Here is a 63,606-nt window from a genome sequence, read left to right on the forward strand (position 1 = left end):
ATATATATATATATATATATATATATATATATATATATATCGATTGACGAGTTTCCTTTCCGTTCTTTCTCTATCCCAAAATGTCGGTTCTTCCGTTTTCCACGATTTAGAGCTGGACTACATCTTTGACCATTACATACTGAACCTAGCTCATTCACTCTGAACATTCCTAGTTGTCTTACTTGGAAGACATACTTTTTTACCTGCCTTCCTGCCTAGTTCAGCTGCATTTATCGGCAAGGTAACGATGACTTATAAAACGTTTTAATTTCCTTCACGAAGCCTGATAGGTACCATTAACTTATCGATTTAATCTACGGTTATTTCTCGAAACACCATGTCCGGAACCCTGCACCAGCACCGGTTTGAAGTAAATGCATATCGCAAACAAAACACCCAATTCTAACAACCAATGCGCTGATTTCAGAGTACAAAATGCACTAAAAAAACATCACACGGTTCCAACCGAAGGGGGCAGCCCTACCGTGAAATGATAGCTATAAAAGGCACATGGATTATTTTGCTTTTAACGATACACATTTGAGCACGGAGATTTACATAACTGTTAATGTCAACAATTATAGCTGTCACCTGAAAACTAACAGAGTTTGACAGCATTGGAGGTGTTCGTAGAACCACGGAACACTGCCGTTTTAATGTCGCATGTGAATGAGACTGAAACAGGCTGAGGAAACTGATCGTTGCGCAGCTGTCTTGATTTTATCGCATGTACGCTGATAGACTTGCGGAATAAAGTCACTTGTTTTCTTCTTCATTTACTTCTGCGTTGAATTTGTTAACGTAACTTGCGAAGATCAACTTGTTTTGAAAATAATTCAACCAGTCGAGTTGCCCAAATATAAATTACTTTTCACAACTTGGCTAAAAGCATGTGAAACAGTGAGATGAGCATTTCTGTACGAGTTACACTGCAGCTTATTTGGCAAATGACAACGGCAATATAAACATTTACACTCTTCGTGACTCGAAAACTATTGAAATTGTCTGGCTCAGGTGACATGCGCTTTAGGGATTTGACGAGACGATTGACAGGATTAACGACCGACGTCGTAGGACGATTTGTACCAACACCGACTATCCGCCCATCGATCGGTCGTGAGTACAAATTTATTTCCAAACGACCAAAAGCCGTTTGAAACAGCGTAAAACGCTACCCGTTTGAGTTCTAGGAGTTTCCCACGCGCGATTCTGGAACCTGCGAGGCTATGCTATATACGCAGAATTTACATACAATACTCACTTTAACTTGAGATGTGCCTCCACCCTTTTTGTCTTTTGCTGACGACCCATCTGCACTGCTGTCGCCTCCACCCTTGCCTTTGGCACCTTTACCGCCAGCAGCTCCTTTTCCTCCCGCCGCTGGCTTCTTCGGACCCATTTCTTCAGGCTTTGATAGCTAGATGTGCTAAATCATGACCTGTCAATACAACACCTGCATGGGGTTAAAAGTTGCATCAATTAGTATGTGATGTGTGACACAAATTGTTCTCATATCCTGTCTGAGCGTCTTGAGGAATGATCTTCCCACGATACACTCGTCAGACATGTGCTGGGTCTTGCTCAAGCTGGATTGGGCTCTTCCCTGACTCATGATACCATTGTTTGAATCTGACTGTGACTCTAAGGAACTCAACGTAATTTTCAGTCACATCTAATTCTACCTTAAGAACATAGTGAACTACAGATGCCAAATCATAACCATACTTAAGACAGGTCATAAATGTCTAAAAATACTGGCTATACATGTTGTCATATATGTAATGGAATAATCCATTTATGGCATTCAGTAGCATCTATCTTCGCCAAGGTAAAATGTGATTGCTGATAATCCAGGCAACTAATTGAGCATAAATGAGGATGCGTGATGAGCATAGTTAGGGTTCATTGAGCATTGGACGCTTGTTGAGGATGTTAACTGTCAATTCTTAACTTGATTGGTGTTCTGAATCACTTACATAACTATGCTATGTTTTGCTTTTCAAGGTGTCCATTTTGACATGGGAGGATCCTGAAAGGTGACCCCTCTGAATGGATCCATTTCTGGGATCAGAGCTCACATTAAGCAGTACTTGATCTGTCAGTCCTTACCCCTACCATCAATTGTAGGTTTGATGTTTACCAATGCCACGTTTACCACAGAAATTTGGGATGAAAGTTTCCTAATGTCCCACAATGCTCAGCACTGCCCATTTTGCCCTCTGACGTCACCTAACCTCTAGCGTGGCTGCTGCCGCTGGCCACAGGCCATACCTGTCAAAGCCTAATAATAGAGCACCAAAAGCAACTCAAACTCATCCCATAATAGGTGGATAGATCAGAAGGGATACAAAATTGCATTAACCAGCTGAGCCATCAGGATGGGACATCATAAGAAGCTTCTCTATATTCTTACACTGTCACAGCAGCACACAAAACAGTTATCTTGCATATTGTGTGATAAGTGATGCAGGCAGATGTTGATGTAAAGATATTGTGTTTTGATTTTCTTGTCATACAGTACCATATCTAGCCAACCTAATCCTGACTGGTGGTCCAAATAAACTATGTGACTGCAATGCTTACCTTTTTCATTCATATGCTACAACACAGGACGACCCAGAGATGCAGCTCAGAGGGCAGTAAAATATCAAGAATATTCTGAATGTTCTTCCATAGTACACAAGCATACAATGAGCAATTACCAATGTTGTTCAAACTGGGACATGAGACCATAACCAGAGCATTACAGGTGAGGGGGACAGAAAAATACACAGGTTTTGTGAAGTGATTTTTACCCTGCACTGCCACAAAATTACAAATCTTTTATTTATCCATGACCTATCTCTAGAATCATTTTTGCAACATATTGCTTTAACTTCTTTTTGTCCTGCTATACATGAAACACCAATCAGCTACTCATTCAGCCCAACATCTGCACCTTTTTTGCTGTTATTAGGGTTTGACAATGAAATCAGATGTTTAAGCTCTCTGGAGTCTCCTATCTCTCATCATGGAGGAACCACATCCACCACAGGGTGTCTAAAGCCTGCACATCTGGTTTCTCAGAAGTGCATCTTGACTCTCATCTGAATGACTCTCAGAAGTGCATCTTGACTATCATCATACTGGCATTTGTTGGTACCAGGGGCTTCTACTTTTATGTTCATGGTCCAGTTCCTGCATAAAAAATATGCAGAGAAAATTACCCATTCTTCCATACCATTATATAGGTTAGTAGCAAATCAGTAGGCTATGCTTGCTGTTTTGCTTCCCAGAACTCCTCCCAAGAAATTTGTTGATTTGATAGATGCTAGTGCACAGCTGGTGCCCACACTACTTAACTGCCAATGATATGCAAGTCAGCATATGTAGGCATCTCACTGAGAGGTCATGGAGCTTAATGCAGCTGAATGTTTTCTTTAAAATTCAGGCAGAACATACAAAAAGGATGCTTACAATGATCCCACAGTTGTATGCCAAATGACATTTTTTTCAGAAATGACTAACACAAAGTAAATAAGTGGGAGATCAGTGACTGCCTGACAGGCCCCACAAAGAATTTGACATGTCCTACAAAACCCTGTAAAATATACATAGACATGAGATCACACAAATATATTCCAGGAACTTCTTTGACTAGAAAAACATGCCTGTGTCAAAATGCGCACATATGCCACATATCCTCTAATGACATTTCTATCATATCCCCTTTGTACCAAAGACTGCTTTCACGCGGTGCCATTTGTCAGACTAGTGCCTGGAATCCCGGACCGCAAGAGCAGATCCATGGCTATCTATGGAGAGCCGATCCAGGATCACGAGGGTTCTATGGAGGATCCTTGGATTTTGGGCGGCTCCAGGCAACTGTCTGATTGCATTACGCATTACGAGTTATTGAGTGTATTACGCGCATGCTAATTTCTTTACCCGTAACGGCAAAACGAACACACCGCTGCCAATCTTAATATTCCTCACGCTCACCAAACCGGTGATGCTACGAGAGGCTGATAACTGTATCGGTTGCGCTGGAATCGTCTCTTTGAGAAAATAAGCTCAAATTTGCTGTCACCTTTTTCATTTTACGTCACGGGCATCTTGGGGTATAGGAAGTGACAACTGACAGATCAGTACATATGATAAAACTGACAAGGATAATGGGGTCGTCCAAGCCAACAGATGGGCCATAACTTTTCACTGAGTTCAGGACCTTCACGAGGAAATACAAATTGGCATTGCTGGACAAAACCCTGTCGAGATGCCTGTGTAAAATAGTGTAAAGGTCTCACGTTGATGGCAAGCGCTTCGCGCCAGTCCTCACTGAGAAATACTAAATTGCACTTAGTGGCCACATCCATGCATCGTTGTTCAGTCCTACGCACACTTGCCCCGCCTGCCACGCAGTATGGATGTGCGGGCCCAGGACAGCTTTAGCGTTCACGGCAGAGCAACGCCGGCACAGCGCACCAGGAACTGAAAAGATATGCTCACTGCCCATCTATATAATAATCACTAGCCAAACTCGGAAGATTATCAAACTCAACACGTTACTTTCGAATGTGAAGCGCTAATGCACGACAAAGAACTCGCCTGATTAATAATCCGGTATCAACACACACGCTTTCTCAAATCCAATTTCAGTGTACAAAGTTTGACAACACATGAGGAATCCCCCCCCCCCCAAAGACCGCAAAGTCCCACCCCTCTTGACCGTCCCCAAGACACGTACCCAGAGTGGGTCACGATGCGGAATGCCCCGAGTTGGCTGAACTCCACGGGTACGTGGGGTAGGCGCCAGAGTGATACCAGCCTTTCCATTGCACAAGCGCATCACCTTGCTATAGCACCTGCAACATCCGATTCGGAGTTTTTCATCGCTTGGCGGCCGGCCTCGGTTTCCCGCGCCAGCGCGGCCGCCACCTGCCATCTAGCGAGAGTTCTTCGAACCAGCTGAACTTTGGTGCCGCTTACAGCCGAGGCCCGCGCCGTACGCAAAACGGTGCCCGTGTACCGTTCCGAGCGCCCCGCACCATGTCGGCTGCGGAACGGCGACGTGACCCGCCGCACCGCCACGGGTTAATAGCCAATACACTTGATTCTTACGATAGCACTACAAGCGTGTTGCATTACCAGTGCCCTTTCAGGAGTCATGACCTCTCCTTGCCAAAATCGTGCTGGTGAATTGGCACTACAAAAACAGGGTCTTTTTGTGAAGAAACAATTGGGGGGCGACATAGACTTTCGAATTACGAGCATGCTAAAAATAAAATCTGCGTATTTTACCGACCTTGCTGTTCTGTTCGCAACTGCACACACTCTCGTTTTCGTTTGTTCGATTAAAAAGTAGCTCACCAAGAAACAGGTGGCATTTCTTATATATTCGTGAATTAACGTTTCGAAATCACGGGTGTCAATTTGTACCCTTTAGAATGCTCTACTGCTTCCCCCCCCCCCGCCCGCACGCCCTGTTAAGACGAAGAACATTATGATGATACGATCCAGGCTATTCAAGAATATGATACGCCTTGCTCTGTTTTTAAACGAGTCGGTGATCTGTGATCATTAGGTCCTAGTCCATAGCTGGAGCGTGTGATGCGCTGTAGGTGAGTATGCCCACAACAGGACAGCGTACAAATGCTAACGGCGGTTATGACATGTTACGCTGCCCAATTGCTGCTTTAACACGCGCTCGGGTGGGGCTGGGGGCTAAATTGATCCCCCCGAAGATTTTCCAGAATAGTTTTCCGAGCGGCGCGGCGCAGCCGCGCCAAATTTTGCAGAGCTGTAGGCAATTGAATAGCAGATCGTTTGGTATCAAAAAATTTAGTTGTACCTTGTAAGGTCACTGACCTACGGCAGGTCAAAGTGAGGCCATGGATTCTGCGAAGCCAATTTCTAGGGCATCGAGTAGTCTGCTGAAACAACGGAGTCTTAGACGAGACCGTACATCTCTACATCCGACCGTATATCGGAGATACTTTCTTAGGCAACGCAACAATTGAATGAACGAATTCCATTGACCTAAGGTAGGTTTTGAAGGTCAGATCAAAAGTCAAATCCAATCTGTTTTACCCACTCTAGGGATTGCTGTATGAGGTAGTTTCTGGTGCTCATTTCGAAAGTACTGATAAGAGAAACCGCATCATACAATTCACTGACCTAAAACGACCCAGGTCAACATTTCGGTTTTAGGAACATGCTGCGTAGCGTCATCTTTGTTGCTGATTCAAATGCAAAACTCAAAGCACTGTAGTCTGATTTTGGTCACCATGACCTTCGAAAGGTCAAGCAAGGTCACTAGCCTTAAATGATCATGTGACCTTTTGCTTAGAACAGGCATCTAGGTTCCGGGGGAACTTTGGAGGCCAGCCTGGAGATTGACCTTGTTCGACATTTATTTGACCCGAAGGTCATAACCTAGGATCCTCAAGCTTTGCCCTGAGGGAGTTCAGGCACAGACCAACCCATCCTGTAAATTTGGTGTATCTAACTTTCTCAATTCCTGAGATTTCAGGGGGTCAACTGACCCCTGACCCCACCCGCGTGAAGGGTATCCAACCAGCCGCCCCGGTGCGTGTAAAAAATAATGATCTTGTACCACGAGCGGCGCTGAAATGAGAATTGTTACAAAACACTAAACGAGGTGGTCATGCGACGAAGTGGTCTCAGCTCTCAAAGTCCAAAATAATCAACCAATCCCGACAAGCACGGCACAAACGTGAACATTGACCCGCCATCCACGTAACCCAAGCCACGAAACAGGCTAATTGGTGTTGGACTTCTGGTTGGTGGTTTTTGATTGGCGGGTAAATACTTTCATAGCGCGGATTGTGAGGGCTTAGAAATATATATTTTAAGAAATATGAAAAATTATAATGCTTCATTTCAGACGCCGTAGCAATGAACATAGGCCATAGCTGTGTCTGTAACATTGCATCAATTATCAAATTACAATGACGTAGCATGTAGCATCGAAAAGAGTGTACAATCTGATCGCAAAGCGACGTAGAGTGACTTTTTCTGGATGGACTAAGCCCTTCAAAACGAACATGCTCATCGGGTTTAAGTCCGCTGCTCCGACCACTTCTACACTAAGACATGCTGCTGTGACCTAATCGTTAGGACTTTTTGTATGGCCAGCAAAGTGGCGGGCGGATGGCGGGACGCCGAGCCTGCCACCTGGCGGTGTGCCACCTCCATCGTCCTTCCTCTTAGAGTCACTGGTTGTCGGCACGCGGCCGTTTGTGCCAAGCGCGCCTTAAGTGCTTTTTGGTGGGACGCTATGGGAGACGAGGACACAAATTTTTACCGTAATAACTTATGGTTGATATTTCGAACAATGTACCCCTATATAGGCAACGCCTTGTGGCGGTGCCAAGAGACAAAGAGGGGAGATAATTCCAATGAGTGAGCTGTAGTGGAGTCGGTGACCAGGTTGGCTGTCAGAGTGCGCGTGTGGCTCTGGCAGTTGCGCTACAGCTGCAGAGGCAGGTGCAGCCCGGGCTCGCAGCAGTGTTGCGTCCCGTTCCACGAGTCCCGGCCCGAGTGGCCTCGGCGGTCCGGCCAGCGTCCCCCGGCAGGGACAGGGAATGCCGGCCGGGTCATCTCGGCGGCCCGGCCAGCGTCCCGCGGCAGGGGCAACCGGAGCTCGCCTTCCAGTCTCAGTGGCCGCTCTGCAGCCGCGGCGCAGTATTTAGTTCATATAGAGGACGAGGTCGGGGCTGCCCCCACGCGTGTCTCGCATCTCTCGTCAGATTGGGGCATGTGCTACGGCCAAACTGCTGTGTAACCACTCTCGATCAACTACCAGCGTTATTTAATGCGGTTGTGTTTTTTTCCGCTGGTTTAAGATGTGTCCTTTCCTATAGCTACCTCTTTGTTTTCTTTTTGCAGGAATGGGTCCGGCAGCACCCGCATAAAGATACAACTTTTGCAAACAAATTGTTGTACAAGATCGCATCCCGCTCAGGCAGTCTGAAATGCTGAGGAAGTGAGTGGAGACTCACCACTCGAACCGTTCCAATGCGTAAAGGCGTGCTCCCGATTAACTGATCTCGTGGTCCATCGCGGAAGGGGCATTCCATTGAAGCGAAGCGTATGCCTTCGGACTCTGTCTGGTCGTGTTCCCAACCACCGCAGCACATCACTCCGAAGGTCTGGGGTCCCTTGGCCTTTTTGGCTAAAAACATCTGGTATATGCAAACTGTCTGACTTACGCTGGGTATTTGTGTAGTAGGCGATTGGTAATGGGTTCCAGGGTCGGCTTTCAGCCAGCCCGGCCAGTGATTAAGCGGCGTGGCCGGCTGTGTCACGTCATTGACCGCGTGACGTGGCCGGGGTCGCTTGTGCGGGCCAAGGTGGCTTTAGACTGAAGGTAGGGACGGCCGGGTGAGGCTGGGAGTTCAGTTTGTCCAGGAGAGCAACTGTAATACAAGTGGCCAAGTGAACCAGGGTCTACATTTGAAATGCGGATGATACAGGATCTTTAACTCTATCCCCAGGGCAGCTAGATGGGGAAGCACATCAGAAGCGGCATCTTCCGTCAGCGCTTTGTCACCTATGCTTGACCACTGGAATATGCTGAAAGTTGTTTCGCTGCTGCAACGCGTGTTCGGCTGTCGCAAGGCATCTGGCGTGGATGCTTGTGAATGGCCCGTTACGGCTGATGCTGCGACAGAAGCGTCTCATCTCGGGGTGCGGGGGGGGGGGGATGGACGAATGTGACGCCGAAACGGTGGCGGGCGCCCTCGTCGCTGACCGGCGCCGGTCATGCTCAGTAGATTGCCAGGCTGCTGTCGGCGGGTGGGCTGGCACTGTTAGCTCTACCGCTCAGAATGTTACAGCCATGCAGCAGGACACAGTAAATTCATCATGGTGTGCAGAGGATGGGGTCGTGCGCATTTCTTGGCACTGTTAGTATCGAGACTGGCATCGTTCGATGGTGCTCAGCCGTCGGACGATATTTGTACAGTACCACCCCTGACAGCGTATTGCGAATGTGGCCGGTCGAGCAACGCATGTCTAGGCGAAATTGGGCAGTTTTTTTAAAGAACAGTGTAAATTATCTGTCAAGATTGGGAGCAAACGCTTAATATCACGCGTTGAGTGTTATCTATTTGCACACAAAATCGCCCTCGTCCGGCGGCACATGCTTTGGAGTGGTGAGATCCGGTGAGGGCGTATTGCTGAAAACAGACGGCTGGCCGGTGCATGGTGTATTCGGGGTCACATCGCGGCTGGACCACTCCACACACAACGGCGAACTACCGCACGCAACGCTGACAGGGAGACTCCCCACCACAAGCGCTCGAGCGGCACCACTTATACTGCTTCCAAGGCTCATACCCGCAACACGATCTGCGAGCGACTGGCCGGCGCCACCGTGACGCACCGCCCCAAGCCGTGACTGTTCTCCTCAATCAGGCATGAGCCATCGCCCCACTCGCCTTACATGCTGACACACTGTCCCGGGGCATGGTCCACCGCTACACATGGCCAAACGAAACTATGGCAGCGATTACAACTTTTTATTACCGTGTGCGAGGAGTCGGAACCATACGCGTTACATTGCAATGCCCTAGAGCCAAAAACTGCCATCCTAATTTGGTCCTTGGCCGGTCGCATCTCTCTGCTCGATATCATCATTTGAAGCACACTTCTAAATGCTGGTGGCTGGCCAAAGCGCTGAGACGAAAGAACGGAAGAGTTCAGAAATATAACCGCCGGCCGAGAATGGGATTGTACGCATTTCATAGCATTTTCTGAGGCTGGGGCGTTACCACGGGGTTTCGGTACGGAGGGGGATGGGCGGTGACACCAATTTGTGATAAGGGACGGGGACGAAGTCGTAAAACCATCACGACACTTGAACAATAAAAATGTGAGAAATGATGTGCGTAGTAGCTGGCGTTCTCGTATATAATTATTGGCAGGCAAATTCTTCATGTGCATGGCACCACAACGCCGTAAAACAGTAGGTGTGTGAACCGGTACCTCGAAGCATTGAGCACCGTCAATTGTATCGTTGTCCAGCACTACAACGCCGTTTAACCAGTACCTCGTGGTGTATGGAGGGTGGCTAACTCAGTATAAGAGCTTTTAACTCGTACAGCTCTTGAAAGCTTTTCTTTTTTATAATAAGTAAAAGTCTGCTAATGGAAAAATAACATCACAGAATAAACCTACCCATTTATTTCGATAAAAGCACCTCAGCAATATTCTACTTGAGGATCACAGGGTTCACATACTCCCTCCAAGGCTGCTCCACTACCGTTTGCCGTGGGGCCCTGAGCACAGCCGCACGTTCTCTAGGGTGTTGCGTTTAGGCTCGCAAAAGGGGCTGTAGCTCGAGCGGGATCCGCTCGGTCCGGGCAAAGGCGAAGCACCTGGCACACTTCTGTTGCGTTGGTCCTGCCCTACGTCACCATTAAGCAAGGCAAGTTTTCAGTCCTTGTCGCGAGCTGAGGCTGCATCCAGCTGTGGCTGAGGTAACGGGCAGGGTCGTGAGCAGACGATCAGGGTCGGCGACTTCGGGTATGGGTTCCCGCACATTCTGCCTCACATAGCGGAGAACGGACGGGGGGGGGGGGGAGGTGTGAATTTATTTGCAGCATTGAAAAATGCCAAGGGGGTGGTTTTCCCTTGCCCTTGTGACGCCGCTGCCCGTAGGCGCCTCCGTATGATTAGTATACGCAGCCCCTACACCACCCGGGATGAAATGTTGCAAGTTTGAAAATAGGAGAGAAATGAATAAAAAGGGTTTCTTTAGATTATATGAGCGGCATGTTGCAACGTATTGGAGTTATTAGCATTTTATTTTGCATGCATTCACGTGTAATATGGGTTAACTACGTGCCCAACTAGTGATGGGTGGGGGGGGGGGGGGGGGGAGGGAGGGAGCATTTGTGATGCCCCTAACAATTTTCCAGGGCACCGTGAAAATGAAACGACGTAGTGCCCATTACATTTTTATACCACTTCCTCATGCACCTAACCAAAATCTCTCTCGCGGGGTCAAATATCAAGTTTGCTTCGCAATCCTGCCAATTTTGACCTATATTTGACCTATTTGACCTATAAATAACTCGTGCATAATCCCCCAGTCCCTAGTGCAAACTTTTTGGTTCGGGGTCCGCGTTGCCCTTGGAGCCAAGTTTGTGTTTACGTCTCAGAATTGCTCTTGATGTTTTTTCACGCTGTCGGCAATTTTAAACGTCATTGTAGATCTGTTTATTGACTTAGTGTAGGTTGTGCAATATAACTCATGAAACCGATTGCTTATTACTTTAATTTATAAAGCTATAACTTATATCTTACTTAACTCCTGTTATGTTGCCTCTTAGATTTACTTCTGCTATGAAGTTTCGACACCCTTGATTCCATTCCGTTTTAAGTTTTAAGACCGTAGAAGATGAAACAAACTAGTAAATGCACATGCAGCACTTAACGGGAAGCTACTGCAATGCTCACGAAATCTGCCAAAAACCCTAACAAGTTATGAGGGTTTCGATTTTGAAATCTCGACCTCGGTCAGAGCAATGACCATCTTGGCACCTTAAAACTGCCCTTCAGATACACAACAGATACATAAATCTGGCAAAACTTCCGCGTTGCTCCGCTCTTCTGTTTTTGTTTTTATTTGTGTGCTAGGCCCATGAAACATTAAGGCCTAGGCACGTAACACAATGAATGCGCTCGGCAGTCGGGATCGAGACACACCGTTGGATGGTCGGTTTAAAAAAGATTCCCTTATCGGACAGGCGCATCTACTAGCAACAGTTAGCCCTATACCAACGCTTTCGAAAGTGCTTAGTCACGCTCGCCGTGCACGACTATGCATTCTGACTGTGCCGCCGCACACTGGCCATCACGCTACAGGCCGGCCGGCCGTAGTTAGCAAATAGATGTCAGGGTTGACTCAAACAAAAACCTTACTGTCGGCGTGTGAGCGATTTACAGTGCTGACCGATAGTGTTTTCATGATGGCATTGCGTTCACATGGTCCCGCCCGCCGTGCACGAATAAAGGTGTTTAAATTGCATGACGTAATTTGGGATATCAACGCTGCGGCCGGTCCTCCGGCATTGGTTAGAACTCTGCCCAGCGTCGCCCCAATGAAATTAATGTTTCAGTTTGGCAAGTGTGTTTACTAGCAGCTAATATCTCTGTAACAGAGCTATGGAATGTACGCACTCGCACTTTTTCCGTAGAGATATCAGGAGTTTTCCCAGGCTGCTGTATGCTGCCAATCATGATAAAGGCAAGCCGGGCGTAGTTAGCAATGAGCCGTAAAGAGGTGACTTGAGCAAAGAGGGTATTGTTGACCAATGAGCTACTTACCTTGACGGCCGTTAGTGGTACCTCAATGACATCGTGGGAGCAGGGTCTTAGCCGCTGCACACGAACACAAATATTCCAATACGACGATGCAGTCGCAGTAAGCCGCAGTTTCAGCTATCATACCAGCATTGAGTGAGACACTCGGGAAGCCGACCAAATGAAATGGGTTTCATAATCGGCAAGTTCTGTTGCACTGGGAAGTGATAGCCCTATACCAGCGCTTTCGAATGCATACAGTCAAACTCGTTGCATGTGAGCGGTATTTTGCCAGGCCTCCGTATGCTGGGCACCACGCTACGAGATAAATGGACGCAGTTAGAAGAACGTCTTCAAAGGGCATTTTGAACAAAGAAGGCCATACCGTCGATGAGGTATTTGCTTCCGCGACTTAAAATGCTCCCATAGTGACATCGTGTGTAAAAAGACGCACCTGATTCCCACGTCTAATAATATTTCAAATTCGACGATGTAATTTTAGAAATAGCTGCCTCCGGGAGCCCGTCAGCATCGATTGCGACGAAATCGGGGAAAGGACAGAACAAAATGGATATCTTAATCAGACAAGTGTGCTGCGCAGACCACATATAGCCCTTTACCAGCACTACTAGCCCTATTTTTTCATTGTTATCCTTATCAAATCTCTATGCTAGCACGCTCCATGCTGGTGAGCGCATTGGCTATATCGCACATACGTTACTGCTGTTCGGCTTATGGAAATAACACTCATAGAAATATTTCTAGGATCCAAAAAGTCATGAACTTTGCAGCAAAACTAATATTTGGGCTTAACAAGTTCGATCTCGTTTCGGATCTGCTGGACGAACTCGGACGACCTGACCTCTCTGCCTCTCTCTGACCTCTCTGCAGATGACCTCATCAAATACCGTACCTTGACGCCTCCTTACGAGGAGCTGCGTTCTGGTCAGCCATAACCAGAAGCGCTGGCCCGTGAAACCTGGGAGGTATCTCAAACCCAAGATTGGCACACAAGACAGGGTGGAGGTTTGCTCGTCCGTAGCTTAGGCACTGAGGTGGAAAGCAGGCTCTTGCGTTGCCAAGTTACCACTCAGGATAACTCTTCACCGTAATCACGTGATCGCGTGATAACTCTTCACCGTGATCCTGATACTCCTCCCTAGAGCGAGGTTTGGCCGCGTACTAAGGCGCCATCTACATTAGCCGTGCGCTAGGGCGCAGCCTACCACTTCGACGTCCACCCTGACCGAGGAGTGGTCTGAGCCGCGTATGCATGCTCAAACGTGTGTATTTGTAAAAAAACGAAACGTTGTTATGTCCATGCATAGTTGTGCGGCACTGTACTGAATGACGACACTCGTCGGCATAGAAGGCCAAATTCGGCTATGGTATTTTTCTATCGGGTAATATAGAAACGGACAGTTTAGATCTACCAGGAATTATTATACCAGATTTACCACACAACTCTTCAACCATTGAACGCCATGTTCGCTTGATATTATGAACTTTGGATGTCACGATTTGGGATGCTGTGAGCTTCATTGTTGTAATCTTCCTCTTTTAAGGGACAGGGACGATGCTCAAGGACATTGGGCGTTTCAATCGGACCCTTGTTGTTGGTCCTAAAGGGCCCATCGGACCCCTTTCCGAGTCCCTCGAACACTGCCCATGGCCGACTCGGGACTCCTTCCGTCACAGAACCCCCTGTTGGACACTCTGAGGGCCTGGTCGTCAAAAGACCACTCATTGTTTTAGGGACTCCGACCAATGCAAATCACGGACCTCGGTCTCGTTCCTGCTAGGGAAATGGGGCCCCAGGCGTCAGAAGAACACGGAGTCAACTATTCGGTGTAGTGGTCTCCGGCCGAAATAGGTGCCCGCACTGTCCCAGGGGTCCACAATCGGCGAAAGAGGCATATTGGCTGACATTTGGGATCACAGCCGTGCGGGCCAGGATGACCTGCAGCCTTTCGACCCTTACGGCCATTCAGTCTTCCCATCGGCTCGTTTATCGTCAGTCTTGAAGAGCACATCGGTCCCTCTTCAGGCACCCTCGTACACTCCCTGACCAACTCGGGGGCCCTTGTCAACACCGGACCTCCGGCTAGGCGCTGTGTGCCCCTGGCCGACACGGGGGCCCCTCATTGGCTCGGGGTGCACTTACCAATGTAAATCACGGGCTCTGACCTTGTCCCTGCTAGGGAAATGGGCTCCCAGGCCCAGGCCGGGGCCCAGTGAATGCAACGGGCCCTCTGGCAGGTATTTGAGGATCCGACCCGCGCCCCCTCAATGACCTTTGGCCAGCCCTTCGGGTCCCATATCGACTTACGGTGCTCCCATTTGAGATTTCGTCGTGGTCACCTGGATGACACTTCAGGCCTAGAATCAATCACTTTCTCCCCGCGACAGTCCGACATCAAGGGCAAACTGAGTTCGGGGGAGGGGCAAAAAGTGGAAAATAACAAAAGTATCCCCCAAAACGTACGGTAACAAGCAGGAGTGGGTCCAGTGATGGAGGCCACGGAACATGCCCCCCCTCCCCCCCTGGGCCTCGAATGGGCCCATTGGCTCCGAGGGCCCATAGCCGGCCGAACAGGTGCAGTTTTTTAATACAAAACGCAACAAAACTGGGTATCTCTGGACTTTCAAGCCACGAAGAACAGTTGTAAGCAAACGTGAAGGGCCTATGAGAAGTCCCAAAATTACTCAATGATTCAAAAGTTGTGAACTGGAAATTTTAAGCTCCATTACACCGTCTAGGGTCCCATGCTGTTTCCGTGGGACCTATATGCCCCTCGCAGGTTCATTTCGGTCGTTTAGGAGCATTTCAGGTCATTTCGGTCGTTTAGGAGCATTCCGCGTTGTCCTTCATTTCTTTGCATTTACCCAGAGGGCCCTGCGCTGATGCTGGGACACTTCCTGTTAGCGTGCCGGGGAACTCTTGTCAATCACGGGCCGTTCCATGGATTATTTCCACTCGCCAGGCAGGCTCTGTGGGCGGTAGCCAGAGTCCCACACCTTAACCTGCCGGGGTACTCTCGGTTGCTTAGGGGCCCTTAACGTGGGTATCGGTTAACCTACCGACACACTTGCGACATGCCCATGGGTCCTCTACAATGGTCTAGGGCGTTTCCAATTCTCTGCCACTTCCTTAGGGCCCTACACTCCCGTCGGGGGCCCATCTAATGGCCTGCTTGGGCACACTCAGTCGTTCGGGGACCGTTTACATTGGGCTTTTGGTGCTTCTTTTCTGAATGGGGAGTCTTCGCCTCAGTGGAGGGGGGGGGGGGGGGGGCTATCTGATAACCTGCTCGGGCACATTCGATCGTTCGGGGTGCCCTCTATATTGGGCCTTAGGCACGTGCTATTTGAGTGGGGCCCTACGTACTTGTCGGGGACGCCCCCTGTTCGCCTCCTCGGCCACACTGGATTATTGGTGGGCTCTGCACATTGGTTCTCGGTGTTTGAATCTAGGGACCTCTGCCCGTATCGGGGTCATCTGATAACCTGTTTGGGTACACTCCATCTTTCGGGGCCCTCCGCATGGGGTTTTAGGTACTTCTTACTTTAATAGAGGGCCTTAAGCTCCTGTCGGGGCCCCATCTGATAAGATGCTCGGACCCCTTCGATCGTGGGGGACCTCTACGTCTGGTTTTGGGTACTTTCTGTTCTAATGGAGTCCCCTTCGCTCTTTTCGGGGCCCTATCTGGTAACGTGCTCTGGCGCACTCGGTTATTCGGGGCCTTCTACATCGTGCCGTGGGTAATTCATATTAAAACGGAATGCCCTACGCTCTTGCCGGAGCCACATCTGTTAACTTGCTCGGGTACATTGGAATATCAGGGGGCCCTCCACACTGTGTCCTGGGTACTTCCTATCTGAATGAAGGGACCTACGCACTTGTCGGGGACCCCATCTATTCGCCGCTTCGGCCACATTGGTTTGTTCGGGAGCCCTATGTATTGGGTCTTGGTGTTTGAATTTAGAGCCCTATACTCCTGTCTGGGTCACATTATAATTTGCTCCGGTATACTCAACCTTTCGGGGGCCCTCCACACTGGGTTTTGAGTACTTTGAGTGAAGGGCCCTGCGCTCTTGTCGGACTCGTTCCGATACGCTACTCGGGCACATTACATCCTTCTGGGGTCATTTACTTAGGGTCTTCAGTGCTTCCCATTCGAATGGAGGCACTCACGCTCTTGTTGGGAGCCCTATTTGTTAACCTTCTCGGGCACACTCGATCATTCGGGGACCCTCTACATTGGTATTGGGTGTTTCCTATTTGAATGGAGGGCCCCAAGCTTTTGACCGGGCCCTGTATGTTTACTTTGTCTGATACACTGGATCATTCGAGGGCCCTCAGCATTGGGTCTTGAATAATTCCTATTGGAATGGAGGGTCATACGCTCTTTTTGGGAGCCTTATCTGTTAACTTGCTCGGGCACACTCGATTATTCGGGGGCCCTTTACATTGGGTCTTGAATACTTCCCATTTGAATGGAGGGCCCCATGCTCTTGACGGGGGCCCTACATGCTAACCTGTCCTGGTGCATTCGATCGTTCAAAGCCCTACACATTGTGTCGTGAGTATTTCTTATTTGAATAGATGGCCCTATGTTCTTAGCAGGCCCCATTTATTCAGCTGCTCGGGCCGGTGTCGGGTGCAGAGGGTGGGGGGAAGCACAGGACCATGTCCCATGGACCATTCCGAGGGAACCTTAATGCTCCGAAGGGGCCCATAACCGGCTGGACGGACGCAGTTTCCTTACAACAAAAGCATAACAAAGTTGGATGCATTTGGGCCTACAGATGACCAAGAACCATTGCTAGCAAAAGTAATGAGCTCCTAAGTAAACGAAGTTCATTCTTCGCTGATTGAGAGAGAGTGTTCCTTGGGGAAAATTTTGGGGGTCATTACGCTACCTAGAGACATTACGCTGCTGGCTGTTTGTCCCTATATGTCCACTTGCTGCGTCAACCTGATCGCTAAGGGGCTTTCCAAATTCCCCTTAATCTCTTCCCATTTTTTCGTAGGGCCCAATGTGCTGTTGGAACGCACTCTGCCTCCATGTTTGAGCACTGTTGATCAATCGGGTTTCCTCCACGGATTTTTCCCATTCGCCCGAAAGACTACATACACTTTTTCCGGGGCCGCATATGCCAGAGTACACTCAGTTGCTCACGTGTCCTTCATATGATTCTCAGGTACTTTCTACTTGCTTGAAGGGTCTTGTGCCCTTGCCAGGGCTCTTATAAGGTGAGGCACGGAGCCGTTCGATGCTCAGGGGCCCCTTACTTTGATCAAGGGCTCTCTCCCTTTGGTCTCATTTGCGGCTGACTTTTCACTCCTATCGAGACTCGTGTTCTTAACCTGCCCGTGCACTCTTGACTGCACAGGGGTATTAATGTATAGTCTTAAATAATTCCCCTTTGCTCGGAGGGTCCTGTGCCATGACCGGGGCTTTATAGGTCAGCCTGTCGAGGCACTGCCGATCGTTTAGGGGCCCACCACGTGGGTCCACGACATTGGCCCACCACGTAAGTTCTTTTCGCTTGCTCTGTGGACCCCATACTTGTTGACGGGAGTCACTGTGTTGGTCTCCTGCGGCGCCCATGGCCGCTCAGGTTCCGTCCCTATTGGCCTTGGTGCCTTCGCCTTTGAGCAGCAGTCCAATATGCGCCGATGAATTTTTATGCGCAATTCCCGAACGTAATTACACATGCCTCCGCCGTCGTATGCGTCATTTCCACCGGCTATTCAGTGTGTCACACTCATTTAGATGTACGTTCAACCTTCACGGGATCCCATAGGCGTAGAAATGTTTCAAAAAGTGTGGTGGGGGGGGGGGGGGTAAAGCTCAGGGTGTACTTCAGGAACTTTTTCTGGAAAGCGAGCCCGTTAACGGGGGGAGGGGTGTAGAGATGTAGGTTGTTACCGCTCTTTACTCAAATGTCATGGCTGCTATGCTAGATATGCATCTGGAGCTGTTTCTCACTGTCGCACAATCTTGCCTGCTCGACTCATCTGTCATTTGGCAAATAGGGCTATCCAGCTTCCCTAGATTATTCGTTCATTTTAACATTGTCTTTCCTGGGGAGACGAAATTCCACGAGTGGGTAGGCACTTTGGGTCACTGGGGAAGCATCTGCCTCCACAGTGTAGATGTTAAAATACGGCCTGGAGATAGGCTGGCGAGAATTTTGAAAACGGATCGATGGCTCGCAGTGCGACGGATTTTTCATGCGCCTTCATTTCGCTGGCTGCTTTTCAAGAGGTACGACTTACCTTAGCACTTTAGGCGGAAACAATTCTGGACTTGAAACTGCTAGAAACAATGACAAAAGCCATCACACTGGATGTCCTCTTTTAAGAATCAAGCCCCATAATAATGCCCATCTGTCATATGTTCGTTATCTGGGCGCTGCTCCTGTTCGCCGTCGGTGGCCACTGTCCTGGCCCGGACGCCTCCTGCATGACTGAGGGGACATAACAACGGTTAACAAGTGACACGGTTTTCTTCGTTTTGTTGTTATTCTTACCTTGTGACCAGAACAGAAACCAAGAGCTACCGTGAGCTCAATTCTGATTGTATTTTGAGGTCAGCAAACTACAGAAATCAGTTGCTGAACGACTGAAAGGTATCAATCACCGGCGCTGTTAATTTACAATGGTTAGTTGACGCTTTCTAATTCGATAGAATTTAGAAGCCGTGTCAAAATTGTGATCTGGGTTCTATCGACATTGAGGACATTGTGAAGTTAGATTGTAGATCGATGTGATTGATCCAAATTTTAAGATGAATATTTGATTGCAGGTAGAGTGATCAACAATGTATTTGAACATGGCCAAACCATTTTGTCTGCAAATGCTCACCATTCAGTCAGAATCGATTAGTGGTACAATTTATGCAACGTGGTTTTTAACATGCGCACTCGCAAACCTTAGCAACAAAAACCTCGACACCAGGCGTTGCAGTCTCCATAGTCCGCGGAGCGTTAGCCCATTAGCTAATACTTAGCCGTGGCCCACCAGTGGACGAAAATGATGACGCTTCTGAAATGATTATATTTAAACACCGTAATCGACTAGTAACACAAGTTATGTGATGTAATTTTGAGCATACGCACTCGAAAATCTTAGAAACACTAGTCCCGACCCCAGGCGTCGCAGTCTCCGTAGGCTGCACAGCGTCGGCCTGGCAGCTAATATTAAGTTGTGGCCAACGTGTGGACGAAAATGATGACGCTTCTGAAAAAGTATCCTTGAACTCTTCATGACATCAGGACTTACATTTAGAAGGCGGTCTGAACGCATATTTCACGTGTGCAATTTTAGACCGATGAAAAGAACGGATTGGCCCTTAAAGCACCGCGAAGTGGGGCTCGAATTTGTTGGTTGAACTGGAAGTGTGAAAGTAAAATCTCTATTTTTGGTGTTTTTTGCAGCTATTTATCTATCCAGATGACAAATTAACACGGCGCCCGCCATCTGGTGACACTTGCAGTGGCCGAAACTTATCGGTTTTACGGAAGCTGCAACCCAGACCATCCTTGTCCTTGCTCTCGAGGTTGCGAGCGGGCATGTTCAAGCCTTTTGATGCAATTTGTTTCAAACATACATTCTGAAAAAAATGAACGTTCTCAGGCAAACATGGCACGACCTCGCTCGTTTTTTAAACTCGTTTCGTTCCATCCTATTCAACAATAATGAGACACCCATTTACTCAACAATAATGGGACCCATTATTTCCTTCCGGGCAAGGGGCCTCTTGAGTAGAACACCAGGGGTACGTTACCGTTTCCGGTCAAGGGCTGAAGGGCCATTACGTCCCATCGCAAAGTGTCCTCAGGCTATCATTCTGGTGGCACGGGGCGGGATTTTCTGGTCGATCCGGATGCTATTAAAAATATATATATAATATCACGTTGTTCCCATCCGTGACACAGGAGGCCTTCTGACCCGCGCAGTTAGCCCCGGATCAGCACAGTAACCCTCATTGATGCAACAACATCCTTGCTCACTGCAGGTAGTCTGATGGTTGTCACATAGACTCCAGTTCCGTGTTTTTCTGTGTTTTTCAGAGATATTGATTTCTCCCGACTGTAAATGGGAGATGAAATGAGGTTCTTAAGTTGAACCAACGTGGCTAACCCATGTTCGTCTTAAAATACTCAAGATCATGTCAAAACTGATTACTGATAAGAAAATGGTCTTGAACATGCGAGCTCGCAAGTCATAGCAGTAAAAGCCTCGACGCCCGGCGTTGCAGTCTCCAGGCCGTGCGGCGCCGGTATTGTGGCTGAACACTAAGCGATGGCCAATGAGCAAACGAAAAAGATAACGCATCTTGAGGGAGATGGCTGGTGAACTCGGTAACTCGGCATGTGTGTTTATTGTAGAGCAAAAGTAAGTCAAATGCAACCTTAATCTGAAAAGTGGGGGCCGGTTAACATTGCTGCCCCCCACCTTGAAAAGTGGGAAGGGGGTATGGCCCCCTGGCCCCCCTGTTCCTACGCCCATGTGGGATCCTCAATATCTCTGTAGGGCGTCGACTCCCTCCCCCTAGCATTAGAAACTACGGTGGTGCTCGCTATGAAAAGCCCTTTTTAGAATTCATTCCGCTTAGAAGTGAAGCGAGCTGGCATCATCAGGCCACGCCGATAGACCATTAAGCCACACCCTTAACAGCGGCCGTCGTCGAAATTCGAACCCGAGTTTACCGCGTGCGAGGCCAGCACGCTATCCTTCCATCCACTGGAAATGCGGGCCCGGCGGCCGAAAATTCGTGATTAGAATAGAAATGGTTCAGAGTGAGTTGGTGGATTTCGTGACCGTTTGATGTCCATCACGCATAAAACCGACTTTTCGCACGGGGTTCTGCATTTTGCACCTTCTCCCCTACAGGACTGCCAATCCGCGTATGCTTGACACGTACAACCACCTGAAAGATTTTTGGACGGTGTATAAGTCCGCTGCGTAACCACCCTCTGTTTTGGAGGGTGTATGAGCCCGATGCGTAACCACCCTCCGTTTTGGAGGATGTATACGCACCGCCTTCTGCAAAATGAGTGCTCTCGGTTCCGGATGTTTTTGGGTGTTTTTTTAAGCTTACCCAAGGTCACCACGTTTCAGGGATGTTGAGTTTGTGATCATAGGTCATCAGTTGGGAAAGGTCTCGTGCGTTCAGCCCTAACGGCTTGGAACATATGTACCCATATGTTTAGATGTTCTGCAGACTACTCCCGGTGATTTTGGCACTTTTATTGATCTTTGACGTTAGGGATATTTTGAACACGATCCAAGGTCACTGCGTTTCGGCTGTAATTAGTTGTAGGTTATGGCGTGTCGATTGGTAAGCATTTTGTGCTGATCATCCCCGTGGGCTCAGAGTTTGGGGTTGTCAATAAGTTTTGTCTATCGTTTAGTCCCTCTCGTTTACAACAGCGTTGGGGCGGCACTGCGCCACGTTTTGGACCTCGCTTTATTGGTGCCTGGCGAGACCGTGTGCATGGTGCGTGGTCCGCGGTTGGGCTGTCCGGGACCGATAAAAGCTGGGAGGCATTGTGTGTGGGATATTGCCAGCTTCGAGCGTTAGTTTTTGCAGTTTACGGCATAACTGCGGTGACGGTTGGCATTTGGGTGCTCATACGTGAGTCAAAGCTGCTTTGCAAATATTGAGGACTCGGAACAACATAGAATAATGCCGAACATCAAGGTCTTTTCGGGAAGCTCTCATCCTGACTTCGCCGCTAAAGTGGTGGATCGCCTAGGCATAGAGCTTGGCCGGGTGGTCACCAAGAAGTTCAGCAATTTGGAGACTTGTGTGGAAATCGGGGAGTCTGTCCGTGGTGAAGATGTGTACATTGTGCAAAGTGGCTGTGGAGAGATAAATGACAACCTGATGGAACTTTTGATCATGATAAATGCATGCAAGATAGCATCTGCTGCCCGGGTTACAGCTGTGATCCCCTGCTTTCCATATGCCAGGCAGGACAAGAAAGATAAGTCAAGAGCCCCAGTGTCAGCAAAGCTTGTGGCAAACATGTTGACTGTTGCTGGCATGGATCATATCATCACCATGGATCTGCATGCCTCTCAGATTCAAGGCTTTTTTGATCTGCCTGTGGACAATCTGTATGCTGAGCCAGCAGTGCTGAAGTGGATCAAAGAAAATATCGCAGACTGGAAGACAAGCATCATTGTTTCACCAGATGCAGGGGGAGCCAAGCGTGTGACCTCCATTGCAGACAGCCTGAAGGTGGACTTTGCACTCATTCACAAGGAGAGGAAGAAGGCCAATGAAGTGTCTGACATGGTCCTTGTTGGCAATGTCACTGACAGGGTTGCCATCCTGGTGGACGACATGGCTGACACCTGTGGAACTGTAGTCAAGGCAGCAGACAAACTGAAGGAAGCAGGTGCTACTAAAGTTTATGCTATCCTGACACATGGTATTTTCTCAGGTCCAGCCATATCCAGAATCAATGGTGCATGCTTTGAGGCAGTGGTTGCCACCAACACCATTCCCCAGGATGAGCACATGATCCAGTGTGACAAGATCAGGTGCATTGACGTTGCAATGATATTTGCTGAGGCCCTGAGGAGAACCCACAATGGCGAGTCAGTCTCCTACCTCTTTGCAAATGTTCCATATTAGGCCAGTTGTCTTGATTACCTCATGAGAGAGGAGACAGAGTTAGATGGCTATGGGCAAGGATTATGGGGCATTTGGCTGCATGTTGCTGTAAGAAAGAGAATGTTTGTTTTGTTAGTGTTTGTCCAAAGCACAAAGTGCATGACAAACACTCATTTATTCTGAACCTGTTTGCAAACATTGCACTAGGATTGATCAGTTCAAGTTGACTGACATGATTATTCTAGAGCATCCTGTGCCATCATTGTGCAATATGTGAGCCATCTGCAGAAATGATAAAATCATTCCAATGCGGTTATATAGCGTCATTTGTGTTATTTTGAACACATAACTTAGTCTGGTAATCACCCAGTCTGGTAATCACCCAAACCCCTGAAGCACCTGCTGGATGGTGGCAGTTTGAAAACATAATCTGGTCTGATAATCAGCAAAACCCTGAAGACACCAAATGTAGGATGTGGAGTTTGGGCTGCCAGTGGGCTTATGGTAGCTATTTAGTTAAAAAGCCATGGCAAAGGTTATCTCATATGTTGGCTCTTGATGCATGTTGATGTGCATGGTTCTGCTGACTGACTCAGCAAGTCAGCAGTAATACTCAACACTATGGTATGCATTTGTAACAGGAACAAGCAAGTATGCTTTGCTCAAGTGAATTCAATATTATTTTGCAGGCATGTTTATCATGTGGCAGTATAATAGGAACAGTGTAGTTTTGAAGAAGGTTATCAAATATGTTCAGTGGTCACTCAGAACTTTCTTTATTTCTGTGTTGCCCTGAGGATCATGCTATCTGATTGGTTGAAAGGCTGGCCTTTTTGTAGAATTTTTGTTGTGCCTGGTTGTGTATGTGGATGATTATGGTGCTTGACCGGTCAATATATTGATTACCTATATATTGGGTTTCAAGTTCTGACCAGGCCTGAAAAGTGCGATGATTAGACTGCGTGTCTGAGATCAGGCTGCGCGTCTGGGATCAGGCTGCGCGTCTGAGATCGTGCTGCGCGTTTGAGATCAGGTGACGTGGTCGAGCCGCTGGTGCCTGTTGCATAACGCGAAGTTGCCACGCTTTCGCTGGCCTTAGCATTTGAAATAGCGTGATTCAGTGGCAACTATGTATGACAAGCTCCTTTGCAGGTAAGTGACAAAAGTGTGGCACAGTTATGGTCACAGCTCTGGAAACCAGTGCGACCACAGGTGGATGCAGCGCAAGATCTTTTTGAACCGTTTAACCATTTCAAGCTGGATGCCGCTAGATGGATTCGACGGTGCCGTGTATTGCGAATAGATATGCTATATATACATACATATATATATATATATATATATATATATATATATATATATATATATATATATATATATTATACAGTGCCTTATTGCCAATAGATAAACATGGAGCGACCATTTCAGCAAAAATCAAATTTAAACGTGTCCGGATCGGACTCGCCTGATCTAGACACGGTCGCTGCCACAAGGGGACTGTGCCGGCTGACGGAGGAGAGGATGAGAACTTCACTGGCAAAAAACTACGCCGATGTGTGCTGCCGGCAACGCGCACTCAAGCACGTACCATGAATCCACCCGCGTGTTGAACGTTTTGAAGTGTGTGGCCGATCTCGACAACCGAGCAGCGAAGGACGCGATGTCGGCCGCACGGCGTTTGGGTCTGTTCTGAAAATTCGTTGCGACGTGAATACCGTCCAGCCGTAACTGCGCCGTTGTTTGGTGGTAGCGCGACCTGAGCCGCCCATTGGGGCCGCGGCGCGATGGAGCAGACTTGTGAATTGGCGCGGGAACGAACCATGGGTGAACTTCTGCCGGCTGAACCCTGAAGACTGACACTCCGATGCGTAACGCTGGTTTGCGCGGACTTCCAAGCGCGACTGGCTGTACTAGCTCAGGTGTTCCACCGGAGCATGTGCCCGACGACCACGCCAGCCAACTAAAACAGCACATGACCTCGCCTAACAACTAAACCAATCTCGCTCCCCCAGGCCGCACGAGGCGTTCCGCCTGCTGCGATGCCAGTATTGCGAACCATAAGTCCTCTTTTCGGCGGTGCTTCGTAATGTAATCGGACCAGCGGTGTGAGTAGCAATGGCCGTCGCATGTGCCCTTCAAGACAAACTATCCTGTACCCCGCCTCTTAGCAGCCAACGCGCCGGCTGCGCTGGCGGCCGGTGACCGGGAGCCGACAGGAAGCATCCAGTTACACCCCCATCCAGCGGCAGCGGCCGGTCGTACCGGCTGACCGCTGGGCTCGGTCAGCTCCTGCGCCGCCGCTGAGGAAGTGGCGCCCCCGGCGCCGGACGCCAGGCTGGCACGTCTCCAACGGACCCAGCGGGTGTCCCGGGTAGCAACCGCCCACGCTGCAAGGTGCCGTTATTCGCCGCCAAGGTTGGCGCTGTTTGTGGCGCTCTAGGACATTTAGTGGCGGCGAACATGACTGGAAACTCAGGGGGAGAGAATCGCACATGCCACCACGAATTTCAGGTCAAGCGATTTTCGACCAGAGATATGAGATGACAGTGTCGCAGTAGATCAGTGACGTCACGCGAGGCTTGAGCCTCCCGACCCCCTCCAAATAAAAGTAGCACAAGGAACATTAGACATGCGACATACGGTAGGCATCTATAACAGCTACACCCCGGCCGGGGCCTTCTCGCACGTGCGCCACTGTCCCGCGGACTGGGGTACAGATGATCTCGGAAGGGGGGGGGGGACAAGCCGAACTGGGGGGGGACTTGTCTTGTGGTGGAATTAACCAGACTTTGAAAAGCCAATTACCTTGCCGCCATTGGAGAAGCTTAAAATCAGCTTTTTGGCAAATTGAGGACGCTGCTCCGTGAGTCCACTCAGCCACTCAGCCTCCTCGCGGAGGGAGCTAAGTGCGCACGCCTCTGTGTCCCTGTGCAGGTGCCATCAGCCCCTGGGGAATCCCATCGCTATCATGGGTGGTTCTCTCCTTGAGGCGTGCTCGTGCAACTGAAGGTGGGGCGGCCCATGTCCGATATCGGGCACGGTGTGGGCGGGGACACAGCTTCAGTCTTGTCATGTAGCATCATAGCAGTCACATTTCCCCCCGTTTAGGGCGACCGCTCGAGTTATGATTGTGGTGAGAGCCGCAAGCATCCCAAGCAGTGTCGAATAAGGCAAATGCTGTTTATTCGTTCTCCAGAGAACTGCCAACCATCGCTGCTTACCAGTGTTTTTGCTTCTCCAACCAAACATAGCACGCGCCATCTTGCAAGCCCAATGAGCGTCTCTGGTGTTGCGACACCAGAGCCCTACGACGGGTCTGGTCGTGACGTCACTCCTCAGGCTCCCGAGCAGATACGAAACACCGCAGTGATTCTTCCGTTCCCGTAAACACTACACGTCCCACTCATGCCTTTGTCTTGCAAGGGTTGCATTGCATGTCTTGTTACTTAAACATGGGGATGATGATGACGATGGTGATAAACCTAACGACATTACAGCTACTGGCTTGGCTAGATATGAACACGACACGAAAGTTCAACCAGTCCTCACAACCGCCTACTGCAAACTCCGTCGGACGTCATCGGTTTATTGTGACCAATCATGACTGATTGCGGCCAATCGCACGGCAGGCCACACGGCCGGTTTGCGGCTGTCACGTGCCGCGTCGGCCGCCGGCCGTCCGCGCCGCTGGGCTGGGCCGTCGGCCGAGGTCGACGCGCTCCTGCCGGCCGCAGAGCAGAGCCGCGCGCAGCCGGAGCCCATCGGCGGGCCGGCACGGACTCAGTGGACTCGGCTGTCGGGGGAGAGTCCGGTCAGCGCTCTGACACGCCGCGCGCGCGCCGAGCGGGGCGCCGACGAGTGCGTCACTTCAGGCATTCCGAGCACGAGCGACGCCCACGGGTCGTTCCCCGTCAGTGCAGTGCGACACCGTACACCTGGACGGTACGCGTCCGACGAGCTACGACACGGCGGTGGGGAGGCGTTCCCCGGCGCAGGGGTTTGACTCACCCGCTCAGCGACCTCTGTGGCGCGCAGTGGAGCGACCGCCGCTCCGGCGCGCGGCGCGCGGTGGACGGAAGTGGCCTCCTAGGTCAGGCTGGCGCCGCTCTAGCCGCCATCAGCCTGGTCCACAGACCGGCGGGTCAACCAGGGGTGGCCAGGAGGCTGTCGAAGCTGGGTTTGCCGCGGTGGCGCGGCTGGGACAGAAACAATGGGGAAAAACTGGCGATGGTCCCGTCGAGTCGCCAAAAAACAAAATGAACGTTATGGCGCGATCGCGGATCGAGCGAGGAGATAAACAGCATGGCGACCAGTCAGAAATATACAGCATAATCACAAGTAAGCGAAGACGATTATCACCATTGTTACAAATCACAGGACGTGCAGGGGAGCGCGAGCACATGTCCCACGGAGCGCGGAAACACAAACACCGGCCAGAACGCGGGCGTAGTCCCAGTATAAAATATATAACAAAAAAAAAACCACAAGGCAGGACCCGAGAAACGTCCGTCCAAACCTGCAACTGACGTCTTACCACACGAGCAAGCCGAACCAGAGATGCAACGCTCCCATTTTCCCATTCCCCTCAGGACGCTCCGCCCGGCGCGGCTGCACCCACGGTCACGCTTACGAGAGCCATCCAGTGTTACGTGACGGCGACCGAGAGCGGGTGACGTGGGCTTGGCAGCGTCTGGCGCGGGGCAACTCACCCTCAGCCCAGCCCGCACCGTCTCCTACCTGACGAGGTCTCAGCGCGCTAGCCTGGCGCCGGCGCTGACCATCGCGGTCGGCAGGTCTGACCTGACCTGACCTCTCATCACTAATGCACAGACGCTCGCAGGCCGGCCTCGGTGCCGTCTGGCCCGGCCCCGCCTACTCTCCAGCCGGCCGCGCGCCGCTCACAGCGACTTCCCTCCCGGCGAGCGGAGCACGCCGCCACGCACTGCCCGCGAGCCTATCTCGAGCGTCCGGCGGCTACTCACGGGTCACGAGGCCGCGGCCGACCGCTGCTCCGCACTCGCCCGTCTCCACACCGCGTTACAAAAGGTCAAGGCTCCAGCCAGCCGCGGGCTGTTGAGACATTTGCTCTTAAACGCTAAGACAACCACCGACAACCGCCACGCTTCATGCTCATGCTGCTCGCCTTAATGACGCCGGCTTCGTGGACATGGTCCGCGCCTGCCCAACGGTCTCGCTCCTACAGGGCCGAACAGCATTTCGGGCGACTCTTCCACCCTCCGCATCACACAAAGCTACTGGGCGTCTGGCCACATCTCTCGCTCGATACAAATGCCGCAGATTTCGAAACCTTTATTACACAATGAAGGTATGACTTGCGGCGACCGAACGCATCTGAAGTACAGCACTTCTCCGCTGGGAGAATCGCACCGGGGTATGTGCGGGATCGCGTCCTCCGAAGGCGGCGTGAAAACACGATTTGTCTTATCAACAGAGATCTCTTCACTCTGTCCACGCCCAGATCTGCCGGCGCCAGCGTGAGGACGCCATACGGCCACGCGGCCACTGATCGGTCCCCAGCATCGGTAGACGTTACCGACTGCCGCCCGCCCCTTACGACCACGAGGCGCTACACCAGGGCTGCTCTGTCATCATCAAGAGCACGGCGCGAAGGAACGCTCAACAGTCCGCTCCAGCGCTTCCAAAATCAATGACAAAAGACATTAACACACGACAATGATGCGATGAAAGCAAGTGAAGTAATACCCTAATGAACTCCATGCGTAAAACACTACTCGGTCTTAAGGAACTGGAAACGCTGCCGCACGCTCTCTAAGCGCCAATGCGTCCACATGGCCGGCCATCATTGTTCGGTGCCCTGCTTTATCGTCCACGCTCCGTCCATCCTCTGTCCTCCTTCCCTCTCTTTCAGTCTCTCATTCTTCCTACATCCGTCGTTCCTCCTGTCGCCAGACACCCCTCACCAGGCCGCCAAGGCCCCGCCGCTCCCTCCCCACCATCTGTCCTCAGCCACTCCGGCTTCGGGTGCACGCTACTACGGCTCTGACCACGAGCTGACACGCAAACTATTGCCAACCTCCACCTAGAACAGACGAGGGCACACGTCGTCAGATACGGTACTTTCTCGGCGGCAGTCTGGCCCGCTTCTCCAGTAGTAACCTCGGCAAATTTGGTCATCAAACCTGACATTATCGCGGGCGACGTGCGGCCCCAAAATACGAACGCCCACAAAAACCGTGAGCAAGCAACATCCCGCATGTGCGGATTTAGCACTTACTACGCACTCAGCAATTCAAACGTTACCACTCACACCTCTTTCATCACGTTGCATCGACAGAGTTAGCACACCTAATGGCCGGCGGACTTGGGCCCCATTAACGCGCGCCCGCGCCTGGCTCAACCCGAGCGCCATCGTGCTTTCTCTTTCTCTCTTTTTCTCTTTCTCGCGCCCCGTTGCACTATAGCATGCCTTCCAGCTCTCCTTTCAAAGTCTGACCACACCGTGACCGCGATGTGGCGGCAACCACCACGATTCCGCGTCCATTTCCGTGCAGCCGGATTGATGCCAGCGTAGAGGGCGATACATACCTGTCTCGTAGCCGTAGCCATTCGAATAGCCGTTGCCTGCGTAGCCGGCGTCGTACGATCTGTCGTCTGGTGGTACCGCCAGAGCCGTGTGTTAAAATCGCTACGGTAAAGGGCGCCGTCCATACCGAAATGCATTCGCCACAGTCCCGGACACAGAAATCAGCGAGAAACGCATTGCATACGTAAGTGAAAAACTGAAATTACGCTAACACATCCAAAAACCGGGGGATGTCAAACCGCCCATCCAAAGCTTCCCACAAACATACTGAGTTTCAACAACGCGCATCGCAGCACCATGAAGGTGCTTACATCGCGGCGTTCAGATGCACAACCCATCGTTTCGCACACCGGCGAATGAGCAAAGCCATGAAGTGTTATCAAAGGCCGACTTGAGCCTTGTTCATGTGACATAGCGGTGAGAACACGGGATCAGAAGGCCCGGCCTAGCGGGAGACTGTTGCTGCGCGCGACTGCATCGGGTTCATATTCTGCAAGCACACACTGAAGTGAATGACTCACCGTAGCCATTGCCGTAGTGCTGGCCGTCTCCGTAAGAATCGTCGCGACCGCTGGAACATGACATGTCGAGGCTTTACACATGGCCCGGGACAAAACCGTCAGACGAAACGACAACCAACCGAGGCGACGACAAGAGGCAATAGAAAAACAGCAGCAGGCTAAACGAAACAGCGGCAAACAATTTGCCATCACATAGTGTGGTACAGGGCACCACCGGGGCCAGGACGTTACCTCGGGTAATAACAGCTTGGCAAACATGGACACGCTATATGCATTATCACCACTTTAAGTGTTAAATGTCAAAGCCAATCATTTGGAGAAATGCATTCACACGATGGCTCCATGGTTCTAGCTTGATGGTAATTGACATCTTCATGGTGCATTAAGAGGAATGTAGATCACTCACTAAGGCCGCTTGCCATAACCAGGCTCCATTGGTTCTGAATCGTATGTAGAATAACTACAAAAGAATAAAAGAAAAAAAGGCGTTAGTCAAAACAAACAACGCTACGCCAAGCACACAAAGGAGACCATAAATCAAACGGAAGTACACCAAATGCTTATAACCGCAATAGCTTAAGCTCCAAAATGGGCACTGATGCGCCCAACTCAAACGTCAAGCAACTGCATACCGCATGTCACATACAGATCTACAGCAAAAGAAAAAGGTGTTGTTGCGCGAACGTACGACAACTCACAATCCACCAACATTCACACCAGATGACAGTGGACTCTGCATTGCGGGGTAACTCACCCCGCGTCATGGCCGCGATCTCCTCCGTAGCCGCGATCTCCGCCATAGCCGCGCTCTCCACCGTAGCCGCGCTCTCCACCGTAGCCGCGCTCATCATAGCCGCCACGCTCTCCGCCGTAGCCGCCCCAGTCACCGCCGCCCACGAAGCGGCCGCGCTTGGCCGGCGGTGCGTCCGCGTAGGGCGCGCGCTCCTCTTCGTAGTGGCTGCTGCGACCACGGCCACGACCCTCGAAGCCGCCGCGTCCGCGCGGCATGTAGCCACCGCGGGGCTCGTAGCCGCCGCGGCCCCGCGGACCGCCGCCCCTGGGCCCGAAGCCACGCCGCGGCTCGTAGCCACCGCGTGACTCGTAGCCGCCGCGCGGCTCAGCGCCGCCCCTGGGCTCGTAGTCGCCGCGCGGCTCATCGCCGCCGCGGCCGCGGCTCGGGTACCCGCCGCGGGGGTCGTAGCCCCCGCGGCCGCGCGGGCCGTAGCCCTCGCGCGGCTCGAAGCCGCCGCGCGGCGCGTAGCCGCCGCGGTAGCAGCCCGGGTCCCCGAAACCGCCGCGGCCCCCGCGGTCCAGACCGCCGCGACCGCGGAAGCCGCGGAAACCGCGCTCGCCACGGCCGCGGTAGCCGCCGCGCTCCAGCTCGGGGCCGCCGCGGAACCCGCCGCGCTCGTAGCCGCCCCTGCCAACCGAGCGACAGGGTGAGACGGCCGCCCACAGAGCCGGGCGGAGGCACTGCCGGCGGCTAATGGCCCCACACAGACGGGGCTGATATCTAGCAGTGCATGTACAACAGGACCTCAACAATGATGTGGACATGTTAGGGTCACAGTGATTGCTACTGTGGATCTAGGTGACAGAGCTCATATGAAGAGGACAGGTTTGGTTATGGTCCATTTGCAACAGAGGGCTAATAAGGTCAATGACACTAATGCAGGTAGCAGTTGCAAACAAGCATAGCACAGCCACAAATTCAGGAAAGTGGGAATTTAGGTAACTGGCAATGTTGGCAGACATGGACACAAAAAACACAGCACCTAAGAATGCATGACATAGCCTTCTTCAGCCTATCAACACAAATCTGGGTCAACATTTCACATGCTGTGAGCCACAAAGGTGATGCTAACCTATCCTGAAAGCTTGTTTTTACTTTAGCCTAGCAGCACTCTAGGTGACACAGATACAGAAAAAGACCCTATCAGCTTTGCTCATTTATTCCAAGCACCCGACTTGAATATATGCACAATATGTCAGACTGTCGCTAATACACACCCCAGCTAGTTAATGTCACAGACTGAACAGCAGCCCTACCTGCCGCGCCCACGCATCATGCCTCGGCCTCGGAAGTCGCCCCTGCCACGGGGCACATATCCAAAGTCATCCCCAATGTCCATTGAGACAAATCTGTTGGGAAGAAACATATTTATATGTAAGCAAGACCACCCATGTGTACACGCTTGAATAAAGACTGAATCTCAAATAACCAACATGTGATGTCATGATGAACCAAATGCAAGGTAGCTTAAAAAACAGACAACTAGATGCAACCAATCCAGACAGAAACAGCATTAAAAGCCTAAAATATTGGTTGACAATTTTTACAAATGGGTTGGACTTCCAAAGCAGGCTGCAAAATGTACATTTTACATTGTCATACCCAACCAGTGTAGCATTTCCTGAGTTGGTTGATGCATGAAAATCAATTTCAATGCACAGAATGCCAATACTTCCAGAATATATGATGATGTATGATGTTGTGGTGGTCCATAACATAAATGCTTTGACAATTTGACACAACTTATTCAGATATTCCATTCAATCCAGCCTAGCCTTAGATTGACACATAAGATTCAACAACCCAATGCTGTGTGGGCACCCCACAAGTTGGATCAAATTTATGTGGACTAATAATTACCTGAGCAGAAAAGTGCAGCACTAGCACCTTAATAGGACAGGGTAGACATTGCTACCTCATGTTAAGAAAGAGCATTGTACATCAATCCTCATGCTGTGTGGGCACCCCACAAGTTGGATCAAATTTATGTGGACTAATAATTACCTGAGCAGAAAAGTGCAGCACTAGCACCTTAATAGGTCAGGGTAGACATTGCTACCTCATGTTAAGAAAGAGCATTGTACATCAATCCTCATTTTTAAGGCAGAACATATCATAATTAATCTGAAACAGGTCGTCTAAGCTCTTATCTTGAAACTTAAGTAACTATGATAGCAAATAGTGAACATGCAAACATCCGAGGGCAAACGCAGCAACCACGACCACGGTCCGGGTGCCATTTCTAGGTGATCGCAACATTACTGCCTGATGACAACATTACTGCGCATCAAGAACTATAGAACTGTATGAGGCCAAGGTAAGAAGAATTCAATATAATGTGTTTCTCAAGGAGTCTTTCATATTGTTTGTAGATTGGTCAACATGGTGGGGAAATATGACATTTCTGTGTCTGAATGAAAGCAAAATTAAAATATGGCGGCAAAACAAAACTTCTTCATATGGCACATATATATGGCATGGAACATGGATGCCAATGAGACACTGGGTTGAAGGGGATAGGGTGGGGGTTAGGTTAGGTTAGGTTAGGATAGGTTAGATTATGTTATGTTAGGTTAGGTTATGTTGTTTGGCTAGGCTAGGCTACATTCAGTTACACTAGGTTAGGTTAGGTTAGGTTAGGTTAGGTTAGGCCAGGCTAGTTTAGTTAAGGCTATGTTCTGGACTATTCTGGCCTGTCCATTTCATAAATGTACCTAGACCCGATGAGCAACGCTTTTCATTGCATTTTTATTGTTACCTTGGGCCGGTACATTTTTTATGGTTCTTGACAAGCAGAAATATTGTAATTACGCAACAGCAACACAGAAACAGCGCTGGGGAGTAGCAGCCGTGGGGTGCGTGCGGTGCTCAGGAGCTCGCTGTTGTAAATATTACAATTTGAAGGAAGGAGCATGAATCTACCTGTTTTGGGATTATTTACGATATGTTCTGCCTGAAACATGACAAACGGTGTACGATTTTTTCTAACATTAGGTAGCGATGTATACCTACACCCCTTAATATCATTACACCCAAAATACAAATAAGCCCAAGGATGTGTTTTGTGTTTCATGTCAGGTACACACGGAGTGGGAAGTTCAGTCATGATTCACATGTTAACATATATGGCCAAAATACGTATGCCATAACTTCGCTGGGGGCGTTTGCAGGCAAGCAAGAAGATACACCTACCTACTCATTGATCACTTACCCGTCCGTGATTGATTCTCGGTCACTTTACGCACAATTGTCAGTCCCCGAATTCCCAGTCCTTTAAAGAAGTCAACGGAAGCTGAACTAAAAATACGCGCCACCTCCTAACGAGCCCCAACCCAGCCAGCGACCACTTGATCCAGCGCCGGTAACCGCCGCACAATCACAGTTCTCACAAATGCATCAAATAGGTGCTGATAATATGGCGCATAAACAAAAAAAACGTATGCTTTCCTGTTTCAAATACACGAAAGGGTCATACAGTCTAAAGTGTATGTCGGACCTTCGCGGTTCAGATTAGAAATAAAATATGTACGAAGTCTATTTAATTCTTTCAAATAAAAATGAAAACTGATATTATATTATGGGATGAGGCAGCGCTCCTTTTCCGGCGTCAACACAAGCCGATGTGAGTGTAGAGTCACTGCCGGCACCGTTTAGTTATCTATGTTTTGCTGGTATTGTTAAAAAATGAAATAGCGACATGATTGTTCGTTTCTTTGTGGAAGATAGTCGATTTCATTCCGTGGGTGGTTCTGGTCCGTGAATATTGGAGTTTCGCTTTGTTGATCCATTTATTGCGCACTAGTTCCGAAGTTGGGGAGAATAGATGCCTTTTTCTTGCGCCTGTACGCCATCAAAAAGGGAGTGTACGTGTGCTACGGAAAGGCTTAAAATGCACATTGCTTTGAGTGTGTCTGGTGTAGTAGTAACAACATTTTATGCTTGAGTATGCCCGTAATTCTAGTGTCCCCAGCTCGGTGTGCAGCCTCCATTAATATCACCGCATGAGGGTTGGTTTTTCAAGGAATTATGACATTTTAATAGAGCCTTATTTGGTGCTTAATCATGAATTAAATATTGATCAAGCAAACAGGTAAAAAACAGCCTATTTAGTTTGCAGGTGTCTGGTCCACTTTCACCAGCAATTGCTTACCAATTTAATGCATGGTACAGTGGAACTTTTGTGCATGGTGCATGGAACTTTTTGCAGACTTAACTCCACACCAGGTGCATGCATCCTCCAGAATGGAGTGTAAATATGTAGTGATCAAACATTTGAAGGCTGACTTGTATGTATTGGTTTACCATCACCCAGTTACTTGAAAGGATTGGAACATTGATATTTACATGTTAGACTCCCATATGGGGGCCCAGGCTGGAGCCCTGATTTTGCTGTGAGTCCTGACTCCTGGCACTTAAATAATCAACAGATGCCTCTTTCATTGATACTAGTGGTGCCCCTCTTCATACTGATAGCATTTGCCAGTTGTGTGTCTCATGCTTATGGCTCCTGATCTACCTTACAGAGAAGATGCAATGTCTTCAATGGTTCATGTCTGCTTTCCAAGAGGGGTCTAGGATGGCCCAAGCCTAAGTCATGCAATAACATATTAGTTGTAATGTGACCTCTGGTTACTGACCAGAGTTTGTTGAGTGGACATTTCATCAGGCCGTCTGAGACGTGATGTGTGCCTGTTTGAGAACTAGCTGAATTATAAACATGTGGATGGGAGCTGTGATATTAACTGGTGCTGCCTTGTTACATCTTATGGTTTTCCATGGTGTGACCCAAGTAGCATGAAGATAGGACCATGAGTTATGCATGTATGGAGTGTTGATTTACCTTTCCAGTTATGTGGTTGTAAGGTTGTTTGGCATGCTGACTTGTACTGGATTGGTGCAAGCCTGTGATTAAGCAAGGTATTGCCCAGCTTTTCTGTGATTCAAGCATGATCAAAACCTGCAATTCTGAGACATCTGATTGCCACTGTTGTTATTGTTCATCTGTCATGTGATCTGGTCACCAGTCACCAATGCAACTTCTGCAATCAATTGGCTGCTGTTTATACTCCTCTTTAGATTGGAGTGATGTTCTATGTGCAACTTTGATGTCAAACATGAGTCTCACCATTTGTACCCAGCTGAACACACTGAGGTGGGGGTCGCTGTGCCAATCAGTCTGCCGATTGTTTTTTACACAGTCTGATGAGGGGCATATGAGGGTTTCCATACTGCTGACCTCCCTGCTGATTGTTTCTAACATTGTCTGATGAGAGGCACATCAAGTTTTCCATACTGCTGACCTCTCATCCAGTTTGAAGTACCATGGTAACATCATTTATTTATTATGTAGTTGTGTTTAATGGCATGTCAGTTGCTGGGGTCATTTTGCTCCCAGCTGTAACAAATGCAAGGCACAGTGATGCTCTGGTGCACCAATCAGAAATGGCTTTGGGCACTAGTCAACACAGTGCTGTCCAGTGATCACCAGTGTCACTGTTTATAATAGTACAAAGCAAGCAGAACATTATTATGCAAGTTGTAATGTGCAGCTGCAAGGAATACTTTGCATGTAGATGAGGCAGTAGCATAGCCTTATTCATTGTACAAAGGTCAGGGAATGGAGAGAGATTCATTGATCTTTTGATAACATGCCTTTTTTGAAAGAATATCTTTAGTGATATGATGGTGATATTTGTAGGCTATTACTACTGCATTGTATCCAGAAACTTGTTTTTCAGGAAGACTCAGTTAGACCCAAGAAAGTAGAAGGACTAAAGCATTGTTGTTTTTTTCTTTAGCCATGATGCTGGATGAAAATGCTGTGGAGATGATCAGACCACTGACCCTGGCCTCCAGAGAGTCCATTGCCTGGTGCTGGGAGCCACAATTGAGCAGAATTGTTACAGTTTGCTATGAATGCAATATAGAAGTTATTAAAAAGTAATAGATACCTTTTTAAAGTAATATTCCCCCAAAGTTGGTTTTATTGAATACTGTCTGAATGCTATTGGAAGTCTGAAATGTTTTTGAGGTGTGCCAAAATCAAGGTTTAGTTGCCAACTGCAACTGATGGGTTTTTGTGGGCTTAAATGGGTACCAGCATGTTTCTGATCACTCTGGATGTATTCCTCCATCGTCATTGCTAGCTTGGCTTCAATTCCACTCACAGTGGCATTGTCATCAGTGTGTAGCCCCATCCCGGCTGGACGACAGGCGCTGGTGCGATTTGACCCTGACTACGGTCCAATATCGGGGTGCCCCTAGTGTAGTGGTTCATGCGTCTGCGTTAACCACTGCACGTCTGGGAACCCAGAGGTACAGGGTTCGCTTCCCCGCGGTGCCCGCCCTTCCTGCCAGGGTGAGAGGCAGGCGACGCCACATAGCCTCAGCAGCTGAGTGCGTTGTAAAGCCCCAATCACACACACACACAGTCCAATATCAAATAAAAAGAAATGGGACCATGAATATGTCTGAACTAGCAGCCTGACGACCAGTCCGCAAATGTGTTGTGATTACGCCAGCAGATGTAGCTGAAAGAAACGAGGAATATTTTGAGATGTGACAATGCCATCTCTTCCAGAGCCATGGGCAAGATTATGAAAAGTGGGAAGGTGGTGATCCTCCTCGGAGGTCGCTTTGCCGGACGGAAGGGGATCATCATCAAGAGCAACGACGAAGGCACCACAGACCGTCCTTATGGTCACTGTCTGGTAGCTGGCGTGGACCGCTACCCCCGGCAGGTCAAGAAGGGCATGAGCAAAAAGAAGATTGCCAGGCGCACTCGCATCAAGCCTTTCGTCAGGGTATGGGCTTATGATAAGATGATGTCAGTCATACAAACATTGATGTAATGTTTGCTAAGTTGATTGGTAGTCAGGTATGTTTGTATGTCTTCATGGTGGAGAATATTCAACAGAGCGTAAGGTGGTTACTACTGACATTAGATAATATGTCTGATTCCATTATTTTGCCCATGATTTGGGTATGTAGTATTCACGAACAGTGTGTGCCATTTGTGACCTGTTGCAAAAAAAAAAACACGCTCCCTGGTGTCATCTGTGGGCTAGTTCCATGGCCATTGTGCAAACAATGTCAGCCAATGACCTAGGTGCTCATTACCTGCCCTGTTATGACAGGTGTTGAGTTGTAGGCCTCATCCTGTCTGGATTGGTCTGTTTTGTGCTTGCTTTTGATCATTCCACTTCCTTTGGTTATGGCGTAATTCAAGACATGTTCGTTTGGGGCACAAAGCCATTGCTTCAATATCATCTCACTGATTCACACTGAGTGTTAGAAGATGTTCTGGGCTGCCCACGTCATGATATTATCACATTTTTCAGGTTGTGAACCTGAACCACATGATGCCGACCCGCTACACGGTGGACATTGGTTTCGAGAAGGATCGTGTGAACAAGGAAACCATCAAGAACCCCGTGAAGCGCAGGAAGGCCAAGCTGCACATCAAGCAGATGCTGGAGGAGCGGTAAGAACGACTTTGAATTCAATGTGTGCATGTTTTACCTAATTGTCTGGCAAATTCCAGATGCCTTGTCATTTGATGGTCGACCTCTTCGACAATCACCATTTTAAAGTTCTTTCACACCTCAACACCTTGGTGCGCTAATGAGTCAATGCTTCCTTATGGAAGGTCCGAGTGACGATCGTGCTCAGCGCTGAGCTGCCAAAAGCGGGCTACCTCTGCGCGACGCGGTGTGTCGCTGGATCGCAGGTTGCCGGCGCAGCACCCATCTGGTCGAATTGTTTTCGTTCGCTGCAGTGTGATTGCCTGCTTGCTGTACGACCTCTGAACAATGGGGACTCGTCTGGGGATGGTTTCTCAGCCATCTCCTGAGGTCTTAAACGCTGACTGGCCGATCGAATCGCAGTTGGTGTCCGCGTCGCTCTTCCCTGGCATTCCCCTGTCATCGGGATATTAATCATGTGCGTCATGGCGCATTATCTGGAGGCATCACTTCAAATATTTTAGCTTCATACATTTGTATATGTGGTCTGTTGCAAGTTGGCAGCGGTATCGTAAGATGAATTAGATTCGTCGAGAACACCCCTCCCCCTTCCTAAGTCGTGGGAAGCTGCACATGGGTCTTGATTTTCTATGGAGGAGGTGAATAGACTGGTTAAGAAAGTTGTATTCCAGGCTTATATTAACGGCTCTGAAGCACCAACCAGAAAAGCTGAAGAAATGTTCCCTCTGTCCCCCCCCCCCCCCCCCACCACACGCGAATGGGGTTCAGTGGTCGTGGTTCCCGCAAGGGCGAGTTAGAGCTGTTAGCCCTATGCATTGTTCGCTCTATCCAGTGAAAACTTTGTTCTGAGCTGACCCGAATTGCGGTCTTCAGAGATGTCGGTGCGCTGTTTTCTCATAGCTCGAAACGTTGCGGACGTGGGGACGCCCTGACACCACAGTCATAATGATGAGAACGTTAGGGATGTGACGGCGCATGGAGCGCATGATCGCCCCGTTCCGTCTGGAGCAGGTCCTGTCCTACATATATGTGCGGCACGACGGGGGTTGGGGAGGGCTCTGGGATCAGTATTTTTACGCCAAATGGTTAGGGATACTTTTGCAAGTCCTAAACTTGTATTTCGATCGTCTATTTATCGTCGGTTTGTGACTAGGCAGCGATATAGTTTCCTATTCAATGGGAGGGGGAGGGGGCTGTAGACCCTCCAAACGTTGGGAAGAAATTGGGCCGAGTCCAGGGAGAAAGTTTTGGAGCGTATTCTGGGGGTAGTTCTAGCAATGTTTCCCCGCTTATCTCCCGACACTTATCTCCCAAAACTGCAACGCTGGCTTGAGGGCGGGTCAACTACCATGGTAGTTTATTAGGTTTGTTTGCATGTTACTCACCTTGCTAATTACCTTGTTTGTTTTCAGGTACAAGACGGGCAAGAACAGGTGGTTCTTCCAGAAGCTGAAATTCTAAGATCCCTGTGTATGTCGGCTGATGAAATAAATTTAAAAAAAACAACCCACTATCTATGCTCTACTCCAACCGTGCGGCACGAAACTGCTCTTGAAAGGAACGTAGCATTCACGCACATGTCGTAACCATGGAGATGAGTGGGGACGAGTGCAGTGAACTGTTGGAGCTGACTGGCATTAGCGGTGCTGCGGTGCTGAGTTTGGCGGACTGGTTAGCGTGGTAATGTAGTGTCACGAGAAAGCGCAGCGTCGTAAAAACCGGCGATGCGCGTGTGGGTAGTTTAACCGGCGTGGGCCGCAGGCAAATGCTGATTTTATTCGTCGAGGAGAAGCTAACCCATCTCAGCAGGCTACTAGTTTCCAAAGTGACGCATCAGCTTAGACAAGTAACAACGGAGCCCGATACGAGGCGTCACAGTAACACTGGGACTTGGCCGTTTGCCTGCTGCGCGGCCGCGGCCACGCCGTCTGTAAAGTGCATACAGTTGTCATACTAGCTACATCGGGTGAAAGAATCGCAAACGCGAAAACCTCGTGGAACAGCGTGGCAACAATTGGAATGGATTCCTAGTCCGAATCAAAACACTAAGGTAGACCGAGTGGCAAATGTCAAAAAACAAAGGAGGAAAAATCGTAAAATATTTGTTTAGAATGCCATGTATGAAATTCGAACGTTCTCCGGTAAGAACCATGTAAGAATCCATGGTTTTATACCGATAAGATTCCACGTCCGTTAGGCTAGCAACGCATTCGTATCCGAATTCGGCGTCGAATATCGATTCCACTTCAATGTGTTCCTAGCCCAAACACAGCCCGCTTTTACCGAAAATGCGGTCCATTTCGCTCCTCCGCAAGAAGCATGGTCTCCGGAGGTCACTTCACCAGGTCCGGCAGTGACAAGGATGCTTCGGAGCTTCCGGCATACGAAAGGTTTCAGATGAAAGCCACGCATACGTACTAGGTAATGACGAAAACTCCAAAGTCAACTTTCAAGGTTGCGTTCAACGTTGAAGGGCGGGCTAGTGCTGCACCACCATTGTATAGTTCTCAGTTCTTCTGCAGCAGCCTTCTACAGTCTACTTATCTACTTCCACGTACAGCAGCTGTTGAGGGAGCTCGATGTGTGACAGTGGGGCCGGAGTGGTTCGCGGGACGCCTCTCAAAGTGGCTGTAGCGGCAGGACGTGAGCTGCCTGTCGCTCGGTGCGGGCCTTCCAGCGCGACGTCGCTGGGATGACGACAGCGGCAGCTGCCAGCCTCAGCTCTGACTGGCGGGTCCGAATGACCTGGCTGCCAGCGCTCGGAACGGAACTGTATTGTGCGACGCAGCAAGTCGCATAAGGTGGTCGCCAAACCACGCAAAGTAATGTTAGGCCCCCGTTTACGGCCAACACCGCTCTTTCCGGTGTGTGTTCTGGGTCGATGATTTTTGTTTGATTTAAGCCATTTTATGATAAAAAGTCGTCAATTTCAGCTCCTAAAACATCCGTCAATATCGTGTTGTCTGTATTTAGATGTCTCGATCACGGAATGTCGGTAGTGGTGTTGCTTGCGAACAGAAATGGGACCCATCATGTAGGAAAAGCGAGCATAAATTACGTCTTTTCACCCACTTCATTGCCAATTACTAAAACCTTTGTCGATGCATAAATGTCCTAGTTCGTTTCCACGCTTGCAACAGCATGTTATGCCCTTTGTAGGTGACTCACGCTCGGTGTAGGTTTGTGGCGGACACATTTGGGTGGAAAAAACAAGCACCTAGCTTCGGAACATTACTGAGTATCTGGTGATCAGCGCCGTACTGAAGTGGTTCTATGTAAAGCAAAACACCACATGCGTCATTGTGTCAAGAAGCACTCTATAATCTCTCAAGTCTCCGAAATCTCTCCCGGAGCATACGCAAAAGATAATAGCCCGTTATGGCAAGGACTATGCACTGGGTTTATCCCGAAGCTGTGCTTTTGGCGATGAGTGGCAATCATGCAGATGAATGGAGGAACTGAAAAACTGACAGTTTAAGGCGTCGAAGCGTACGTGTGAATGGAAGTGGGCTAGGTTTGTTGTACAGTTGTTATTAATGACCGAATATCTGGCGGTCAATAACGCGCAATGTCCTAATTTGGCGTTGTAAGGGTTTTAACATCCTCAAAACACATTCTGATTCTGGTGCTATATTTTTGCATCATAACTTACACAAGCATCCTCGTCACTGATAACAGACACATGAATGGCGTAGTCACTGATGAACAGCTAATCGCCCTTTTATAAAAACACGGTATTGACGACGATACGACACACAAATGACAACATTGTACAAAAGATAGGGGTGAAACTTGTAACAGGGAACACATCCATGTGGATATCGTTTCAGACATATGTACCTATCTACATTTATATATATATATATATATATATATATATATATATATATATATATATATATACATGGGTAGGTAGAGATGTAAGTTAAGGATGTCCAAAAAATGTTACTAGTTGTAGCGAGGCCTGTAGCCGACAATCACACGCTCATACTGAGGCTCGTAGGAAGCACGGACCTCCTCCTCATCTTCCTCATCCTCCTCCTCATCTTCCTCATCCTCCTCCTCCTCCTCCTCAGCGGGAGCTTCATATGTCTCCTCGTCGTCGTCGTCATCAGACACCTCAGGGGTGGGGTACTCGGTGGGCACGGGGGTGGGCAGGTGGTCGCCCTGCGGCTGGAAGCCGCCCTCGCCCGCCGAGTACACCACGGTGTAGGTGACGCCGTCGGGGGCCACGTAGCTGAACTGGCCGCTCACACTGTAGCTGTCGTCATCCTCCGTCTGGCCAAACTCCGACACCGAGATGCCGTTCTCAGTTTCAAAACTGCAATCATGACGAAACAGCTTAATGATGCAAGTAATAAGCGATGTGTACGTATTCAGTGAGCCGCGTAAGCATTTTTGAGAGTCACGTGGATAATTGAATGGGGTAAGTAAAGAATAGCGGCGATATTGGTTTGGTGAAACCAAGCATATGCGGAACACCGACACGAGCGGGTCTAAAAGACAATCGGCAAGGACATGTGCCGGCAGCCAGTGTGATTCCATTGTGACCCGTGTTCATGTTTGTATGCTTAACTGATATTTAGCCTTCCGTGTATTTACCACTTTATTTTAATGGCCTCAGACACGAGCACAGGACAAACGGTGCGATGCATGAATGGCTCTAATCAGAAATGAACTTAATGGCATGGTCTTCAAAGATGACAACTTCATTTTCAACATTGTTTTGGCCCGCCATTTGTGACTCCCGAGTTGGTATCTGACCATGAATATATCGGACTAATTTTGATGTCATAACGACGGTGTGATACGGGCAGCATCAAAGTCTTCCTCATTGACTTACGACTGTTGGTAAGAGTGGTCGTCGTTGTGGTCGATGTTCTGTCTGAGAATCTCGATGATGTCCCCTTCGTAAGCAGAATCAGACGGAGCGGCGGCTGCCACGGCCAGAACGGCGGCGAACACGAACTGAAACGAAATGGACGTTAGATGTATGCCTCGCACTATTTAAGAAATTTATTTCTGTCAGGGAATAGGTAACACTGTGCCGTGAGAAGTGTATAAAGGCCACTTTACATTTTTTTACTGTGATATTCAAATTCAATCGTGTCTTGTGGGATGGTGTGAAAACTTTCAAACTTTACTCGCGTGTCATTGTTTTAACGACGCCAGTACTCACCAGCTTCATGCTGAGTAGATGCAGTTCGTCAGAAGTGGACTGATATCTTTACCGCCCGTCGCTGTGTCTTTTATACTGGCAGCTGTTACTAGGTCATCGCAGACAAGGACGCCGTCGAGGTCACCAGAGACTGGTGAGTGGGGCCGGTGGGGCGAGTTTGCCCGATATTTCACATCTTAGAGGACCAACCAATGACGGTCCTAACTACAGGGGTGATGAGAGCATGCATCCCTCACTTTTCAACACCCTTTGGCAGCCAACCTGACCCCGCGCGACACTAAGGTGCCCTTACTAGCATCTCTAGTAGTACATCAAGTTTGACTGACTATATGTGATCTGGCTGCTCCTGATTCTTGCAAACGTCCACCAGATACTGATCTAGTTTTATGGACACGTCATGATAGTCTGGTCCCCGCATGTTGGTTTCCATGTGTGCATAAAAGCTTTGTGATATGCAAGGGCAACCATGCATTTTCTGAGACTCTTTGTGCTTGCAGGGGTATTTCAACATCCTTCGTTGTTTTCGGGAAGCCATAGATAAGTTCGCATGCATTCATTTACTTTATTTTAAGCTAGATAACGTTTATTAACGTTGCAAGAAATTCGTTTGTCATTTTCAACGTAGTGTAGATCAGTCGGACCGAAAACATTCAAATATGGCGAAATACGAGACGTGCTCAACAATATATAATTAAACGTGTATCATCAGTTAAAACATTATGCATCTGAGGATGAGGTCTAAGTACCAAACACATACGGACATACGCACAATCCATTTCCAATCATTTTGACACCAAAGCAAGCTCAAGAAATTGAATCAACCTGTCATTGGTGACTGAATAGGTCTTCAGTGATACATGGCCTAAGCTGTGACGATTGATAGCCCCGTAATGCATTTTGGAAAGTACACTAAACGTACATTGTTGCTCTCAGCGGAGATTATGGTATGTGACATTTTTATTAAGTTTGGCACGAACAGCACGTGTGCTTGAGCCGTAACCGCTAGCGTTATATCCTTTTCGGTCAAATAATTTCATTAAAAGCTTGCTCCTCAGGTTGCTGAACGTGTGAATTTGATCTAGCTGATGTTCCTAAGATGGCTTTTTAGGAGGACTTTTGATCACGCGTTTATTAAAGAGCTCGGATATTTTCCCCACGGCGACTACGGTAGGCGGCTTTGTAACTGAATCTTAATGACAGCGTATAAACGTGAAAGTTTCGCTTTCATTGGTATGACATATATGGAGTAATAGGAAGACAGGCTCATGAGGGGCCACATACCTAACGTCACCTGGCCTGCGGTCGAGTTCACAGGTGAATCAGGGATCACCAAGCCGAATTTCTTCAAATGGCTGCTGAGAAGACGGGGTCTGGTCACGGCTGGTTGCGTCATAGAAATGAAAAGAAGGCGAGAGATCACCGATTGACAGCTTCGTAGATAGCACAGTACTAATAGCATTGTTCGTCGTAGAATAAGCGCTAGAATGGAAAGAGAGATGGATTGATATTTCGGCTCCACGCCAGATTTTGTCTTCGCTTTTATTTTGTCAACCCCAAAAGCGTATCACTGATTGCTTGGGACCCAGCGGAGCGGTGATTTGCAAAGATCAGGCGTCTAATTTTACTCTGTCTTGCACGGATTTTGCTCTTGTTTTATTCTTGCGCACATAATGGGATTGTCGGAGCACTAAAATCCGCCAGTGTAAATCTATCACTGGGGGCTAACTCTGGCCGGACTGCACGTAAACTGATGGCCATAATACGGCGATCCAAAAAACACTTAAATCCATACCCCAGATTTACTACCGTGTGCATTCGACAGCACTGGCTTAGGACTATCAGATGCAAGTGAAACACACTCATCGGAATTTCTTTAAGATTTTACTCAGTTGACCCCCCCCCCCCCCCTCGAATAGCTTATCGCCGCTGCTGCCGGGCGGGCGGAACTGTCGATTCACACAAACACGGCATACGATTTGTAACCATTTACATTTGCGCACGGAAAGTTTAACCTTGCGTAAACAATGTTATTCTCAGAGCACCCTCGGTCGGTGATGCAATTTTTTGTATCGGCTGACGTGACCGCCTTTGCTCAAATTACCCTATCACAGCACACAACTAATGGTGACGGACCACCATGCAGATTGATGTCTATAAAACCTCGGCTCTTGAAAACAAAGCATAATTCAACCGAGAGATTGGAATTCTGCGCACTCAATGCCACTCTTATGGTGGTATTGGGTGCCAGCGCAACACACTTGTCATATTTTATTTTCATAATTAATTCTGTCTACATCCCCAATGCGCATCACTTTATGGCTGATGGACCACCGAAGTGTTGATTTGCAAAGATATGACCTGCAATTTCTTATATTTTTACTGTCGCGCTGCAGGTGCTACCTAGCGCACACGATGTCGGAGCACTACCGCCGGGAATGTAAACTTCTGATCGGCTGACATGGCATTGTTAGTCAAATCACCCTTTGACAGCACGCACCTAACGATACGCACGCATGCAACAGCATGTTATGCCCTTTGTAGATGACTCACGCTCGGTGTAGGCTTGTGGCGGACACATTTGGGTGGAGGAGCCAAGCACCTAACTTTAGAACATGGCTGGATATCTGGTTAACAGCGACGTACCGAAGTGGTTCTATATGAAACAAACACCACATGCGTCATTGTGTCAAGAAACACTCTATAGTCTCTGATTTCTCAAAATCTCTCCCGGAGCATACGCAAAAGATAATAGTCCGTTGTGGCACGGAATATGTACTGAATTCATCCCGAAGCAGTGCTTTTGGCGATGAGCGGCAATCATGCAGATGAATGGAGGAACTGAAAAGACTGACAATTTAAGTCGTCGAAGCGTACGTTTGAATAGAAGTGGGTTAGGTTTGTTGTACAGCTGTTGTTAATGACCGAATATCTGGCGGTCAATAACGCGCAATGTTTTAATTTGGCGTTGTAAGGGATTCAGCATCCTCAAAACACATTCCGATTCCGGTGCTATATTTTTGCGTCATAACTTACACTAATATCCTCGTCGCTGATAACAAAAACATGAATGGCGTAGTCACTGATGAACAGCTAATCGCCCTTTTATAGAAACACAGAGTATTGACGACGATACGACACACAAATGACAAAGTTGTACATAAGATAAGGGTGAAACTTGTAACAGGGAGCACATCCATGTGCATATCGTTTATCGCACATCGCATATTTATTATATATATATAGCAATATATATGCATATATATATATATACATATATATATATATATATATATATATATATATATATATATATATGTGTGTGTGTGTGTGTGTGTGTGGCTGTGTGTGCGTGTGTGTGTGTGTGTGTGTGTGTGTGTGTGTGTGTGCGTGTGTGTGTGTACGTGGGTGAATGTGCGTAGGTGTGCGTGTAGGTATACGCATCCTACTCTCACCACAAATAACGCATGGCGTCAACAGGGCGGTTAAGGATGGCCAGAAAATGTTACTAGTTGTAGCGAGGCCTGTAGCCGACAATCACACGCTCATACTGAGGCTCGTAGGAAGCACGGACCTCCTCCCCTTCCTCCTCCTCCTCCTCCTCCTCCTCAGCGGGAGCTTCATATGTCTCCTCGTCGTCGTCGTCATCAGACACCTCAGGGGTGGGGTACTCGGTGGGCACGGGGGTGGGCAGGTGGTCGCCCTGCGGCTGGAAGCCGCCCTCGCCCGCCGAGTACACCACGGTGTAGGTGACGCCGTCGGGGGCCACGTAGCTGAACTGGCCGCTCACACTGTAGCTGTCGTCATCCTCCGTCTGACCAAACTCCGACACCGAAATGCCGTTCTCAGTTTCAAAACTGCAATCATGACGAAACAGCTAAATGATGCGAGCAATAAGCGATGAGTACGTACTCAGTGTGCCGTGTAAGCATTTTAGAGAGCTATGTAGATAAATGAATGGCATAAGCAGGGAACAGTGGCGATATTGGTTTGGTGAAACAAAGCATATGCGGAGCACCGATACGAGCGGGTCTAAAAAGACAATCGGCAAGGGCGTGTGCCGGCAGTCAGTGTGACTCCATTGTGACATGCGTTCATGTTTGTATGCTTAACTGATCTTTAGCCTTCCGTGTATTTGCCACTTTATTTTAATAGTCTCAGACGCGAGCACAGGACAAACGGTGCGATGCATGAATGGCTCTAATCAAAAATGAACTTAATGGCATGGTCTTCAGATACACCAAATTCATTTTCAACCTTGCTTTGGCCCGCCATTTGTGACTTTCCCGAGTTGGTATCTGACCATGAATATATCGGATCAATTTTGATGTCATAGTGATGATGCAATACGGGCAGCGCCAAAGTCTTCCTCATTGACTTACGACTGTTGGTAAGAGTGGTCGTCGTTGTGGTCGATGTTCTGTCTGAGGATCTCGATGATGTCCTCTTCGTAAGCAGAATCAGACGGAGCGGCGGCTGCCACGGCCAGAACGGCGGCGAACACGAACTGAAACGAAATGGGCGTTAGAAGTATGCCTCGCACTATTTAAGAGGCTCATTTCTGTCAGGAAATAGGTAATGCTGTGCCGTGAGAAGTGTATATAGGTCACCATACATTTTTTGCCGCGGTAATCAAATTCAATCGTGAGTCTTGCGGGATGGTGTGAAAACTTTCAAACCTTACCCGCGTGTCACTGTTTTAACGACGCCAGTACTCACCAGCTTCATGCTGAGTAGGTGAGTTCGTCAGAAGTCGACTGATATGCTTACCGCCCGTCGCTGTGTCTTTTATACTGTCAGCTGCTATTGGGCCATCGCAGACAAGGTCGTCGTCGAGGTCACCAGAGACTGGCGCGTGGGGCCGGTGAGGCGGGTTTACTCGATATTTCACATCTGAGGGGACCAACCAATGGCGGTGCTAACTACAGGGGTGATGAGAGTATGCACCCCTCAATTTGCAACACCCTTTGACAACCGACTTACCCCCGCACGACACTAAGGCGCCCCTACCAGCATCTCTAGTAGTACATCAAGTTTGACTGACTATATATGATCTGGCTGCTCCTGATTCTTGCGAACTTCCACCAGATGCTGATCTAGTTTTATGGACACCACATGGTAGTCTAGTCCCCGTATGCCGGTTTCCATGTGTGCATTAAAGCTTTGTGATATGCAAGGGCAACCATGCATTTTCTGAGACTTTTTGTGCTTGCAGGGTTATTTGAATATCCTTCGTTTTTTTGGGAAGCCATAGATAAGTTCGCATGCATTTATTTGCTTTATTTCAAGCTAGATAACGTAATGTAACGTTGAAAGAAATTCGTTTGTCATTTTCAACGCAGTGTAGATCAGTCGGACCAAAAACATTCAAATATGGCGAAATACGAGACGTGCTCAAAAATATATAATTAAATGTGCACCATCAGTTAAAACATTATGCATCTGAGGATGAGGTTTAAGTACCAAACACACACCTACATACGCGCAATCCATTTCCAATCATTTTGACACCATAGCAAGCTCAAGACATTGAATCAACCTGTCATTGGTGACTGAATACGTCTTCAGTGATACATGGCCTAAGCTGTGACGACTTATAGCCCCGTCATGCATTTGGAAGGTACACTAGACCTACAGTATTGCCCTCAGCGGAGATTATGGCATGTAACATTTTTATTAAATTTGGCGCTGACAGCACGAATGCTTGAGCCGTAACTGCGGACGTTATGTCCTTTTCGTTCAAATAATTTCATTAAAAGCTTCGTCCTCAGATTGCTGAATGATGTTCCTAAGATGCATTTTTAGGAGGACTTTTGATCACGCGTTTATTAAACAGCTCGGATATTTTCTCCACGGCGACAAACGTAGGCGGCTTTGTAACTGAAACTTAATGACAGCGTATAAACGTGAAAGTTTCGCTTTCATTGGTATGACATATATGGAGTAATAGGAAGACAGGCTCATGAGGGGCCACATACCTAACGTCACCTGGCCTGCGGTCGAGTTCACAGGTGAATCAGGGATCACCAAGCCGAATTTCTTCAACTGGCTGCTGAAAAGACGGTGTCTGGTCGCGGCTGGTTGCGTCATAGAAATCAATGGAAGGCGAGAGATCACAGATTGACAGCTTTGTAGATATGACAGTACTAATAGCCTTGTTCGTCGTAGAATAAGCACTAGAATGGAGACATATTAATTGATATCTCGGCCACATGCCAGATTTTGTCATGGCTTTTATTTTGTCAACCCCAAAAGCGTATCACTCATTGGCTGGGGACCCAGCGGAGAGGTGATTTGCAAAGATCAGGCGTCCAATTTTACTCTGTCTTGCACGGATTTTGCTCTTGTTTTATTCTTGCGCACAAAACGGGATTGTCGAAGCACTAAAATCCGCCAATGTAACTCTATCACTGGGGCTAACTCGGGCCGGACTGCACGTAAACTGATGGCCATAATACAGCGATCCAAAAAAACACTTAAATCCATACCCCAGATTTACTACCGTGTGCATTCGAGAGCACTGGCTTAGGACTATCAGATGCAAGTGAAACACACTCGTCGGAATTTCTTTTAGATTTTACTCAATTGACCCCTCCCCCCTCGGATAGCTTATCACCGCTGCTGCCGGGCGGGCGGAACTGTCGATTCACACAAACACGGCATACGATTTGTAACCATTTATATTTGCGCACGGAAAGTTTAACCTTGCGTAAACGATGTTATTCTCAGAGCGCCCTCGGTCGGCAATGCAAATTTTTTATCGGCCAACGTGACCGCTTCTGTTCAAATTACCCTATCACAGCGCACAACTAAAGGTGGTCCGCCACCATGCAAATTGATGTCTATAAAACCTCGGCTCTTGAAAACATAGCATAATTAAACCGAGAGATTGGAATTCTGCGCACTCAATGCCACCCTTATGGTGGTATTGGGTGCCAGCGCAACACACTTGTCATATTTTATTTTCATATCTACTTCTGCCGACATCCCCAATGCGTATCACTCGATGGTTGATGGACCTCCGAAGTGTTGATTTGCAAAGATATGACCTGCAATTTCATATATTTTTACTTTCGCGCTGCGGGTGCTACCTAGCGCACACGATGTGGGAGCACTATCGCCGAGAATGTAAACTTCTGATCGGCTGACATGGCATTGTTAGTCAAATCACCCTTTGACAGCACGCACCTAACGTTACGCACGCATGCAACATGTTATGCCCTTTGTAGGTGACTCACGCTCGGTGTAGGGATGTGGCGGACACATTTGGGTGGAAAAACCAAGCACCTGGCTTCGGAATATGACTGAGTATCTGGTGAACAGCAATGCACCAACGTGCTTCTATATGAAGCACGTTGGACATCCATGTGCATGTCGTTTAAGACATATGTACCTATCTACCTAGATAGGTACATATGTCTTATATGGGTAGATAGGTATGTTAAGGATGGCCAAAAAATGTTACTTGTTGTAGCGAGGCCTGTAGCCGACAATCACACGCTCATACTGAGGCTCGTAAGAAGCACGGACCTCCTCATCTTCCTCCTCCTCCTCCTCCTCCTCCTCAGCGGGAGCTTCATATGTCTCCTCGTCGTCGTCGTCATCAGACACCTCAGGGGTGGGGTACTCGGTGGGCACGGGGGTGGGCAGGTGGTCGCCCTGCGGCTGGAAGCCGCCCTCGCCGGCCGAGTACACCACGGTGTAGGTGACGCCGTCGGGGGCCACGTAGCTGAACTGGCCGCTCACACTGTAGCTGTCGTCATCCTCCGTCTGGCCAAACTCCGACACCGAGATGCCGTTCTCAGTTTCAAAACTGCAATCATGAAGAAACAGCTAAATGATGCGAGTGATGAGCGATGAGTACGTGCCCAGTGTGCCGCGTTAGCATTTTTGAGAGTTATGTGGATAATTGATCGGCATACGTAAAGAATAGCGGCGATATTGGTTTGGCGAAGCCAAACATATGCGAAACACCGACACGAGCGGGTCTACAAAGACAATCGGCAAGGGCGTGTGCCGGCAGCCAGTGTGATTCCGTTGTGACCTGTGTTCATGTTTGTATGCTTAACTGATCTTTAGCCTTCCGTGCATTTGCCACTTTATTTTAATAGCTTCAGACAGGAGCACAGAACAAACGGTGCGATGCATGAATGGCTCTAATCAAAAATAAACTTGATGGCATGGTCTTCAAAGACACCAAATTCATTTTCAACATTGCTTTGGCCCGCCATTTGTGACTTTCCCGAGTTGGTATCTGATCATGAATATATCGGATGAATTTTGATGTCATAATTATGGTGTAATACGAGCAGCTTCAAAGTCTTCCTCATTGACTCACGACTGTTGGTAAGAGTGGTCGTCGTTGTGGTCGATGTTCTGTCTGAGGATCTCGATGATGTCCTCTTCGTAAGCAGAGTCAGACGGAGCGGCAGCTACCACGGCCAGAACGGCGGCGAACACGAACTGGAACGAAGTGGACGTTAGATGTATGCCTCGCACTATTTAAGAGGTTCATTTCTGTCAGGAAATAGGCAACGCTGTGCCGTGAGAAGTGTATGAAGGTCACCATACATTTTTTACTGTGGTATTCAAGTTCAATCATGTGTCTTGCGGAGTGGCGTGAAACCTTTCAAACTTTACTCGCGTGTCATTGTTTTAATGACGCCAGTACTCACCAGCTTCATGCTGAGTTGATGCAGTCCGTCAGTAGTAGACTGATATCTTTACCGCCCGTCGCTGTATCTTTTGTACTGTCAGCTGTCACCGGGCCATCGCAGACAAGGACGCCGTCGAGGTCACCAGAGACTGGCGCGCGGCGCCGGTGAGGCGGGTTTGCCCGATATTTCACATCTTAGAGGACCAACCAATGACGGTGCTAACTACAGGAGTGATGAGAGCATGCATCCCTCAGTTTTCAACACCCTTGGACAGCCAACCTGCTCCCGCGCGACACTAAGGTGCCCTTACTAGCATCTCTAGTAGTACATCAAGTTTGACTGACTATATGTGATCTGGCTGCTCCTGATTCTTGCAAACGTCCACCAGATACTGATCTAGTTTTATGGACACGTCATGATAGTCTGGTCCCCGCATGTTGGTTTCCATGTGTGCATAAACGCTTTGTGATATGCAAGGGCAACCATGCATTTTCTGAGACTCTTTGTGCTTGCAGGGTTATTTCAATATCCTTCGTTGTTTTCGGGAAGTCATAGATAAGTTCGCATGCATTCATTTACTTTATTTTAAGCTACATAACGTTTATTAACGTTGCAAGAAATTCGTTTGTCCTTTTCAACGCAGGGTAGATCAGTCGGACCAAAAACATTCAAATGTGGCGAAATACGAGGCGTGCTCAACAATATACAATTAAACGTGTATCATCAGTTAAAACATTATGCACCTGAGGACGAGGTCTAAGCACCAAACACATACGGACATACGCACAATCCATTTCCAATCATTTTGACACCATAGCAAGCTCAAGAAATTGAATCAACCTGTCATTGGTCACTGAATAGATCTTCAGTGATACATGGCCTAAGCTGTGATGACGTATAACCCCGTAATGCATTTTGGAAAGGACGCTAGACGTCCATTGTTGCTCTCAGCGGAGATTATGGTACGTAACATTTTATTAAGTTTGGCGCGGACGGCACGAAGGCCTTAGCCGTAACCGCTAGCGTTATATCCTTTTCGTTCAAATAATTTCATTAAAAGCTTCTTCCTCAGGTTGCTGAACGTGTGAATTTGATCTAGCTGATGTTCCTAAGATGCATTTTTAAGAGGACTTTTGATCACGCGTTTATTAAAGAGCTCGGATATTTTCCCCACGGCGACTACCGTAGGCGGCTTTGTAACTGAATCTTAATGACAGCGTATAAACGTGAAAGTTTCGCTTTCATTGGTATGACATATATGGAGTAAAAGGAAGACAGGCTCATGTGGGACCACATACTTAACGTCACCTGGCCTGCGGTCGAGTTCATAGGTGAATCAGGGATCACCAAGCCGAATTTCTTCAACTGGCTGCTGAGAAGACGGGGTCTGGTCACGGCTGGTTGCGTCATAGAAATGAAAAGAAGGCGAGAGATCACCGATTGACAGCTTCGTAGATAGCACAGTACTAATAGCATTGTTCGTCGTAGAATAAGCACTAGAATGGAAAGAGAGATGGATTGATATTTCGGCTCCATGCCAGATTTTGTCTTCGCTTTTATTTTGTCAACCCCAAAAGCGTATCACTGATTGCTTGGGGACCCAGCGGAGCGGTGATTTGCAAAGATCAGGCGTCCAATTTTACTCTGTCTTGCACGGATTTTGCTCTTGTTTTATTCTTGCGCACATATTGGGATTGTCGGAGCACTAAAATCCGCCAATGTAAATCTATCACTGGGCGCTAACTCGGGCCGGACTGCACGTAAACTGATGGCCATAATACGGCGATCCAAAAAACACTTAAATCCATACCCCAGAATTACTACCGTGTGCATTCGACAGCACTGGCTTAGGACTATCAGATGCAAGTGAAACACACTCATCGGAATTTCTTTAAGATTTTACTCAGTTGACCCCCCCCCCCCCTCGAATAGCTTATCACCGCTGCTGCCGGGCGGGCGGAACTGTCGATTCACACAAGCACGGCATACGATTTGTAACCATTTACATTTGCGCACGGAAAGTTTAACCTTGCGTAAACAATGTTATTCTCAGAGCACCCTCGGTCGGCAATGGAATTTTTTTTTATTGGCTGACGTGACCGCTTTTGTTCAAATTACCCTGTCACAGCGCACAGCTACCGGTGACCGACCACCATGCGGATTGATGTCTATAAAACCTCGTCTCTTGAAAACAAAGCATAATTCAACCGAGAGATTGGAATTCTGCGCACTCAATGCCACTCTTATGGTGGTATTGGGTGCCAGCGCAACACACTTGTCATATTTTATTTTCGTAATTAATTCTGTCTACATTCCCAATGCGCATCACTTTATGGCTGATGGACCACCGAAGTGTTGATTTGCAAAGATACGACCTGCAATTTCTTATATTTTTACTTTCGCGCTGCAGGTGTTACCTAGCGCACACGATGTCGGAGCACTACCGCCGGGAATGTAAACTTCTGATCGGCTGACATGGCATTGTTAGTCAAATCACCCTTTGACAGCACGCACCTAACGATACGCACGCATGCAACAGCATGTTATGCCCTTTGTAGATGACTCACGCTCGGTGTAGGCTTGTGGCGGACACATTTGGGTGGAGGAGCCAAGCACCTAACTTTAGAACATGGCTGGGTATCTGGTGAACAGCGACGTACCGAAGTGGTTCTATATGAACAAACACCACATGCGTCATTGTGTCAAGAAACACTCTATAGTCTCTGAAGTCTCCGAAATCTCTCCCGGGGCATACGCAAAAGATAATAGTCCGTTATGGCACTGAATATGTACTGAATTCATCCCGAAGCAGTGCTTTTGGCGATGAGTGGCAATCATGCAGATGAATGGAGGAACTGAAAAGACTGACAATTTAAGTCGTCGAAGCGTACGCTTGAATAGAAGTGGGTTAGGTTTGTTGTACAGCTGTTGTTAATGACCGAATATCTGGCGGTCAATAACGCGCGATGTTTTAATTTGGCGTTGCAAGGGATTCAGCATCCTGAAAACACATTCCGATTCCGGTGCTATTTTTTTGCATCATAACTTACACTAATATCCTCGTCGCTGATAACAAAAACATGAATGGCGTAGTCACTGATGAACAGCTAATCGCCCTTTTATAGAAACACAGAGTATTGACGACGATACGACACACAAATGACAACGTTGTACATAAGATAAGGGTGAAACTTGTAACAGGGAACACATCCATGTGCATATCGTTTATCGCACATCGCATATTTATTATATATATAGCAATATATATATATATATATATATATATATATATGTGTGTGTGTGTGTGTGTGTGTGTGTGTGTGTGTGTGTGTGTGTGTGTGCGTGTGTGTGTGTGTACGTGGGTGAATGTGTGTATGTATGCGTGTAGGTATACGCATCATACTCTCACCACAAATAACGCATGGCGTCAACAGGGCGGTTAAGGATGGCCAGAAAATGTTACTAGTTGTAGCGAGGCCTGTAGCCGACAATCACACGCTCATACTGAGGCTCGTAGGAAGCACGGACCTCCTCCCCTTCCTCCTCCTCCTCCTCCTCCTCCTCAGCGGGAGCTTCATATGTCTCCTCGTCGTCGTCGTCATCAGACACCTCAGGGGTGGGGTACTCGGTGGGCACGGGGGTGGGCAGGTGGTCGCCCTGCGGCTGGAAGCCGCCCTCGCCCGCCGAGTACACCACGGTGTAGGTGACGCCGTCGGGGGCCACGTAGCTGAACTGGCCGCTCACACTGTAGCTGTCGTCATCCTCCGTCTGACCAAACTCCGACACCGAGATGCCGTTCTCAGTTTCAAAACTGCAATCATGACGAAACAGCTAAATGATGCGAGCAATAAGCGATGAGTACGTACTCAGTGTGCCGTGTAAGCATTTTAGAGAGCTATGTAGATAAATGAATGGCATAAGCAGGGAACAGTGGCGATATTGGTTTGGTGAAACAAAGCATATGCGGAGCACCGATACGAGCGGGTCTAAAAAGACAATCGGCAAGGGCGTGTGCCGGCAGTCAGTGTGACTCCATTGTGACCTGCGTTCATGTTTGTATGCTCAACTGATCTTTAGCCTTCCGTGTATTTGCCACTTTATTTTAATAGCCTCAGACACGAGCACAGGACAGACGGTGCGATGCATGAATGGCTCTAATCAGAAATGAACTTAATGGCATGGTCTTCAAAGATGACAACTTAATTTTCAACAATGCATTTGCCCGCCATTTGTGACTTTCCCGAGTTGGTATCTGACCATGAATATATCGGACTAATTTTGATGTCATAACGACGGTGTGATACGGGCAGCATCAAAGTCTTCCTCATTGACTTACGACTGTTGGTAAGAGTGGTCGTCGTTGTGGTCGATGTTCTGTCTGAGGATCTCGATGATGTCCTCTTCGTAAGCAGAATCAGACGGAGCGGCGGCTGCCACGGCCAGAACGGCGGCGAACACGAACTGAAACGAAATGGGCGTTAGATGTATGCCTCGCACTATTTAAGAGGCTCATTTCTGTCAGGAAATAGGTAATGCTGTGCCGTGAGAAGTGTATAAAGGTCACCATACATTTTTTGCCGCGGTATTCAAATTCAATCGTGCGTCCTGAGGGATGGTGTGAAAACTTTCAAACCTTACCCGCGTGTCACTGTTTTAACGACGCCAGTACTCACCAGCTTCATGCTGAGTAGGTGAGTTCGTCAGAAGTCGACTGATATGCTTACCGCCCGTCGCTGTGTCTTTTATACTGTCAGCTGCTATTGGGCCATCGCAGACAAGGTCGTCGTCGAGGTCACCAGAGACTGGCGCGTGGGGCCGGTGAGGCGGGTTTACTCGATATTTCACATCTGAGGGGACCAACCAATGGCGGTGCTAACTACAGGGGTGATGAGAGTATGCACCCCTCAATTTGCAACACCCTTTGACAACCGACTTACCCCCGCACGACACTAAGGCGCCCCTACCAGCATCTCTAGTAGTACATCAAGTTTGACTGACTATATATGATCTGGCTGCTCCTGATTCTTGCGAACTTCCACCAGATGCTGATCTAGTTTTATGGACACCACATGGTAGTCTAGTCCCCGTATGCCGGTTTCCATGTGTGCATTAAAGCTTTGTGATATGCAAGGGCAACCATGCATTTTCTGAGACTTTTTGTGCTTGCAGGGTTATTTGAATATCCTTCGTTTTTTTGGGAAGCCATAGATAAGTTCGCATGCATTTATTTGCTTTATTTCAAGCTAGATAACGTAATGTAACGTTGAAAGAAATTCGTTTGTCATTTTCAACGCAGTGTAGATCAGTCGGACCAAAAACATTCAAATATGGCGAAATACGAGACGTGCTCAAAAATATATAATTAAATGTGCACCATCAGTTAAAACATTATGCATCTGAGGATGAGGTTTAAGTACCAAACACACACCTACATACGCGCAATCCATTTCCAATCATTTTGACACCATAGCAAGCTCAAGACATTGAATCAACCTGTCATTGGTGACTGAATACGTCTTCAGTGATACATGGCCTAAGCTGTGACGACTTATAGCCCCGTCATGCATTTGGAAGGTACACTAGACCTACAGTATTGCCCTCAGCGGAGATTATGGCATGTAACATTTTTATTAAATTTGGCGCTGACAGCACGAATGCTTGAGCCGTAACTGCGGACGTTATGTCCTTTTCGTTCAAATAATTTCATTAAAAGCTTCGTCCTCAGATTGCTGAATGATGTTCCTAAGATGCATTTTTAGGAGGACTTTTGATCACGCGTTTATTAAACAGCTCGGATATTTTCTCCACGGCGACAAACGTAGGCGGCTTTGTAACTGAAACTTAATGACAGCGTATAAACGTGAAAGTTTCGCTTTCATTGGTATGCCATATATGGAGTAATAGGAAGACAGGCTCATGTGGGACGACATACTTAACGTCATCTGGCGTGCGGTCGAGTTCACAGGTGAATCAGGGATCACCAAGCCGAATTTCTTCAACTGGCTGCTGAGAAGACGGTGTCTGGTCACGGCTGGTTGCGTCATAGAAATGAATAGAAGGCGAAAGATCACCGATTGACAGCTTTGTAGATATGACAGTACTAATAGCCTTGCTCGTCGTAGAATAAGCACTATAATGGAAAGACAGATGAATTGATATCTCGGCTACATGCCGGATTTTGTTATGGCTTTTATTTTGTCAACCCCAAAAGCGTATCACTCATTGGCTGGGGACCCAGCGGAGAGGTGATTTGCAAAGATCAGGCGTCCAATTTTACTCTGTCTTGCACGGATTTTGCTCTTGTTTTATTCTTGCGCACATAATGGGATTGTCGGAGCACTAAAATCCGCCAATGTAACTCTATCACTGGGGCTAACTCGGGCCGGCCCGCACGTAAACTGATGGCCATAATACGGCGATCCAAAAAAAAAAAACACTTAAATTCATACCCCAGATTCACTACCGTGTGCATTCGACAGCATTGGCTTAGGACTATCAGATGCAAGTGAAACACACTCGTCGGAATTTCGTTTAGATTTTACTCAGTTGACTCCCCCCCCTCGGATAGCTTATCACCGCTGCTGCCGGGCGGGCGGAACTGTCGATTCACACAAACACGGCATACGATTTGTAGCCATTTATATTTGCGCACGGAAGGTTTAACCTTGCGTAAGCGATGCTATTCTCAGAGCACCCTCGGTCGGCGATGCAATTTTTTTATCGGCTATCACAGCGCACAACTAAATGTGACGGACCACAATGCAGATTGATGTCTATAAAACCTCGACTCCTGAAAACATAGCATAATAAAACCGAGAGATTGGAATTCTGCGCACTCAATGCCACCCTTATGGTGGTATTGGGTGCCAGCGCAACACACTTGTCATATTTTATTTTCGTAATTAATTCTGTCGTCATCCCCAATGCGTATCACTCGATAGCTGATGTACCACCGGAGTGTTGATTTGCAAAGATATGACCTGCATTTTCACATATTTTTATTTTCGCGCTGCAGGTGCTACCTAGCGCACACGATGTTGGAGCACTACTGCCGGGAATGGTAAACTTCTAATCGGCTGACATGACATTGTTAGTCAAATCACCCTTGACAGCACGCAACTAACGTTACGCACGCATGCAACAGCATGTTATGCCCTTTGTAGGTGACCTCACGCTCGGTGTAGGTTTGTGGCGGACACATTTGGGTGGAAAAACCAAGCACCTAGCTTCGGAACATGACTGAGTCTGGTGAACAGCGACGTACCGAAGTGGTTCTATATGAAGCAAAACAACACATGCGTCATTGTGTCAAGAAGCACTCTATAGTCGTCGAGAGTCTCCGAATCTCTCCCGGAGCATACGCAAAAGATAATATTCCCGCTATGGCACGGAAAATGCACTGGGTTCATCCCTGAAGCTGTGCTTTGGCGATGAGTGGCAATCATGCAGATGAATGGAGAACTGAAAAGACTGATGATTTAGGCGTCGAAGCGTACGTTTAATAGAAGTGGGTTAGGGCTTGTTGTACAGTTGTTGTTAATGACCGAATATCTGGCGGTCATAACGCGCAATGTCCTAATTTGGCGTTGTAAGGGTTTTAACATCCTCGAAACACATTCTGATTCTGGTGCTATATTCTTTCATCATAACTTACACGAAACCTCATCGCTGAAACAGAAACATGATGGGTAGTGTGTCACTGATGAACAGCTAATCGCCCTTTTATAGAAACACAGAGTATTGACGACGATACGGCACACAAATGAAAACATTGCACATCAGATAAGGGTGAAACTTGCAACAGGGAACACATCCATGCGCATATCGTTTAAGATATATGGACCTATCCACCTATATATATATATATATATATATATATATATATATATATGGGTAGGTAGATATAAATGTTAAGGATGGCCAAAAAATGTCACTAGTTGTAGCGAGGCCTGTAGCCGACAATCACACGCTCATACTGAGGCTCGTAGGAAGCACGGACCTCCTCCTCTTCCTCCTCCTCCTCCTCCTCCTCCTCCTCCTCCTCAGCGGGAGCTTCATACGTCTCCTCGTCGTCGTCGTCATCAGACACTTCAGGGTGGGGTACTCGGTGGGCACGGGGGGGGGCAGGTGGTCGCCCTGCGGCTGGAAGCCGCCCTCGCCGGCCGAGTACACCACGGTGTAGGTGACGCCGTCGGGGGCCACGTAGCTGAACTGGCCGCTCACACTGTAGCTGTCGTCATCCTCCGTCTGGCCAGACTCCGACACCGAGATGCCGTTCTCGTTTCAAAACTGCAATCATGACGAAACAGCTTAATGATGCGAGTATAAGCGATGAGTACGTATTCAGTGTGCCGCATAAGCATTTTTGAGAGTTATGTGGATAATTGAATGACATAAGTAAAGAATGCGGCGATATTGGTTTGGTGAAACCAAATATGCGGAACACCGACACGAGCGGGTCTAAAAGACAATCGGCAAGGGCATGTGCCGGCAGTCAGTGCGATTCCATTGTGACCTGTGTTCATGTTTGTATGCTTAACTGATCTTTAGCCTTCCGTGTATTTGCCACTTTATTTTAATAGCCTCAGACACGAGCACAGGACAAAGGTGCGATGCATGAATGGCTCTAATCAGAAATAAACTAATGGCATGGTCTTCAAAGATACCAAATTCATTTCAACTTGCTTTGGCCCGCCATTTGTGACTTTCCCGAGTTGGTATCTGACTGAATATATCGGATTAATTTTGATGTAATAATGGTGTAATACGGGCAGCTTCAAAGTCTTCCTCATTGACTTACGACTGTTGGTAAGAGTGGTCGTCGTTGTGGTCGATATTCTGTCTGAGGATCTCGATGATGTCCTCTTCGTAAGCAGAATCAGACGGAGCGGCGGCTGCCACGGCCAGAACGGCGGCGAACACGAACTGAAACGAAATGGACGTTAGATGTATGCCTCGCACTATTTAAGAGGTTCATTTCTGTCAGGAAATGGGCAACGCTGTGCCGTGAGAAGTGTATAAAGGTCACCACACATTTTTTTACTGTGGTATTCAAATTCAATCGTGTCTTGCGGGATGGTGTGAAACCTTTCAAACTTTACTCGCGTGTCATTGTTTTAACGACGCCAGTACTCACCAGCTTCATGCTGAGTAGATGCAGTTCGTCAGTAGTGGACTGATATCCTTACACCGCCCGCGCTGTGTCTTTTATACTGTCAGCTGTCACTGGGCCATCGCAGACAAGGACGCCGTCGAGGTCACCAGAGACTGGTGTGGGGCCGGTGAGGCGGTTTGCCGATATTCACTTTAGAGACCAACCAATGACGGTGCTAACTACAGGGGATAGAGCATGCATCCCTCACTTTTCAACACCCTTTGGCACCGACTTGCCCCTGCCGACACTAAGGCGCCCTTACTAGCATCTCTGTAGTACATCAAGGTTTGACTGACTGTATATGATCTGGATGCTCCTGATTCTTGCAAACTTTCACCAGATACTGACCTAGTTTTATGGACACCACATGATAGTCTGGTCCCCGTATGCTGGTTTCCATGTGTGCATGAATGCTTTGTGATATGCAAAGGTAACCACACATTTTCTCATATTTGTTTTGTGTGCTTGCAGGATTTTTTCAATATCCTTCGTTGTTTTTGGGAAGTCATAAATAAGTTCGCCTGCATCTATTCACTTGATTTTAAGCTAGATAACTTATAGTAACGTTGCAAGAAATTTTTTGTCATTTCCAACGCAGTGTAGAGCAGTCGGACCGGAAACATTCAAATATATGCGAAATACGAGACGTGCTCAACAAGACAAACGTATATCATCACTTAAAACATTATGTATCCGAGGATGAGGTCTATGTACCAAACACATACGGACATACGCACAATCCATTTCCAGTCATTTTGACACCATAGCAAGCTCAAGACGTTGAATCAACCTGTCATTGGTCACTGAATAGGTCTTCATGATACATGGCAAGCTGTGACGACTTATAACCCCGTATGCGTTTTGGAAAGTACATAGACGTGCAGTATTGCTCTCTGCGGAAATTATCGTATGTAATTTTTATTAAGTTGGCGCGGACAGCACAAGCTCAGCCGTAACTGCGAACGTTATGTCGTTTGCGGTCAGATAATTTCATTAAAGCTTCCTCCTCAATTGCTGAACGTGTGAATTTGATCTATCTGATGTTCCTAAGATGACTTTTTAGGACGACTTTGATCACGCGTTTATAAAGAGCTCGGATATTTTCTCCACGACTTACCGTAGGCAGCTTTGTAGCTGAAACTCAATAACAGCGTATAAACGTGAAAGTTTCGCTTTCATTGGTATAACATATTGGAGTAAAGGAAGACAGGCTCATGTCGGACGACATACTTAACGTCACCTGGCCTGCGGTCGAGTTCACAGGTAATCAGGGATCACAAGCCGAATTTCTTCAACTGGCTGCTGGAAGACGGTGTCTGGTCACGCTGGTTGCGTCATAGAAATGAATAGAAGGCGAGAGATCACCCATTGACAGCTTTGTAGATAGAACAGTACTAATAGCCTTGTTCGTCGTCGAATGGGCACTGGAATGGAAAGAGAGATGGCTTGATATCTCGGCTACATGTCAGATTTTGTCATCGCTTTTATTTGGTCAACCCCAAAAGTGTATCACTCATTGCCTGGGGACCCAGCGGAGCGGTGATTTGCAAAGATCAGGCGTCCGATTTTACTCTTGTTTTACTCTTGTACCATAATGGGATTGTCGGGGCACTCAATCCGCCATGTAACTCATCACTGGGGCTAACTCGGGCCGGCCTGCACGTAACTGATGGCCATAATACGGCGATCCAGAAAAAAACACGTTAAATTCATACCCCGATTTCCACCGTGCATTCGACAGCACTGGCTTAGGACTATCAGATGCAAGTGAAACACACTCGTCGGAATTTCTTTTAGATTTTACAGTTGACCCCCCCCTCGGATAGCTTATCACCGCTGCTGGCGGCCGGGCGGAACTGTGATTCACACAAACACGGCATACGATTTGTAACCATTTATATTTGCGCACGGAAGTTTAACCGCGTAAACGATGTTATTCTCAGAGCACCCCCGTCGGCAATGAAATTTTTATCGGCCGGCGACCGCCTTTGTTCAAATTACCCTATCACAGCGCACAACTAAAGGTGACCGACCACCAATCATTGATGTCTATAAAACCTCGACTCTTGAAAACAGCATAATTAACCTAGAGATTGGAACTCTGTGCACTCAATGCCACTCTTATAGTGGTATTAGGTGCCAGTGCAACACATTCGTCATATTTTATTTTCATATTTATTCTGTCGACATCCCCAGCGCGTATCACTCGATGGTTGATGGTCCACCGGAGTGTTGATTTGCAAAGATGTGACCTGCAATTTCATATTTTACTTCGCGCTGCAGGTGCTACCTAGCACACACGATGTG

General features: G+C 48.2%; 4 protein-coding genes and 1 long non-coding RNA gene across 5 annotated transcripts; 2 read left to right on the plus strand and 3 right to left on the minus strand.

The window, feature by feature from the left end:
• The first annotated feature begins 21,813 nt into the window (after window positions 1-21,813).
• On the plus strand, window positions 21,814-23,860 carry LOC119097098 (ribose-phosphate pyrophosphokinase 1). The gene has a single exon (XM_037220142.1). It carries the CDS (start codon window positions 22,014-22,016, stop codon window positions 22,968-22,970), a length of 957 nt encoding a protein of 318 aa, XP_037076037.1. The 5' UTR covers window positions 21,814-22,013; the 3' UTR covers window positions 22,971-23,860.
• A 4,382-nt stretch (window positions 23,861-28,242) lies between these two features.
• LOC119097103 (TATA-binding protein-associated factor 2N) lies at window positions 28,243-31,186 on the minus strand. Its single transcript, XM_037220150.1, has 4 exons — window positions 30,790-31,186; window positions 30,036-30,085; window positions 29,517-29,582; window positions 28,243-29,010 (listed from the first exon to the last, which is right to left on the minus strand). Exons 1-4 carry the CDS (start codon window positions 31,041-31,043, stop codon window positions 28,994-28,996), a joined length of 387 nt encoding a protein of 128 aa, XP_037076045.1. The 5' UTR covers window positions 31,044-31,186; the 3' UTR covers window positions 28,243-28,993.
• A 217-nt stretch (window positions 31,187-31,403) lies between these two features.
• On the minus strand, window positions 31,404-34,163 carry LOC119097104 (uncharacterized). Its single transcript, XR_005094128.1, has 3 exons — window positions 34,040-34,163; window positions 32,085-32,177; window positions 31,404-31,455 (listed from the first exon to the last, which is right to left on the minus strand). It is a non-coding gene; the product is annotated as an uncharacterized LOC119097104 (long non-coding RNA).
• Window positions 34,164-34,425: 262 nt separating this feature from the next.
• On the plus strand, window positions 34,426-39,814 carry LOC119097101 (60S ribosomal protein L27). Its single transcript, XM_037220148.1, has 4 exons — window positions 34,426-34,450; window positions 37,409-37,631; window positions 38,169-38,311; window positions 39,725-39,814. The coding sequence occupies exons 2-4, from the start codon at window positions 37,413-37,415 to the stop codon at window positions 39,771-39,773; spliced, it is 411 nt and encodes a 136-aa protein (XP_037076043.1). The 5' UTR covers window positions 34,426-34,450; window positions 37,409-37,412; the 3' UTR covers window positions 39,774-39,814.
• A 2,446-nt stretch (window positions 39,815-42,260) lies between these two features.
• LOC119096563 (cuticle protein CP14.6-like) lies at window positions 42,261-43,512 on the minus strand. Its single transcript, XM_037219468.1, has 4 exons — window positions 43,492-43,512; window positions 43,156-43,280; window positions 42,507-42,633; window positions 42,261-42,404 (listed from the first exon to the last, which is right to left on the minus strand). Exons 1-4 carry the CDS (start codon window positions 43,498-43,500, stop codon window positions 42,261-42,263), a joined length of 405 nt encoding a protein of 134 aa, XP_037075363.1. The 5' UTR covers window positions 43,501-43,512.
• Between the last annotated feature and the right edge of the window lie 20,094 nt (window positions 43,513-63,606).

The sequence above is a fragment of the Pollicipes pollicipes genome, unplaced genomic scaffold, assembly GCF_011947565.3.
Source record: "Pollicipes pollicipes isolate AB1234 unplaced genomic scaffold, Ppol_2.1 Scaffold_4295;HRSCAF=5057_pilon_pilon_pilon, whole genome shotgun sequence".
In the NCBI taxonomy this organism is placed as follows: domain Eukaryota; kingdom Metazoa; phylum Arthropoda; class Thecostraca; order Pollicipedomorpha; family Pollicipedidae; genus Pollicipes; species Pollicipes pollicipes.

Bases quoted from the DNA above. Each gene is read 5' to 3' on its own strand.
- LOC119097101 (XM_037220148.1), top strand. From the start codon at position 37,413: ATGGGCAAGATTATGAAAAGTGGGAAGGTGGTGATCCTCCTCGGAGGT. The intron at 37,632-38,168 runs GTATGGGCTTAT...CACATTTTTCAG, and splicing joins GCATCAAGCCTTTCGTCAGG to GTTGTGAACCTGAACCACAT. The intron at 38,312-39,724 runs GTAAGAACGACT...GTTTGTTTTCAG, and splicing joins AAGCAGATGCTGGAGGAGCG to GTACAAGACGGGCAAGAACA.
- LOC119097098 (XM_037220142.1), top strand. From the start codon at position 22,014: ATGCCGAACATCAAGGTCTTTTCGGGAAGCTCTCATCCTGACTTCGCC.
- LOC119096563 (XM_037219468.1), bottom strand. The intron at 42,634-43,155 runs GTAAGTCAATGA...TCATGATTGCAG, and splicing joins GACCACTCTTACCAACAGTC to TTTTGAAACTGAGAACGGCA. The intron at 42,405-42,506 runs GCGGGCGAGGGC...GACGACGAGGAG, and splicing joins CCTACACCGTGGTGTACTCG to ACATATGAAGCTCCCGCTGA.
- LOC119097103 (XM_037220150.1), bottom strand. From the start codon at position 31,043: ATGCCGCGCGGACGCGGCGGCTTCGAGGGTCGTGGCCGTGGTCGCAGC. The intron at 30,086-30,789 runs GTGAGTTACCCC...GTCATGTTCCAG, and splicing joins GATCGCGGCCATGACGCGGG to CGGTCGCGACGATTCTTACG. The intron at 29,583-30,035 runs GTGAGTCATTCA...CGGTACCACCAG, and splicing joins GCACTACGGCAATGGCTACG to ACGACAGATCGTACGACGCC.